Below are 72,089 nucleotides of genomic sequence, written 5' to 3'. Positions count from 1 at the left end.
AAAACTGTGCTAAATAAACCATTTTTTGTCACCTTACATCACAAAAAGTGTAATAGCAAGCGATCAAAAAGTCATATGCACCCCAAAATAGTGCCAATCAAACCGTCATCTCATTCCACAAAAAATGAGACCCTACCTAAGATAATCGCCCAAAAACTGAAAAAATTATGGCTCTCAGAATATGGAGACACTAAAACATGATTTTTTTTTTGTTTCAAAAATTATATTATTGTGTAAAACTTACATAAATAAAAAAAAGTATACATATTAGGTATCTCCGCGTCCGTATCGACCGGCTCTATAAAAATATCACAAGACCTAACCCCTCAGATGAACACCGTAAAAATTTTAAAATAAAAACTGTGCTAAATAAACCATTTTTTGTCACCTTACATCACAAAAAGTATAATAGCAAGCGATCAAAAAGTCACACGCACCCCAAAATAGTGCCAATAAAACCGTCATCTCATCCTGCAAAAATCATACGCTACCCAAGGTAATCGCCAAAAAACTGAAAAAATTATGTCTCTCAGACTATGAAAACACTAAAACATGATTTTTTTTGCTTTAAAAATGAAATCATTGTGTAAAACTTAGGCTCCATTCACACGTCCGCAAAATGGGTCCGCATCCGTTCCGCAATTTTGCGGAACGGGTGCGGACCCATTCATTCTCTATGGGGACGGAATGGATGCGGACAGCACACAGTGTGCTGTCTGCATCCACATTTTCGGAGGGCGGCCCCGATCTTGAGGTCCGCAGCTCCGCAAAAGATAGAACATGTCCTATTCTTGTCCGCAGCTTGCGGACAAGAATAGGCATTTCTATAGCGGTGCCGGGCGGGTGTGTTGTGGATCCGCAATTTGTGGGTCCGCAACACACCACGGACGTGTGAATGGAGCCTTACGGTACATAAATAAAATAAAACGTATACATATTAGGTACTGCCGCATCCGTGACAACCTGGTCTATAAAAATATCACATGATCTAACCTGTCAGATGAATGTTCTAAATAACAAAAAATAAAAACTGTGCCAAAACAGCTATTTCTTGTTATCTTGCCTCACAAAAAGTGTAATATAGAGCAACCAAAAATCATATGTACCCTAAACTAGTACCAACAATACTGCCACCCTATCCCGTAGTTTCTAAAATGGGGCCACTTTTTGGAGTTTCTACTCTAGGGTTGCATCAGGGGGGCTTCAAATGGGACATGGTGTCAAAAAAAACAGTCCAGCCTAACCTGCCTTCCAAAAACCGTATGGCATTCCTTTCCTTCTGCGCCCTGCCGTGTGCCCGTACAGCTGTTTACAACCACATATGGAGTGTTTCTATAAACTACAGAATCAGGGCCATAAATATTGAGTTTGGTTTGGATGTTAACCCTTGCTTTGTAACCAGAAAAAAAAATATTAAAATGGAAAATCTGCCAAAAAAGTGAAATTTTGAAATTGTATCTCTATTTCCATTAATTCTTGTGGAACACCTAAAGGGTTAACGACATTTGTAAAAGCAGTTTTGAATACCTTGAGGGGTGTAGTTTCTTAGATGGTGTCACTTTTATGGGGTTTCTACTCTAGGGGTGCATCAGGGGGGCTTTAAATGGGACATGGTGTAAAAAAAAAACAGTCCAGCAAAACCTGCCTTCCAAAAACCGTATGGCACTCCTTTTCTTCTGCGCCCTGCCGTGTGCCCGTACAGCAGTTTACGACCACATATGGGGTGTTTTTGTAAACTACAGAATCAGGGCCATAAATATTGAGTTTGGTTTGGCTGTTAACCCTTGCTTTGTAACCGGAAAAAAAATATTAAAATGGAAAATCTGCCAAAAAAGTGAAATTTTGAAATTGTATCTCTATATTCCATTAATTATTGTGGAACACCTAAAGGGGTTAACAAAGTTTGTAAAATCAGTTTTGAATACCTTGAGGGGTGTAGTTTATAGAATGGGGTCATTTTTGGGTGGTTTCTATTATGTAAGCGTCGCAAAGTGACTTCAGACCTGAACTGGTCCCTAAAAATTGGGTTTTTGAAAATTTCAGAAAAATTTCAAGATTTGCTTCTAAACTTCTAAGCCTTGTAACATCCCCAAAAAATAAAATATCATTCCCAAAATGATCCAAACATGAAGTAGACATATGGGGAATGTAAAGTAATAACTATTTTTGGAGGTATTACTCTTTATTATAGAAGTAGAGAAATAGAAATTTAGAAATTTGCAATTTTTTTAATTTTTTTGGGTAAATTTGGTATTTTTTTATAAATAAAAATTATTATTTTTTTACTTCATTTTACCAGTGTCATGAAGTACAATATGTGACGAAAAAACAATCTCAGAATGGCCTGGATAAGTCAAAGCGTTTTAAAGTTATCAGCACTTAAAGTGACACTGGTCAGATTTGCAAAAAATGACCTGGTCCTTAAGGTGAAATAGGGCTGAGTCTTTAAGGGGTTAATTGGCCCTTTCATTCGATCCTTCTGCTTTAATAACTTGTCTCACATTTCAGCTCAATCACATTGCAGCCATTGACCTCCCTTGGATGTGGTCTCTCTTTCTCATGCTCCCTCTCCGGCGTGGAACCCTGATTCGCCAATAACCGTGATCAACATGGTAGGCTCAGAAAAGAACATCGAAAGTTGATAGAGAAGATATCCAAATGGATCGTGGACGTCACGGGGACGTGCGATCAGGCAGAAGTTATCGACGTGCGATCAGGCAGAAGCAGGGCCTCACCTGTCTAACATTTCCAAATCCAAAATACCCCAGTGACATTCCTTATAATTTTTTATTAATCATTCCAATAACAGGGCATCTGAAGAGTCCTGTATTGTTATTTATCGTCACTACCTCCCAGAGTCGGGAGTGGGTAATTGCCGCGCGCCCCCTCCTTTCCTTCAATTCTTCAGTTTTAATAGCTTCTCCCACATTTCCGCTCGATCACAATAAAATTTCATCCATTGATCTTCTTTGGATGTGGTCTCTCTTTCTCACGCTCACTCTCCGGCGTGGAACCCTGATTCGCCGGTAACTGTGATCACCATGTTAGGCACAGAAAAGAACATCGAAAGTTGATAGAGCAGATATCCAATTGGATCGTGAACATCACAGGGACGTGCGACATGGAGGAGCAGTATGTGTGCACACGCCTACAAATACTGACTGATGGGTCTGCCCCCTGCAACTTTTGAGTCTTCAAATTGGGCACATGGCCTGAGCTTGCCCTTTACGCCTTGAAGGTGCTGGCCTGGCCTGCAGCCAGTGTATTGTCTGAACGTGTGTTTAGCACGACTGGAGGGGGTTATCACAGGTTATATTTCCCAATGTTTTGGGGTGTACCCTAATTAAAAAAAATATAAATAAATGTAAAACTAAAAAGCAGTGTAGGCTACCTCCTCCACCGCCACCTACACTGCCTCCTCAACATCCTACTCCATATGGACCTTGTCCTCATAGATCAAGATTATAATTTTTTATTTTTACGTATTTGATGTTATTTAAAGTCATGTCCCTATCTACATTTGTTTGCAGAGCACTTGCCATGCTCTTAACCACATTTTGATGCCATTTGCAGCCCTCTAGCCCTTTCCATGACATTTTTAGAGCCATTTTAGTGCTCAAAAGTTCGAGTCCCCATTGACTTCAATGGGGTTCGGGTTCGGGGTCAAGTTCAGGTCCCGAACTTGAACTTTTTTGTGAAGTTCGGCCGAACCCGTCAAACCCGAACATCCAGGTGTCCGCTCAACTCTATTCACTTCATGCAGAAAAATGATTTGCTATCCACCTTTTTCTCACTGGAGGTTTAGCGGACATCCACTTTTCATGCACTGGCTTCCAGGGGAGGCTGTGATAGGCTTGTGTTAAATAATAAATAACAGCCAGTCAGCGCTGGCAGAGGTTCAGGAGGTGGGAGCGAGCAGCAGCCTGAACCAATGATGAGACAGGAGGCGTACCTCAGACTTCCTCCAGACCCCTGTAGGAACTGTAACTAAACTTTAGTCAAGGATTACAAATCTACCCTTATGGAGCTGAGCTAAAAGCAGCCAAGCAACAAGATCTGAGGCAAATGAACATCCCCTACAGTTACTGATTAACACATCCTTTCTGAGGTCACAACTGGAGGGTTGCTTTAAAATGAGTGTGCACATTTGATGGTCTGTGACCAATATTATGATTATTTGTATGTAATATAAGCATGTAAATATGTAAGGACCATGTTCTATCTGAAGTCAATTAAAACGAAAGACTCTACTTTAATCCAGTAGGACACCCTCAAGAGCTTGGTGGGAAGGGAATCTACTAATTTACTAAACTATATTCCACTTATTGCTGTGTTTTGTTAAGTGTTATCATTGATTGTTATTAATGCCTGTGCTGCAAGCCCCTGATCAGCCGGAGAGGAGGATGGGAGTGGTAATGGCTCTGGCTGCAGAAAGTCTATCACAGTGGTTTTCCTCACACCGTAGCTCCCTAGGGCCAGTGCAGTGAAAGGAGGGTGCCACCTTTCTTCCCTCGGGGTACTCCCCGGTGTTAGGGCTTTTGTCTGATGGTAGATTGAGTTGCCCTAGGTGTTAATTTTTGTATGGGTGCAAGGCAGGCTGTGTAGGGGGTGCAATAGCCAACATATGGTGTAGGAGTCAGTAACCAAAACAGATTAGTAACATACATAGTAACATAGTCAAACAGCGCTGAGGAAAAAAAAAACTGTAGTACTGGCTACTTGCCATTTGAGTGTAGTAGTGGCTACTAGCCAGATATCTGCTACAATGGGCCATTGGATGTAAAGTGCAGAGTAGGCGAGCTCTGGTGCTCTGAGGAGCTCAAGTTATTTTTCTCAGGAACTGCGCAACGGAGAAACTTAAATGAGGTATCATTTTACACAGCAGGGTCAACCCCACCAGGTATTATAGGATTGATCTTTAACTGAGGTATCTTTGACCCGGAAAATTATTGTGATAATGCACATTCCATCTCTGCTAAATGAGTAAATTTTTGTCCTTCAAGTGGCATGATAAGCTCTGTTGTAGGCCTCGCCATCAGTAACGCCTAAAGGGTTATTTATGAAACAACTGTTAAAAAAGAGACCCTGCTTTACTGTCAGCTTCGGTCATGGTTGCCTTCTGCTGGACAACAGATACTGTACTTTGTTGTGATCCCATTATCATGTCAGAACCTGGGCTCAACAGAGCATCTTCTGATCCTTCAGGAGGCCAATCGGATGCTGTGAGGTATGTGTTCACAAATATGATCAGTTCATTAATGCATCACATTTAATGTGTACCTTCACTTATGATCTTCTGCCCTATCTAACATCTGGAGAGAGACTACACACTGAGCTTTACAGAGGCCGATCTAATCATACAATGCCGAACGTCTGGATCCTATTCTAATTAATAGGACTCATTCACAACACTCTCTGGGCATCATAAGGTTGCCTTGCAAACTGTACAGACTAGTGTACAGTAGAATATCCTGATGTCCGATCAGACATGACATCGTAAAGGGAATGTGTCACCTGTATATTTTTATGCTAGTTAAAACCAACTAGTGGCACAATTCCTTTTTTTCTAATCTGTTTTTTGTGATTGTATATTATTTTATTCTATTTTATGAACATGACTATGGGGACGACCATCTTGCCTAAGCAGCATTTAGAGATATGCTTTACAGCAGCCACCATGGGACAATAAACCAAAGGGGGCCCTTTATCTTCGGAGAGTTTTCTAGACATGCTAAGTGACCTGGATATGGAACAAATAAAAAACACATCACCAAAAATTCTTTACAAATGTTTAACATAAAAATCTGATCTAAACAACAGGTCATTTTCTGATGATACATTCCCTGAAGGTGCACTTTGAATAGAAGTGAAGGGGGTAGGTTTTTTCTGTTCTTTTCTGTTCTTTTCTTTTTTTTTAAAACAGGCTTGTGGTACCCAATGACAGATTATAATAAGACATTTTGGTCAGCAGGCCCGGGCCAGATTTTTCTGTAGGGCCCATCACTGGAAGGAGAGTGTGATGCTTGTAGATGAAAGGACTTGTGATGACATCATCGCCATGTGACCAGTAACAAATCGATGTTAGTCGTCACATGGCAATTACTTAAACACATGACCTTTTCCTCCAGGACGAGTGTTGCTGCAGGAGATATTTGCTATAGTTTTATGTGGAAATTACATCAAGAAAAGGTGACAGAGGGTGTCATACTATATGCTGCATACTGAAGAGTACTGCATACAGTGGGTTGTTATAGCATATACTACATACTGTGTTATACTGTATACTGCATACTGTGGGGTGCTATATACAGTGAGGTGCTATACTGCACACTGTGGGATACTATATACCAGTGATGGCTAACCTCCTGCACTCCAGTTGTGGTAAAACTGACTCCCAGCATGCTTCATTAGTTTCTATGGAGAACAGTGTGCATTTTGGGAAATGTAGTTTTACGACAGCTGGAGTGCCGAGGTTAGCCATCACAGCTATATACTGTGGAGTGCAGTACTGTATATGCATAATGTGGAGTGTTATACTATATACTGCATACTGTGGGGTACTACACAGGGTGTTATACTGCATACTGTGAGGTCTTGCATACTATGGGGGCTGGGGGTTGTTATAGTTTTATTTAACATTTACCGTAAAAATAAATATGGGGCGGACATGAAAGGGGGGGGGGGCAAATGAAGGGAGGGAGCCCAAGATGGGTAAACAGCCCCGGGCCTATGATACACTTAATCCATCCCTGGTGGAACCTAGCTACTAAGAATGAAGACCCTCTTGACATAGTTTTTAAACTCTTAACAATTTTCAATGATATTCTTGAAAAAAAATAACCGTAGTACTGGCCACTTGCCATTTGAATGTTGTAGTGGCTACTACCCAGATTTCTGCTGCAAATTCTGTGCCTGAGCCAACCAGTATATGGAAGGGAAATGTAGAGGACACTATACCAATTGCTGGCCATTAATTATTCTATATTATTTATGAATATACTAAAAGCATTCTATATTTTATGCTATTACATACTATACTGTAAGTATTTGTATACATAATATACAATTTTTTTTTCCTTTTTGGATTTTTTTTAAATGATTTATGAGAAAATTAGGAAAAATACTTTTCAAAACAGTTTTTATTGAACAGTCAAGCATATGTATAAGTTAACAGAAGTCTAAGCCTTCAACACAATTAAGGATATCATCCTTAATTATCAGCAAATTTAGTTAACACTTAGATCAGAAAATATAGACTCTGACATCAAGGAACATGCAAAATTAACGGCTTACATGGAAAAATAACTAGCAAAGAAGCAAAAATTTGCAGTGCAGGAAGGAAGCCAAGCAGGAGGGCTAAGATAGCTTTAATATGACGATTAAACGATGGCAAAGGTGTGGGGGTATCAGAGGAGTTGTAGGGAGTGAATTAAACAGATGAATTAGGTAGATACCCAGAGAACAAAAACACAGAAATATAGTGGCAATACTGGAGGAGCGGCTCAACCCCTAACACTGTAGCGTGTTTTTCATTGGGGGAGCAGCCCCACCGCATGTGGACCGCAGCAAACGACTATCCCCAGCGAAAAATGCATACGGTGGAGGATGTCGGCGCGGTCCACATGCACCACAAGGACATCCTACACAAAACGGAGCATTGTGCGGATGTAAATACAATCATATAGCAAAAAAATGCACCACACGGATATGCCACTGACTATACTGGCTAGTCATAAATGCAGATATTAAAAGCTGAGACTTTCGCCAATATATTCCTGTCAGGAAAATATTGGAGCCCTTCATGCACCACGTCACGGTCACTCAGCATGGCAAAGGGTCCTACCACTACGCTAACTATGGTGTGAACAGGGTCTGAAGGTGATGTAATCCAGCTCCGTTTTGTGTAGGATGTCCTTGTGGTGCATGTGGACCGCGCCGACATCCTCCACCGTATGCATTTTTTGCTGGGGATAGTCGTTTGCTGCGGTCCACATGCGGTGGGGCTGCTCCCCCAATGAAAAACACGCTACAGTGTTAGGGGTTGAGCAGCTCCTCCAGTATTGCCACTATATTTCTGTGTTTTTGTCTTGTTTTATATGTAGTGTATGTGCCTTTACCTGGCACTCAAACACTCTTTTGCACCTGGTGACCTCCATCACAGGGTCTGATATGGGTGTGGCTTGCAGTCTTGGCTTTGTTCACATTGCACTAGTTGTCCTGCTAGGCGTTTGTGTGGAAGCCTGGCTGTGAGCTGGATTACATCACCTTCAGACCCTGTTCACACCATAGTTAGCGTAGTGGTAGGACCCTTTGCCATGCTGAGTGACCGTGACGTGGTGCATGAAGGGCTCCGATATTTTCCTGACAGGAATATATTGGCGAAAGTCTCAGCTTTTAATATCTGCATTTATGACTAGCCAGTATAGTCAGTGGCATATCCGTGTGGTGCATTTTTTTGCTATATGATTGTATTTACATCCGCACAATGCTCCGTTTTGTGTAGGATGTCCTTGTGGTGCATGTGGACCGCGCCGACATCCTCCACCGTATGCATTTTTTGCTGGGGATAGTCGTTTGCTGCGGTCCACATGCGGTGGGGCTGTTCCCCCAATGAAAAACACGCTACAGTGTTAGGGGTTGAGCAGCTCCTCCAGTATTGCCACTATATTTCTGTGTTTTTGTCTTGTTTTATATGTAGTGTATGTGCCTTTACCTGGCACTCAAACACTCTTTTGCACCTGGTGACCTCCATCACAGGGTCTGATATGGGTGTGGCTTGCAGTCTTGGCTTTGTTCACATTGCACTAGTTGTCCTGCTAGGCGTTTGTGTGGAAGCCTGGCTGTGAGCTGGATTACATCACCTTCAGTTCCAATGGGACAGTACCTTTCTCCGCTAAGAATTGGGTCGTAAAGTTCCATCTGATAACCCGTTCATATGAGTTTTCCTTTATATGGATACAGTAAGGGCTTGTTCACATCACTGTTATGTATTCCGTTATGGCTTTCCATTATACCATGGTTATAACGGAAAATAACAGAATCCATAAGACGGAAATCAAAACGGAAACCTTTAGAGGCATTCCGTTTTGATCCTTTATAATAGAAGTATATGGGCAAGCATAACGGATCCGTCTGGTTTCCGTTATGCTGGACGGAAAACAAAGTTCTGTTGACAGGTGTTAAGGGGGTTTTCAGAGACTTTAATGCTGATGATCTATCCTCTGGATAGATCATCAGTACCGTATTTTTAGCCCTATAAGATGCATTTCCCCCCCCAAAAAAAGTGGGGGGGGGGAATGCCCCTGCGTCTTATGGGGCGAATACTAATGAGTGCTTCCATTATGGAAGCGCTCATTAGTACCGGAGGACCAGGAAGCGGTGAAGGACGCTCTGTGACCTTACGCTGTGCGCGTCAGATCACAGCACAGCCGACGGGGGAGGAGGAAGAAGAGCCCTGTAGAAGAGTAGAGGCGGCGTCCGGTGCAGGAGAGGTAAGTGTTTTTTTTATTTTATAAAACATGAGGCAATGTGGGGCTGCTGAGAGGGGTAATCTGAGGCAATATGGGGCTGCTGGGGGATGATTTGAGGCAATATAGGGCTTCTGGGGGCTGATATGAGGCAATGGGGGCTGCTGGGGGATGATATGAGACTGCTGGGGGCTGATGAGAAGCTTGGGACTCTTATCTGAGGTCTGATTGGAGGTCATTCACATTGGGGTCTCAGGTCTGATTGGGGGTCTGATCTGAGGTCTTGTTGGGGTCTGATTAACATTGGGGGTATGATTGGTGGTTTGACCTGAGGTCTGATTAAAAATATTTTTTTCTTATTGTCCTCCTCTAAAACCTAGGTGCGTCTTATATGCCGAAAAATACGGTTTTATCTGATTGGTGGGGTTCTGACACCCAGGTCCCCGACGATCAGCTGTTTGAGAAGGCACTGGCAGTACTGCTTTGGCCTTCTTGAAGCTTAGCCTCTAGGCCATGTGATCACATGTCACATTCATTGGTCACATGACCTAGGTGCAGCTCATCCCCATTGAAGTAAATGGGGCTGATCTGCGATAGCAAGCACAGCCATTATACAATGTAGGGCGCTGTGCTTGGTGAGCTGAGAGAAGGCCACAGCACTACTGCAAGCACCGGTGCCTTCTCAAGCAGCTGATCGGCGGGGTTCCTGGGTGTCGTACCCCCACCAATCAGATACTGATTAACTATCCGGAAGATAGGTATCAGTATAAAAGTCTCAGAAAATCCCTTTTACATATTAAATAACATTATGCAGTAAACACAATTTGGAAAAACCCTATTCAGGGGTACTGCAATAGTAGTTTTTATTACATGTGACCACCCATAGGTAATAACAAACATAATGTCCATGATCCAATTACCATTTTAAATAATTCATCAAAATGCACACACTGAAGGATATTTGTATGGTTGAGAATATGAGTACCGCAGTGATACTAGATCATAGCGTATGGATGTATATAGACTGTTAACATCCAAAGTAGTTAAAATACTATGTGGGAGTACCTGTTTTTGTTTGTGAATTAACTGAAGAAAATGATTGGTATCTAAGAGAAAGGAGTTTTCTTCATGAGAGGAGTGAGATTTTATCCAGGAAAATGGACAATAGGGCAAGAATGGAGTTGGTCGAGGCCACAATCAGTCTCCCTTGGAGTTTTTGTGGAGACTTATGTATGTTTGGTAAAATGTATAAAAACAGAGATTACCGGGTATGAATTGGAAAGGTAAAAGTATGTTTTATTGTCGATTGTGGTTCTTTCCAGTGTTAAGGGAGTTGGTTGAGGCCACAATCGGTCTCCCTTGAGGTTTTTGCAGAGACTTGTCAAAGGAAACATTACGGTGTCAGGTAGTTGACATAGTATTTCTTCTATGTAGTCTTTACGTTTCATTACTACGATGGCCCTGTCCTTATCGGTGGGTTTGATAACAATATTTTTATTGTTCTTAAGGGATATTAATGCTTTAAATTTAGTGAGGTTCTCTTGTGTTGGAGAATAACAAGGTTGGTATGGGTTGAGTATCTGTTTAACGTCCCGGTCAATCAGATCTATGATTTATATGTAGCGTAGCATGTTCGTGAAGGACTGAAATTGCTGGGGATCCTCAGACCCAGATTAGTAATAGAGACTTCCGGTGATGCAGGGCAAAGCTCAATTTTCGTTTTTTAGTCTCAGGGTTTGGTAGACCCTCATGAGTTCCTGTTGTAATTGAAACGTGTTGCAAGGGGTTGTGGGACAAAATGATAATCTCTTTTGTAGTAGAGTTAATTCAGATTAAGTTAAATTGTGTAGAGATATTGACGTCCAGGTCTGATTCCTTACCTGGCATCTCGTCTGCATCCTAGTGTTGCTGTATTCTCCTCGAGCATCTCGATCTTTGTATCGGTTTTCCCTTGTGAGCTGTCTTTGCTTTTACAGCATTTACACAGCCTTTATATCTCCGGTATTGTATAATAGTGTTTATATAGAACATTTCGCCTAGACCTAAGGTCCCTTTAGATGGGACAATTGAGCAGGTGATTGTCGGGAAGCAAGTGCTCCTTCCCAGCAATCGCCTGCTTGTCAGCAGAGGAGGCTGCTGCATTCACATGCCATCGCTTATCCCCATACAGACTCGTTGTTCGCCAGCAGCAGAGCGTATTTAGACAGCATGATCTGCTGTCGGCAAACAACAGTTTAGGTGCTTGCACAAATGATTCAATTACCTGACGAACGAGTGTTCATCGTGTAATCGGTGTTACTTTTACACCACCAAATAATTGCCAATGAGTATACCTATAAATGGTTAATTGCAATTATCTGGCGGATTCTTGGTCCTTGCAAGTCATTCAGTGAATTACAGGCAGGGCCTTTTCTGCCATGAGGCAAGATAAGAATCTAGCCCCAGGCGGCAGTTTTCACTATTTTTGAGGGGGGCGGCAACACTGCTGGTGGATGTCGCCAGTGATCCCTTTAAGCTGCACCCTCCCCCTCCTGGAGCGTAGAGAGCTGAGTTCCTGTCACTCACCGACCGCTCAGCTCCCTTAGCTTCTTAGGGCAGGCAGCGCACAGAATGGTGAAGCCGGGAGACTTTTCCCTGCTCCACCATTCAGCCTGCAGGCACAGATCGCACTGCCGGCATGTGTGAGAGGAGCCTGCAGCCCGGAAATCTGTATAAGCTCCTCCCACACTGCAGAGTGATCAGTGTCTGCAGGCGAGAGAGGACTGTGAGCTTCAGGAACGGGACAAGGTGAGTAGGCACTGTAATTTTTTGTTGTGTCTTTTTTTTTTAGAGAGGGCATTGCTACTACAAAGGGGGCACAGAGCAGAGGGCATTACTACTACAAAGGGAGCACAGTGGGTATTTCTACCATAAGGGGGCACAGAGGGCATTGCTACTACAAAGGGGGCACAGAGCAGAGGGCATTGCTACTATAAAGGGGGCACAGAGGGCATTGCTACTATAAAGGGAGCATAGAGGAGAGGGCATTACTATTACAAAAGGGGCACAGTGGGCATTACTAACATAAGGGGTCACAGAGGGCATTACTACCATAAAAGGGCACAGAGGACATTGCTACTATAAAGGGGGCACACAGGGCTTTTCTACTATAAAGGGGGCACAGAGGTTATTGCTACTATAAAGGGGGCACAGAGGGCATTACTACTATAAAGGGGCACAGAGGGCATTACTACTATAAAAGGGCACAGAGGACATTGCTACTATAAAGGGGGCACAGAGGGCTTTACTACTATAAAAGAGCACAGAGGGCATTGCTATTATAAAGGGGCACAGAGGGAATTACTACTATAAAGGGGGCACAGAGGGCATTACTACTATAAAAGTTGCAAATAAGACCTCTCAGCTCATGTATGACATTTACAATAATAGTAATTCATGACATTTAGTCATCTGACTATACAACGTCCCTTTACACGTGCTCTAATGTTTAAAACTTAACTTTTATTTTTAAATCATGATTGAAACATCTAAATAAACATAAACTGTGAAACTAGTTAAAAATCTCAGTAGTCAGCAGAGTTAGGCTACTTTCACACTAGTGTTTTTGCTGGATCCGGCAGGGTTCAGCAAAAACGCTTCCATTACTGATAATACAACCATCTGCATCCGTTATGAACGGATCTGGTTGCATTATCTTTAACATAGCCAAGACGGATCCGTCATGAACTCCATTAAAAGTCAATGGGAGACGGATCCGTTTTCGATTGTGTAAGAGAAAACGGATCTGTCCCCATTGACTTGCATTGTGGGTCATGACGGATCCATCTTGCTCCGCATCCCAGGACGGAAAGCAAACCGCAGCATGCTGCTCTCCGGTATGAGAACGTCACAGTGAGGAAGCCGGCATCAGGAGAGCGGCCTTCACTCACTGCGCCTGCGCCGAAGACAGAAGTGAACGGCGCAGGCGCTGGATTTCGTCAATGATGCGGTGCATCGTGCCATCAATCAAGAGGAGCCGGGTGGGCAGAACAGGGGACCTGGGTGGGATAAAGCGTGAGTACACGGAGCCTCTAGGTGCTGATTTTACGCCCACATAGCACCTAGAGGCTCATTAGCATATAATAAAAGTGCTTTTTTTACAAAAACGGCTGCAGGGACTAATGTTAGAAACATACTGCGCATCGCTAATGTCAGTCAGCTACATAACAGTATTTCTGGTGGTAGAAACCCTTTAAGTTAGGTTTTGTCCCCATTGACAATGAATGGGGACAAAACGGAAGCGTTTTTTCCCGGTATTGAGACACTATGATGGATCTCAATACCGGAAAATATTTACAATAGTGTGAAAGTAGCCTTATGCACTACATTCCATTTGATATATAAGGGATAAGCTGAGTCACTGTTTGTATCTTCTACAGCAGAAAAAATTGCTGCACACAGCTAGTTCAATTTGCCATTGATTAGTGAAATTTATTATTCACAATTATTTCATGTTGCATACATGATCCAGTGGATGCCCATATATCTCAGAGTCATATTGCATGAGTACCGTATCATGTATGCAACATGAAATAATTGTGAATAATACATTTCACTAATCAATGGCAAATTGAACTAGCTGTGTGCAGCAATTTTTTCTACTACAGATTACGACTAACAAGTCTTTTGCTAGCACCAGCGACAGCGGTGTGCGGTACTTCATTCTGTGAATACTGTATCTTCTACAGCGACACGCCTCTTAGATAACAAAGTAACCAGCTACATGCACGCTAGAACTGGCTACATATCGTTTCGTGAGTATCCACTAGTATCCTATTGTTTGTTCTTTAGACTGCCTGCGTCTACTACTGCTCTTAAAACACACACACACTGCCGGCAAACCGGAGTCCTCAGGGGATCGGGCAGGTATGTCGGTTGGCGGCGGGAATCGCCATTAATTAGGTTGGTGCATGATGTCAAACGATTATAAGAATCCAATAGTGCAATGTCTCTCTCTTAAAATCAATCAGGAGCAGTGTGAGACTGTCCCCAATTTGCTCACCTTCCTCCCGTGTTCTGCCCACTTACTCGGGTCATAGAAGCATCTCCCCGGCTGCATCGCTCGTCACGGAGGCTCGCGCATGCGCGCCAACTTAGATATTTCTCTCTTTTGACAAGCTGGTATTGCGTATGTATGGGGACTTAGCCTCACACTGCTCACTGTTATCAATTACTCTAGCTATAAAGCCTTATGTTTATTTAGATGTTTTAATCATGATTTAAAAATAAAATTTAAGTTTTAAACATTAGAGCACGTGTAAAGGGACGTTGTATAGTCAGATGACTAAGTGTAATGAATTACTATTATGAAAGCGCACAGAGGGCATTACTACTATAAAGGGGGTACAGAGGGCATTACTACTATAGATGGGGCACAGTGGGCATTGCTACTATGAAGGGGGCACAATAAGCATTATTACTATGAAGAGGGCACAATGGGCATTACTACTGTGAAGGGGGCACAATGGGCATTATTACTGTGAAGGGGCTCAGAGGGCATTACTACTGTGAAGGGGGCACAGTGGTCATTACTACTGTGAAGGAGGCACAATGGGCATTAATTCTGTGAAGGGGGCCCAGATTGCTTTACTAATGTGAAGGGGGCACAAAGAGGGCATAACTACTGTGAGGGGGCATAACTATTATGGGGGCACAGAGTGGGAATTACTACTGTGAAGGGAGCACAACGAGCATTTCTACTGTAAAGGGGCCACAGGGTGCATTACTACTGTGAAGGGGGCACAAAGAGGGTATTACCACTGTGAAAGGGGTACAGATGTGTCTCTCCCTGTGTGTGTGTCTGATCACCATGCCCACAGTGTTCCTATGTCTTGACACACCTGCATCAGAACGTTCTGTGTGGGGCAAGAAGAAGCAAGAGGAGGCAGTGCCACCAGCATGGAGTCCCATGGGAGAGGCACAGGGAGACACACTAAGGATGTAGGTAACACTACTACATGATCTACACTAGTGTTATCTGTGTTTTTACATAGGACTGCAGGTAAGAGTACCACATTATCATCACTAGTGTTATCTGTGGTTTTACATAGGACTGCAGGTAACACAATCACATTATCAGCACTAGTCTTATCTGTGCTGTTACATAGAACTGCAGGTAACATCTACTATAGTATCTGTGTTACCTGTGGTGTTACATAGGACTGCAGGTGATATCAACAACATTAACTGTACTTGTACAGATCTGGCAGGACAGTCTTGGAGTTTGGTGGCTACTGGGCTTTCATATTATTTTTTAATGGGAGGGGGCGCCATTGAAATTTTTGCCTCAGGCAGCAGAAGAGCTAGAATCGGCCCTGCTTACAGGTGATGTCTCCTATGGCTGGAGTCATTCTCTTTCCTTTTTTCTCAGTCCTGCACAGATCACTCTGATGATGTCTTTTAGCCACACCTATTTAGTATTAATGGTTCCTTTTATGCCTCTACTTAGTAATCATTCCCATTTAGGCCCCAGGAGATATGACGCCCCCAGTAGTGTCCTCTTCACATATAATGCTCCTCAGTAGTGGCCTCTTTACATATAATTTCCCCCAGTAGTGCCCTTTTCACAAAGAGTTCCCCCCAGTAGTGCATTCTTTACATAAAGTGCCCCCCAGTTGTGATCTCTTTAAACATAGTGCCCCCCCCAATAGTGGTCTCTTTAACCCCTTAGGGACGCATGACGTACCGGTACGGCATGTTTCCCGAGTCCTTAAGGACCCATGACGTACCGGTACGTCATGGGTTTAAACCGCGATTGCGGCGCGGCGGGGGTTAATCGGGACAGGATGCCCGCTGAAATCATTCAGCGGGCATTCTGTCACAACGCCGGGGGGGGGTCATGTGACCCCCCCGTATCGGCGATCGCCGCAAACCGCAGGTCAATTCAGACCTGCGGTTTGCGGCTTTACCTGCGGTTTGCGGCGGCGATCGGGCGGTGCAATCGGGTCCCTAGCAGCTGTAGGGGGGACCCGATGGCATGGGAGGCAGCGCGATGTCTAAGGAAGGCATCGCGCTGCCTTCCGGTGAAGAGCCTGTGAGATCCAGCCCCCTGGATCTCACAGGCCGGAAGCTGTATGAGTAATACACACTGTATTACTCATACAGCCAATGCATTCCAATACAGAAGTATTGGAATGCATTGTAAAGGAATATACCCCCCAAAGTTCAAGTCCCAAACTGGAACAAAAAATAAAGTGAAAAAAAAAGTTGAAAAAATAAAGTTTTCCCCAAAAATAAATTTAAGTTTCAAGTAAAAATTAACAAAAATGTAATTTTCCCCAAATAAAGTTAAACAAATTGGTAAAAAATAGGGGGGGGAAAGTATACATATTAGGTATCGCCGCGTCTGTATCGACAGGCTCTATAAACATATCACATGACCTAACCCCTCAGATGAACACCGTAAAAAATAAAAACTGTGCTAAATAAACCATTTTTTTGTCACCTTAATCACAAAAAGTACAACAGCAATCGATCAAAAAGGCGTTTGCCACCAAAATAGTACCAATCTAACCGTCACCTCATCCCGCAAAAAATGAGCCCCTACCTGAGACAATTGCCCAAAAAAAAAAAAAAACTATGGCTCAGAATATGGAGACACTAAAACATCATTTTTTTTGTTTGAAAAAAGCTGTTATTGTGTAAAACTTACATAAATAAATAAAAAGTATACATATTTGGTATCGCCGCGTTCGTATAGACCGGCTCTATAAAAATATCACATGACCTAACCTCTCACATGAACACCGTAAAAAATAAAAAATAAAAACTGCTAAATAAACCATTTTTTGTCACCTTACATCATAAAAAGTGTAATAGCAAGCGATCAAAAAGTCACACGCACCCGAAAATAGTGGCAATAAAACAGTCATCTCATCCTGCAAAAATCATACCCTACCCAAGGTAATCGCTCAAAAACTGAAAAAATTATGGCTCTCAGACTATGGAAACACTAAAACATGATTTTCTTTGCTTCAAAAATGAAATCATTGTGTAAAACTTACATAAATAAAAAAAAGTATACATATTAGGTATTGCCGCATCCGTGACAACCTGGTCTATAAAAATATCACATGATCTAACCTGTCAGATGAATGTTGTAAATAACAAAAAATAAAAACGGTGCCAAAACAGCTATTTCTTGTTATCTTGCCTCACAAAAAGTGTAATATAGAGCAACCAAAAATCATATGTACCCTAAACTAGTACCAACAATACTGCCACCCTATCCCGTAGTTTCTAAAATGGGGCCACTTTTTTGGAGTTTCTACTCTAGGGGTGCATCAGGGGGGCTTCAAATGGGACATGGTATAAAAAAAAAACAGTCCAGCAAAATCTGCCTTCCAAAAACCGTATGGCATTCCTTTCCTTCTGCGCCCTGCCGTGTGCCCGTACAGCTGTTTACGACCACATATGGGATGTTTCTGTAAACTACAGAATCAGGGCCATAAATATTGAGTTTGGTTTGGCTGTTAACCCTTGCTTTGTAACTGGAAAAAAATTATTAAAATGGAAAATCTGCCAAAAAAGTGAAATTTTGAAATTGTATCTCTATTTTCCATTAATTCTTGTGGGTTAAAGAGGGGTGTAGTTTATAGAAAGGGGTCATTTTTGGGTGGTTTCTATTATGTAAGCCTCGCAAAGTGACTTCAGACCTGAACTGGTCCCTAAAAATTGGGTTTTTGAAAATTTCAGAAAAATTTCTAAAAAAAGCCATGTAACATCCCCAAAAAATAAAATATCATTCCCAAAATGATCCAAACATGAAGTAGACATATGGGGAATGTAAAGTAATAACTATTTTTGGAGGTATTACTATGTATTATAGAGGTAGAGAAATTGAAACTTGGAAATGTGCAATTTTTTTAATTTTTTTGGTAAATTTGGTATTTTTTTATAAATAAAAAAGATTTTTTTTTTTACTTCATTTTACCAGTGTCATGAAGTACAATATGTGACGAAAAAACAATCTCAGAATGGCCTGGATAAGTCAAAGCGTTTTAAAATTATCAGCACTTAAAGTGACACTGGTCAGATTTGCAAAAAATGGCTAAGTCCTTAAGGTGAAATAGGGTTGAATCCTTAAAGGGCTTTTGTCACCCCACTAAACTCATTTTTTTTTTTTTTGTGTGTACTTATAATCCCTATCCTGCCATATTGCCATACATTATGTTATTAATAATTTTCGTTCAGTAGATTTAGCAAAAAACGTACTTTTATGATATGCTAATTATCTTTCTACCAGAAAGTAGGGCGTCTACTTGCTTGTAGCAGCCGCAGAAAACCGCCCCCTCCTCTTGTTGATTGACAGGGCCAGCCGCGATCTTCTCCTCCGGCCAGCCCTGTCAGCATTTCAAAAATCGCGCGCCTGTGTTGATTCGGCGCAGGCGCTCTGAGATAAGGAGGCTCGCCTCCTCAGCACTCCCTCAATGCGCCTGCGCCGATGACGTCTTCTCTTTCGGTGACGTCATCGGCGCAGGCGCACTGAGGGAGTGCCGAGGAGGCGAGCCTCCTTATCTCAGAGCGCCTGTGCCGAATCAACACAGGCGCGCGATTTTTGAAATGCTCACAGGGCTGGCCGGAGGAGGAGATCGCGGCTGGCCCTGTCAATCAACAAGAGGAGGGGGCGGTTTTCTGCGGCTGCTACCAGCAAGTAGATGCCCTACTTGCTGGTAGAAAGGTAATTAGCATATCATAAAAGTACGTTTTTTGCTAAATCTACTGAACGAAAATTATTAATAACATAATGTATGGCAATATGGCAGGATAGGGATTATAAGTACACAAAAAAAAAAAAAGAGTTTAGTGGGGTGACAGAAGCCCTTTAAGGGGTTAAAATACCTCTCTCCCCAGTAGTGCATCTCCCTGTGCCTGCCCCCGCAATTCAACTCCAGCGCTCCCTGCAGACCAGTACCAGATGAAGTACGGCCCGGTACTGATCCGCGGCCCGGTGGTTGGTCTAGCATGTTTCTCCTCCATTTGTGGTGTCGCAACATAGCCCTCCAAAATTCTCAGGTAAGATCTAAACTACTGATGACTCAAAAGTATACAGAACCACAAGGTACAGCCTGTATAATTCATAGACCGCTAACAAGACTGACTCTTAAGCCTCGTTCACACATCAGTGTTTTGGTCAGTGATTTCCATCAGTGATTGTGAGCCAAAACCAGGATCGGAGCCTCCACAGACATAAGGTATAAGGGAAAGATCTGCTCCTGTTCTGTGTTTAGAGCCGCACCTGGTTTTGGCTCAAAATCACTGATGGAAATCACTGACCGAACACTGACGTGTGAATGAGGCATTACACTGACTATGATGGACTGGGAGGTGACTCCTAGTTACACCACTGGTCTGTACATAATTCACTATTAGGAACCCCTTTTGGTACAATTTTGGCTTTGGTATTCAGAGCAAAGTAGTTCATAAATAAATAGGTTGGAATAGAGGCAAAGTAGCACTTACCTGAGCAGCACAGTACAGAAATAGAAGATAGGAGTAAATTAGATCACCAGGTGATCAACCTCAAGCAAAGGCAACCAGAACACAAGGCAAGCGAACAGTCAGAAATCAATTGTGGTTATGCAACAATACATTTTTTCTACATCATTAAAAAACTTGTGGTGATTCCTTTATCAAGTCATGTCTCAGTCCAGTCTTTTCTGAAAAGGAAATTAGTTTAATTTAAAAAAGACTCCAAGAAGGTTTCATCCTATACCTAGTGCTGTAGAATTCTCTTATGGGTGATTACAGCCCAAACACATACCTGTAGTAGAAAACAGATCACTCATAATATTAAACAGGCCCCGCTAAGGGGTAAGAGAAACCAGACGCCAAACCTCAAAAATCTTAGGACATTCTGTAACTAGTAGATATCAGCCTGAGGCAGTGAGCATTGAGAACAGTCATCTATTCCTGTAGGTGGCAAAGTGGACTTGGTCCATTGTGTAATATACGCTCGATGAGAAATCGTTATTGCCATTGTTTTGTGGATGTCATACACTCATATCATATTGATTGACGTTGCCTCTACAACATCTCACAACAAGAGAGACTGTAATTGTGATGTCAATTTTCCAGGACCTGAAAATGAATTAGTCCACTGAATAGTGGGTTTAATAAATCCAGTGTTATGACCTTAAATGGCCAGACATATTTTTAGCGATTTTGCACATGTGGTGGTTTAACAACCCTAACTTTTTTATTTATTTCATGGGCAACCAAAATCATTTTGCAGTGATTTGTTTATGACACATGCATTTAGACTTGTTATTTTACCTTTTTTTGCAGTATTCGGCTGTGTCACTGTTCTAAGGATGGAGATACAGTTGAATACAAGACGGCACCTGCGGCTGCCGGCCAGGTGCATAAGTACCTGATACTCCTAGCATTAATTAATTAAAGAGTATCAGATGGCTATGTACCCGGCCGATGTCCATGAGGAGGGTTCGGGCAGCCCCCTGGGCATCGGCCTACTGGAAAAGTTCCCTATAGGGTCTATGGGTCTATGTCCAGTCTGCCCCTGCATTTAAGGAGCGCTCATTGAAAATATAATAAGTTGATCGACATTTATTTAGACAGCCTTTACTTGGTCCATCATTATGATCATTTGAACCACATACACTTTACGTTATGTTGGCAGCACATGCCCTATTTACACGGGCACATGCAAAAATTTTAATGCGACCCAATGTCACGGCTGTATGTGAGCAACAATAGTATACACAGTAAAAAGAGCTACTGACCGGACCCAAACTAGGGAGGATAAAGGGTTACCCCTGTCAGACCCTCAAAGCTCTCCCTATTCTGCTAAAGCACATGCCCGGATCCCAATGGCGGAACGAGGCATGCCCACGTGCCTAAGACTGATGACCACTGTAACCCCTACAATAGTGGAAGGGGCACGGCCACCGGTGCCCTACTCAGTATATGGAGGGAACCGTGGCCACCTCAGATCCAGTCAGAAAATAATCAGGTACACAACAATGTCTGTACACTTAGCTGAAGGTGTTGCAGCCTCAGAGAAGACGGATCCAAGGACAGCTGGCAATATCCGGAGTGCTTGCTGCAGCAGAACACAGGTCCAGTGAACTGATAGCTACAAGTGAAGATACTAAAGCAAGAGCTACAACTGAAATGAGAACTATAATCCACGCCCTACAATAGGAGGAGGGGTGATATAAAGAGAGGGAAATCAAACACATGAGGAACAGCTGGGAGGAAGGAAACCAAAAGTAAACAGAGCAGTGAGAACTCCTCCCAGCTCTAGTAGTGACATCATCACAGGGGTGGAGAAACAGAGCTGTGAGAACGTCCCAGATCTCTGGTAGTGACAGTACCCCCCCCCCCCCTCTACGGGTGGACTCCGGACACCCAGGACCCACCTCCTCAGGATGAGCCCTATGAAATGCCCTGATGAGGCGAGTGGCTTTAATGTCCGACACCGGAACCCACATCCTCTCCTCAGGACCATAACCCTTCCAATGAACGAGGTACTGAAGAGAACCGCGGACAATGCGAGAGTCCACAATTCTGGAAACCTCAAACTCCAGATTGCCATCAACCAAAATCGGAGGAGGAGGCAAAGAGGAGGGTACCGTGGGCTGGACATATGGTTTTAAGAGAGATCTGTGAAATACATTATGTATCTTCCAAACCCGTGGAAGATCAAGACGGAAGGCAACAGGATTGATGACTGACAAGATTTTATAAGGCCCAATAAACTTGGGACCCAATTTCCAGGAGGGAACCTTCAGTTTAATATTTCTTGTAGACAACCACACCAGATCACCCACATTCAGGTCCGGACCAGGCACACGTCTCTTATCAGCCACACGCCTATACCTCTCACTCATCTTTTTAAGATTACTCTGAATCTTTTGCCAAATGGTAGACAAAGACGAGGAAAATCTCTCCTCCTCAGGTAAACCAGAAAGAGCCCCTCCCGAGAACGTCCCAAACTGCGGATGGAACCCATATGCACCAAAGAATGGTGACTTATCAGAAGATTCCTGACGACGGTTGTTCAGAGCAAACTCAGCAAGAGGGAGAAATGAACACCAATCCTCCTGGTTCTCTGCCACAAAACAGCGCAAATATGTCTCCAGATTCTGATTGAGGCGCTCAGTCTGACCATTCGACTGCGGGTGAAAAGCAGAAGAGAAGGACAGCCGAACCCCCAGGCGAGAACAGAAAGCCTTCCAGAACCTGGACACAAACTGCGTGCCTCTATCGGAAACAATATCAGAGGGAATGCCGTGCAATTTAACAATATGGTCGACAAAAGCTTGCGCCAACGTTTTAGCATTGGGTAAACCAGGGAAAGGTACGAAATGAGCCATCTTGCTAAAACGGTCCACCACCACCAGGATCACCGACTTCCCCGAGGAACGAGGAAGATCAGTGATAAAGTCCATGGACAGGTGTGTCCAAGGACGGGAAGGTATGGGTAACGGGAGAAGGGAACCTGAAGGCCGTGAACGAGGGACCTTAGCGCGAGCGCACGTCTCACAAGCAGCCACAAAACCCTTAACCGACTTACGAAGAGCCGGCCACCAAAATCTCTGAGCAATGAGATCTACCGTGGCTCTACTCCCGGGGTGACCAGCAAGAACCGTATCATGATGCTCCTTAAAGAGTTTGTGACGTAGCTCAGGAGGCACGAATAACTTCCCAGAAGGACAACGGGCAGGTGCCTCAGTCTGGGCAGCCTGGACCTCGGCCTCCAAATCGGAATATAGAGCAGAAACAACTACCCCCTCCGCCAAAATGGGACCCGGGTCCTCAGAGTTTCCTCCTCCCGGAAAACAGCGAGAGAGAGCATCAGCCTTCACATTTTTATTTTTTTAAATTAGGGTACACCCCAAAACATTGGGAAATGTAACTCTCCAGTCGTGCTAAACACACGTTCAGACAATACACCGGCTGCAGGGCAGGCCAGCACCTCCAAGGTGTAAAGGGCAATCTCAGGCCAGGTGCCCAATTTGGAGACCCAGAAGTTGCAGGGGCTGACCACTGTCAGTTAGATCGTGTAGGCGTGTGCATACTTACTGCCCCACCATGTCGCACGTTCCGTGATGTTCACTGTAACAGATGGACCCTTTTATATTATTTTATGTTCCGCTGTCTGTATACCCCCTTTCCCCTTCCCCACTTTCCTGTTCCATTGTTTCCCAAGATCAGGGCGGTGTCCCAGGGACACTGCCAAACCTGTTTAAACTAGCTGCAGTGTCCCCCCTCAACCTCCCATCAGCCCTTGCTATTGTCTGACCCCACCTTTCCTTGTACCATAGTAATCTATGTATTGTATGCAAATGAGGCTGTTGGGGGTTTGAAACCATGTGTGCTATGCCTAGTAAAGTCAGTTGACTCCCAAACTGTGTGTCGTCCAGTTACTGGGGAAATTGTCTCCTGGATATTGACCTGCTTCTTCAGCTACAAGGGGATTTAAGTGGAGATATTGATGGTATATCTTGAAGCTCCGCAACATTCACGATCCAATTTGATATCTGCTCTATCAACTTTCGATGTTCTTTTATGCGCCTACCATGGTGTTTACGGGTGGCGGGGAATCAGGGTTACAGGCCGGATAGGAAGCGTGAGAAAAAGAGACCAAATGTAAGGGAGATAAACTTATTTTAAAAAATGGGGATCGAGAAGAAATGTGGGAAAACCTATTGAGGCGCAAATGTGGGACTAATTACAGAAGCCCAAATGGGGGCCAAAAGAGTCAAAAGGAATTGTAGGAAAAGCTATTGAGGCGCAAATGTTGTCCAAAAGAGTATAGCGGAAATGTGGGACAAAGTATTGAAGGAGGTGGCGCGCATCAATTAAAGAAGCATTTCAGAAATTGTATTCCCTGTCACCTATGCAGAGCAGGGGTTTATTCACGTCTAAAATTGTATAATGTCAACCCAAGAATGTAACTGTCACGGCTGTATGTGAGCAACAATAGTATACACAGTAAAAAGAGCTACTGACCGGACCCAAACTAGGGAGGATAAAGGGTTACCCCTGTCAGACCCTCAAAGCTCTCCCTATTCTGCTAAAGCACATGCCCGGATCCCAATGGCGGAACGAGGCATGCCCACGTGCCTAAGACTGATGACCACTGTAACCCCTACAATAGTGGAAGGGGCACGGCCACCGGTGCCCTACTCAGTATATGGAGGGAACCGTGGCCACCTCAGATCCAGTCAGAAAATAATCAGGTACACAACAATGTCTGTACACTTAGCTGAAGGTGTTGCAGCCGCAGAGAAGACGGATCCAAGGACAGCTAGCAATATCCGGAGTGCTTGCTGCAGCAGAACACAGGTCCAGTGAACTGATAGCTACAAGTGAAGATACTAAAGCAAGAGCTACAACTGAAATGAGAACTATAATCCACGCCCTACAATAGGAGGAGGGGTGATATAAAGAGAGGGAAATCAAACACATGAGGAACAGCTGGGAGGAAGGAAACCAAAAGTAAACAGAGCAGTGAGAACTCCTCCCAGCTCTAGTAGTGACATCATCACAGGGGTGGAGAAACAGAGCTGTGAGAACGTCCCAGAGCTCTGGTAGTGACACCCAATTGACCATCATGAGATGAAATGTTGCCATGTAGCCCCAGCCTAAAAGATCCAAGTTTGCTCCTTTGTTGGCTGATCGCTGCCCTGTGTAATGAGTAATAATGCTCACTGGCCCATGTTGAAAGGACCCTAAAATGTAAACTATTTCTAATCCAGCCCATTGCAAAAATCAGAACCAAGACTAGACTGTAAGCACCGAGATTTGGAAAGTTGAGCCCAACTAGAAATGTAAGTTAAGTTGTAATTTACACAAACTAAAGCGGTTACTCTGTCAGTGATGGTAAACCTTTTAGAGACCGAGTGCCTAAACTGCACCCAAACCCCACTTATTTATCGCAAAGTGCCAACACAGCAATTTAACCTGAATACCAATATAGTATATCTTCCATGTACTTTATAATTTAGCTATAGTAGCCTGCCTATATTCAAAGTGCTGCCTGTGCTTTTCTTAGTGTTCCCAGTGCTGATGAAGGGCAGGAATCTAAGGCATATTAGTACATCATAGACTTCTTGCTCTAAGTGCCGCCTCTAGCACCCATGCCATAGGTTCACCAACACTGCTCTATGTGTTGACCCATATAAATGTTCTAAAGCAGTGATGTTCAACCTGCGGCTGTCCTGAACCAGCGGGTGTGAACCCACTGTACCACGTGTCCTACCTCCTCTAAGGGCGTTGTCTAAGTGAACACCTGGATCTTCACAGTACCCCTGATGGTGGGGATAGACTTTTCCGAGGGGAAAACCAGGTCGCTACCTCTTGAGGAGGACAGGCGGACCAGGAGGTACCAGAGAAAGGTACCAGAGGTGCGGGACCGAAGCATGAGGCGGAGTCAGAAAGGCAAAAGGTCAGGGTACAGGTCAGGCAATCCGGGTCGGTAACAGGAGAGTCAAGGCAAGAAGTTAAGGATCTAACAGGTAGCAGAGTCCAGGGATACAGATACGAGTCAGGAACACTAGCAGAAACCAGGAACCTTAGCAGGACACAAGGAGCTTGACACTGAGGCATCTGGAAAGGGGGCTGAGCCACTTATATATGCGCAGGAGGGCTAGGATAGGTCAGTGAGGCCACATGATCTAACCCATAAAGTCCAGGAAGTGACGCGCGTTGGCCCTTAAGGAAGTGCTGCAGGAAACAAACAGCAAACATGCTGTGGCCAGGTCTGAGAGCAAACTGTGGAGCGGATCCCAGAACAACAGCACCCACACAGACAGAGCCCAGGAGTTCAGCGGTGAATGGGAAGCACCGGCCGCAGATCACCGCTAAACATGGCACCCGGGACCGTGGCAGTAAGCAAGGGAACAGCGGCGCACAGCAGCTGCTGTTACAGCGGCTCTCCAGCTGTTGTAAAACTACAACTCCCACCATGCCCTGCTGTAGGCAGTCTGGGCATGCTGGGAGTTGTAGTTTTGCAACAGCTGGAGAGCCACAGGTTGGCCATCCCTGTTCTAAAGGCTTTAGACAATTTTTTTTTGTGTCTTCTCAGGATCATATGTATCGTCTGTAATAAGAACAATAGCATAGGAAACCATTCTGTATAGGATGTCAGTGAGCTGCAAAAGATAGATTTTCAAGAGTTCAACTCCTGAATGAATAAGTATATTCTTAGCATAAATTTGGTCTGGGTTTCAGAGTATCCTGTTAAATAAAGCCTGCAGGACTCTCCTGACCCAGCGCATAGACCTGTAACCCATCCTAGGGACTAACCTGAGTTAAGAACCTCTCTTCATTAGCTCCATTGCATCCTCCGGGTACTGCATCTATATGTTCTCCCTGATGGGGGCACTGTCCTTGCTCTGACCTTGCTCTTCTGTAGGTCCCAGTTTTTGCCGTCTGCCTTCCAATTGCAGGTTAGCACAATTGTTTGCTTACATCGGCTTACTTTATATTTGCATTTCCACTTTATTAGAATTAAGTCATGTTAACCTTACTGCCTTGTCCCACTCTCAGTAATTGTGATCGATTACACAGCTCGCTGTTTGCAGAAGAAGTTTCTGAAATCTTTTTCTATAAATGTCCTGAATTTATGTGGCAAGCGTGAAAACAATTCCGGACCTCATTGGTAGTCATAATATGACAAATTGCATCATTATGTCCCACTTATCTCGCTCTTATGACAAACCTTGTGTTGCTATGGTAATTTGGCAGACGCAGTGGGGGACATTTGAAAGTGATGTGTCGAATGGGTGCCTTGAGACCAATGTAAAAATATCATGTTGAAAATGCAAAACGGAGAAATATAAGTTATTTTCTTCAACATGTGGTTGCAGTCGTCCTCCTTTTTGTGAAGTTTTGTGAGTAAATTTACTCTGACATTCACACTTCTCACTGGGATAATAGTATTTAGGACTTAATGGAGTTGTGTCATGTCAGGCATTGACCACACTGTCTTTTTTCCAAAGGCTACATAGTTGGCCATTGACTATAATGGGTTGACCATGTTGCCTCTGGAAAAAGTTGAGTGGAAGTCAGAGAAGATGAAGTGACACCACACTTGCTTCTACTTAAAGGACATTTGTCAGCAGATTTGTACCCATGACACTGACGGACCTGTTACATGTGCACTTGGCGGCAGGAAGACATCTGTGTTGGTTCCATGTTCATTTGTGTCCGCATTGCTGAGAAAAATGATGATTTAATATATGCAAATGAGCCTCTCTATGCAATGGGGGCGTTGCCATTGCAGAGAGAGCTGAGCCCATTGCTTCTAGAGGCTCATTTGCATATATTAAAACATCATTTTTCTCAGCAATGCGGGCACATATGAACACAGTTGCCTTCAGCTGCCAAGAGCACATGTAACAGGTCAGCTAGTTTCATAGGCACAAATTTGACAGCTGCCCTTTAATTCTAGCAATTGCCAAGCAGCACATCTGTTGGACCCCTAATGATGGAACACTGATGTCATATCATGCCATTAGACAATCCCTTTAATGCAATGCCTATATCCATATACCATGCATTGTACAAACAACTAGGATCATGTACCAGATCTATATACTCACCTTTGAACACTGCTGTATTTCCCAGCAAACACAGAATGATTGTGCAGTTAGTGAACAAGCAGGGAATACTGGGAGAGTTTAGCTCTGTAGCCTGCAGAATTTTGCAAGCAGCTTTTGACTGTAGTATAGGCTGAAAGATAGGTCATCCCTAAGGATAGGTCATCCCTGACAATTTCTTTTGATCAGGAAGAATAATCTGGAATATTTGATAAGCCATCAGATGCCTGGTCCTGTTAGTTAAAGGAGTTGTCCCATGAAACATATTCTAAATTTTTCATACCAGCACCTGGACCTGAATACTATTGTAATTGCATGTAATTAAAAATGTAATATAGACATTGAGTTATTCATTGAAATTTATCTCTACAGCGCCACCTGCTGTTTGCTCTTTTTCTAAATTCTGTGTCCAGCTCACTGAGATTCACATACATGCTCAGGTTAATCCTACAACTTCCCCCAGCTGCAACAGAAAGGACACAGCCCTGAGAAAGTGCACGCCCCCTGAGATCACAGCTTGAAATGATGTAGATCTAGCAGAGCAATTGCAGCAATGAATGGGCAGATCTCTGGATACATGTGAGGTACAGGGCTGGTTCTAAGTTTGTTAATATATGATAACTGATTTAATATTTTACATTACTCATAACCCCTTTAAATCTCAAAACTCAACTAGCTGTGATGATACCTTGTCTTGTTCTATCATGTGTGTTGTGGTTTTCCTATGTTGTATTGGAGCTTGAGTTCAAGAAATAGTTATATTAGCCATTGTATCAGATATGGAACTATAATCCTGTCACTGGGTCACAGATTCATCATAGACATGAATGGATCATCATTTCTCCTCACCCTTCTCATGGCTCCTTGTCTGGTTTTATTTTAAATACAGTGCAGTGCCTACCTATGGGAGCAAAAATAACCCAGAACATATATTTTTCCTTTTTCACATAAAATCCATGTTTTTTTTTAACAAGAATATCCTAAGGGACACCTTAAAATGTTACAGCTCTGTGGTGGGGTAGATCTATTTTGTTGTAAATGGAACAAGGTTGACTCACAGGGGTGGTCCAGCTTTTTTTAAGTGATGGCCTATCTTCAGGATAGGCCATCACTAGCTGATCCACACCCCGCCGATCAGCTGTTCTGTCTAGCTCTACCACCAGAACTACACAGCACTGCCAACCTTGTAGTGGACAGTGCTCGCAACTGCATTGCTGCTCCCATTGAATGGGTCATCAATTGAAAAAGGCTTGACAACAGATTTAATCTTCATCCTTTAATGGGATTTTTGCAATCATGTGTAAAGTATTACATTTCCCATTTTGATGCCCTTGTGCAGAAATCTTTGGTCAACAATTCACAACTGTCAGCAATTGGCATAGAGGCTGATGACAGCTCCTACCGTAAGGCTGCGTTCACACGGGCGAGATTTCCGCGCGGGTGCAATGCGGTAGGTGAACGCATTGCACCCGCACTGAATCTGGACCCATTCATTTCAATGGGGCTGTTCAGATGAGCGATGATTTTCACGCATCACTTATGCGTTGCGTGAAAATCGCAGCATGCTCTATATTCTGCGTTTTTCACGCAACGCAGGCCCCATAGAAGTGAATGGGGTTGCGTGAAAATCGCATGCATCCGCAAGCAAGTGCGGATGCGGTGCGATTTTCACGCACGGTTGCTAGGTGACTGTCTATACACTGTATTATTTTCCCTTATAACATGGTTATAAGGGAAAATAATAGCATTCTGATGACAGAATGCATAGTAGGTGATCAGTTGAGGGTTAAAAAAAATAAAAAAATTAACTCACCTTCTCCGTTTGTTCGCGTAGTTCTCCCGGTCTTCAGTTCTTTAAAAAGATGAACTATGGGCTAAAGGACCTTTGGTGACGTCAGATCACATGCTCCAATCACAGGGTCCATCACCACGGTGATGGACCATGTGATTGGAGCATGTGATCTGACGTCATCAAAGGTCCTTTAGCCCATAGTTCATCTTTTTAAAGAACTGAAGACCGGGAGAACTACGCGAACAAACGGAGAAGGTGAGTTAATTTTTTTATTTTTTTTAACCCTCAACTGATCACCTACTATGCATTCTGTCATCAGAATGCTATTATTTTCCCTTATAACCATGTTATAAGGGAAAATAATTACATCTACACAACACCGAACCCAAACCTGAACTTCTGTGAAGAAGTTCGGGTCTGGGTACCACAGTCTGTTTTTTATCACGCGCGTGCAAAACGCATTGCACCCGCGCGATAAAAACTGAACATCGGAACGCAATCGCAGTCAAAACTGACTGCAATTGCATTCCTACTCGCGCGGGTTTGCCGCAACACACCGGGACGCATCCGGAACTAATCCGGACACGCTCGTGTGAACCCAGCCTAAAACCTAAGCTCAAGGATGTGCTTTTCTTAGGCCCCTTTCACACGGGCGTTGCGGATTGGGGCCGGATGCGTTCAGGGTGCGTTCAGTGAAACTCGCACCACTTTGCAAGTAAGTTCAGTCAGTTTTGTCTGCAATTATATTCAGTTGTTCAGTTTTTTCCGCGCGGGTGCAATGCGTTTTGATGCGTTTTTCACGTGCGTGATAAAAAACTGAAGGTTTACAAACAACATCTCTTAGCAACCATCAGTGAAAAACGCATCGCACCCGCACTTGCTTGCGGATGCAATGCGTTTTTCACTGAAGCCCCATTCACTTCAATGGGGCCAGGGCTGCGTGAAAAACGCAAAATATAGAACATGCTGCGTTTTTCACACAACGCAGAACTGATGCGTGAAAAAAAACGCTCATGTACACAGACTCATTGAAATGAATGGATCAGGATTCAGTGCGGGTGCTATGCGTTCACGTCACGCATTGAACCCGCGCGGAATTCTCACCCGTGTGAAAGGGGCCTTAAAGCTGCTGGCCACTTTCTGGCTACTTGTGCCCAATGTGTATGTAAGATGACTAAATGATACCTACTAATATAGCCTCTGTTTATATTCTGTGCTATTTTCTATATTTTATAAACCATGTCCCCTTGTTAGGCAAATCTTTTGTGCTGCCCACACAGAGGTCCTGTCCATCAAACGGCTGCTGATGGGGGGTCCTATGACCAGGCAAATCACCTCCATGTGATGTCTCCTGTGTTGTAGACACACTACACCTGCACTAAATGCATCTGCAAGTGCAGATAACATAGGAGACCTCACATGCAGGTGATTTGCTTGATCACATGACCCTCCATCAGCAGCCATTTTATGGACAAGACCTCTGTGTGGACAGCACAAAAGACTTGGCAAACAAGGGGGCATACCTTATCAAATATAGGAAATGGTGCAGAATTTCCACAAGGGCTATATTAGTAAGTGCCATATAATCATTTAACATACACATTGGTCAACAGCAGCCAGAAAGTAGCCAACCCCTTTAACAATATAGGCTTATTGTCATTCATATTCAGAAATCTATGCAAACTACATGTCATGTCAAGAATAATCTACGTCACAGGAGGTTTAAGTGCATTCTTCTGGAATCTTAAGACTTAGGCCCCTTTCACACGGGCGTTGCGGGAAAATGTGCGGGTGCGTTGCGGGAACACCCGCGATTTTTCCGCGCGAGTGCAAAACATTGTAATGCGTTTTGCACTCGCGTGAGAAAAATCGCGCGTGTTTGGTACCCAAACCCTAACTTCTTCACAGAAGTTCGGGCTTGGGATCAATGTTCTGTAAATAGTATTATTTTCCCTTATAACATGGTTATAAGGGAAAATAATAGCATTCTGAATACAGAAGGCTAAGTAAAACAGGGCTGGAGGGGTTTAAAAAAATAAAAAATCATTTAACTCACCTTAATCCACTTGCTCGCGATGCTCCGGCATCTCCGTCTGACTCTTTTACTGTATAGGACCTGTGGAGAGCATTAACTATAGTTTAAGGACCTGGGATGACGTCACTCCGGTCATCACATGGTACGTCACATGATCTTTTACCATGGTGAATCACCATGGTAAAAGATCATGTGACGTACCATGTGATGACCGGAGTGACGTCATCCCAGGTCCTTAAACTATAGTTAATGCTCTCCACAGGTCCTATACAGTAAAAGAGTCAGACGGAGATGCCGGCTACGCGAGCAAGTGGATAAAGGTGAGTTAAATGACTTTTTATTTTTTTTTAACCCCTCCAGCCCTGTTTTACTAAGCATTCTGTATTCAGAATGCTATTATTTTCCCTTATAACCATGTTATAAGGGAAAATAATAAGGTTCGGGTCTCCATCCCGATCGTCTCCTAGCAACCGTGCGTGAAAATCGCACCGCATCCGCACTTGCTTGCGGATGCTTGCGATTTTCACGCAACCCCATTCATTTCTATGGGGCCTGCGTTACGTGAAAAACGCACAAAGAGGAGCATGCTGCGATTTTCACGCAACGCAAAAGTGATGCGTGAAAATCACCGCTCGTGTGCACAGCCCCATAGAAATGATTGGGTCAGTATTCAGTGCGGGTGCAATGCGTTCACCTCCCGCATCGCATCCGCGCGGAATACTCGCTCGTGTGAAAGGGGCCTAAGGCTGGGTTCACACGAGCGTGTCCGGATTAGGTCCGGATGCGTCCCGGTGTGTTGCGGCAAAACCGCGCGAGTAGGAATGCAATTGCAGTCAGTTTTGACTGCAATTGCGTTCCGATGTTCAGTTTTTATCGCGCGGGTGCAATGTGTTCTGCACGCGCGTGATAAAAAACCGACACTGGTACCCAGACCCGAACTTCTTCACAGAAGTTCAGGTTTGGGTTAGTTGTAGTGTAGATTGTATTATTTTCCCTTATAACATGGTTATAAGGGAAAATAATAGCATTCTGAATACAGAATGCATAGTACAATAGGGCTGTAGGGGTTTAAAAAAATAGGCTACTTTCACACCTGCGTTAGGGTGCGGATCCGTCTGGTATCTGCACAGACGGATCCGCACCTATAATGCAAACGCTTGTATCCGTTCAGAACGGATCCGTTTGCATTACCATGAACAAAAAAAAATTTGTTCATGATAATGCAAACGGATCCGTTTTGACTTACACTGAAAGTCAATGGGAGACGGATCCGTTTTCAATTGCACCATATTGTGTCAGTGAAAACGGATCCGTCCCCATTGACTTACATTGTATAGATCCGTTTGGCTCAGTTTCACTGACACAATTGCACCATATTGTGTCAGTGAAAACGGATCCGTCCCCATTGACTTACATTGTACGGATCCGTTTGGCTCAGTTTCATCAGACGGACACCAAAACGCTGCAAGCAGCGTTTTGGTGTCCGCCTCCAGATCGGAATGGAGGCTGAACGGAGGCAAACTGATGCTTTCTGAACGGATCCTTATCCATTCAGAATGCATTGGGGCTAAACTGATCCGTTTTGGGCCGCTTGTGAGAGCCCTAAAAACGGATCTCACAAGCGGACCCAGAAACGCCAGTGTGAAAGTAGCCTAACAGTTTCACAGGCTGCAAAGGTAGTGAAGAGGCCAAGTTCTTTCTCTGGAGCAATCTTCCTTAGGCCTATTGCACACGACCGTATGGCTTTTTCAGTGTTTTGCGGTCCGTTTTTCACGGATGCGTTGTTCAGTTTTTTGTTTCCGTTGTGTTTCCGTTTCTGTTCCGTTTTTCCGTATGGCATATACAGTATACAGTAATTACATAGATAAAATTGGGCTGGGCATAACATTTTCAATAGATGGTTCAGCAAAAAATGGAACGGAAACGGAAGACATACGGATGCATTTCCGTATGTGTTCCGTTTTTTTTGCGGACCCATTGACTTGAATGGAGCTACGGAACGTGATTTGCGGGCAATAATAGGACATGTTCTATCTTTAAACGGAATAGAAAAACGGAAATACGGAAACGGAATCCATACGGAGTATATTCCGTTTTTTTTGCGGAACCATTGAAATGAATGGTTCCGTATACGGAACGCAAAAAACGGCCAGTAAACGGGGGGGGGGGGGAAAACGGTCATGTGCAGGAGGCCTTACACTGCACTTCTCTCTCTAGCTTTATGTACCGCGGTGATGTACCATGTGATTGGAGCATGTGATCTGACGTCACCAAAGGTCCTTTAGCCCATAGTTCATCTTTTTAAAGAACTGAGGACCAGGAGAACTACGCGAACAAGAGGAGAAGGTGAGTTAATTTTTTTTATTTTTTAACCCTCAATTGATCACCTACTATGCATTCTGTATTCGGAATGCTATTATTTTCCCTTATAACCATGTTATAAGGGAAAATAATACAGTGTATAGACTGTCACCTAGCAACCGTGCGTGAAAATCGCACCGCATCCGCACTTGCTTGCGGATGCATGCGATTTTCACGCAACCCCATTCACTTCTATGGGGCCTGCGTTGCGTGAAAAACGCAGAATATAGAGCATGCTGCGATTTTCACGCAACGCATAAGTGATGCGTGAAAATCATCGCTCATCTGAACAGCCCCATTGAAATGAATGGGTCCAGATTCAGTGCGGGTGCAATGCGTTCACCTACCGCATTGCACCCGCGCGGAAATCTCGCCCGTGTGAACGCAGCCTAATACTGCTGCCGATTACCCAATGAACGAGCAAACGATTGTTTGATCGTTCATCGGGTAATTCTGATTTTTAAGCATGCTTAAAAATTAGAGCTTGCGGGCGGCAGATCGTGCTGTCTAATTGCGATCTGCAGTATGGGAATAAGCGATGGCATGCAGAGGAGATCACTGCATGTAATAGCAGCAGTCTCCCCCGCTAGCTAGCAAGTGATTGCCGGGAGAGAACGCTTCCCTCTCGACAATCACTTGCTGATCTGCCTGTGTAATACAGGCTTTATTCAAAAAAGATTGCCTCTCTTTTTCATAGGCTGTGTCTGGTATTGCAGCTAATCTCCGGCCACTTGAATGAATGAATCAATCAATCAATACCAGACAGCTAAAAAGCAGGCTTTTAAATTTTGTAAACCAATTATATGGCCTTGGTAAGAATACTGAATATTGGAACACTTGTTTACTACTTTATTATTATCAGCTGAAGCTGGAAATGCTACAATTATTACTTAGCTCTGTGTCTCTTGGTCATGCCACCAAAACAGCTTTATATCTGTGAGTACAAAATATTATGTTATTATGTAGATGTAAAGATAACTAGCACATGACCCATCTGTAGTGTGAGCGTTAGATAATAAACTTTATCTCATGATTACAAAGCCTTTGTTTTCACCTCCCTTGAGACGATATTAGAAGAAACAAGGACTGTCCTAATATGTTTTCTTTGCAGATAACATGTATGAATTCATCAAATTACTGATTATTGGTTGGACTGTTAGTAACAACACACTAGTACTGCTTTTGTAACCACCCCTCTGCCCTGGGCACTTCTGCAGTGTCCCGCTGCTACGGCAGTGTGGATTTTCTGTGCATTTCTTATATGTGTGCTGCTAAAAGGTCAAAAATGTGATTTATTGTATATTGATGCATATATTCTGTATGTAACTTGCTCTAAGAGTTAATAGGTCTTAGCAACCAATTGCTAGGTGGGGCTGTTTACTCCCTCCCCATAGGGAGCGGTTAGATCAGAAGCATTCAATGTGGATGTCTATACAGTGAACTGTGCTGAGGCAGCAGAATACAACAAAGAAGAAAGCTTAAGTGGAGAAAAACATTGAAAAGCATTCAGTGTTGAGAGGAGGTGAGTGTAGAATATCTGTGGAGATAAACTGCTTAAAAGAGACGCTTATAGACTACATAGCAGACATTGTCCAGAAGATGAAAGGCTTCTAGCCTAGACAGTCCTTATATGCCCACCACGCTACATCCCTCAGAGGAAACCTGTAGTAACATTAAAGGGGTTATCTGAAGTCTAAATGATCCCTAGATAGCTGCTAGTAAAGCTAGTCACTATCACAGCCTGCTATTGGCTGCACCCCTTATCGCCGGATGTGACAGGGAGATGCAGGGATCTGGAGCAATGTGGGTGCTGGGCAGCGGGTAGGTATAATGTATACGAGGGGCCTGGGCAATGGGGGGGGATCTTTTAGACTTCGGATAACCCCTTTAACTGTGGGTATAGCAACCTGCGAAAAAGGTGCAGAACTTGAGAAGTGAGTTCTGCAGTGAGTTTCTGCATGCTTATGCTTTAGTCAACTAGAGAAGTGCAGTGTAAGGAAAATTGCTTTATAGAGACATCTTGGCCTATTAACTGTTACTGTAGCTGTGTAACCTGTGAGAACTGGTGGAAATTGCACTTATAAGAAATGCCAGTCCCTGCGTACTGAGGACTGTGACTAATGTACCTGAACTTTGATTCAGAAAATAATCATTCTGCTGTTAACTTGGTCTCATTATTTCCTGCACTGCTACACTGCACCAACATCCTTTGCTGCCAAGGGGACCCTGCCTTGCACCTTACAGCAACTTTCAACACCAAGGGCACCCCAACCAACACCAGGCAGGAGAACCCCAGAATCAGGGAGTGCCCTGAAGGGAAGAAAGGTGTGCCATTTCCTTCACTGCACAGCCCAGGGAGCATCTGAACTGTGAGTACTAATACTCCCATTTGCCAAACCACCCCTGCAATCTGCTGAACTTCCCCCTCTGCTTGCTTGATTGTCTAGCTCTGTCAATCAAGGGGAAGAGGGGTGTTAAAAAAGCAGTGCTCCGAGGGCTCCGTCTGGCCCCTTGATGCTCAAACAGCTCATTTGCATATTTCTTAAAATGCAGATGTTTTGGCAACAGATCTACCTACAGACATACTGTAACAAATATATAATTTTAATCAGCATGCCTGGTTTAATAGGGTTGATCATGCTGACAGCTTGGTAAGTACAGTATGTCATTGTATGCAATAGAATTAGAATTTTTACTTCACTTGAATTTCAGGGCCCAAACAATGAAGAACATCCCCAGACCATTATTTCTGTCCAACTAAATTGTGCAAGATGCATTCATGCTCACCGCATTTTCCTGGCATTCATCAGCCTGCCAGATGGAGAATAATCATATAAGAAAATGAGCCTTCACAACTAGAGGGTTAAATGTTAGTGTACTTTATACCAGTTCAGCCAACAGTTCCCAGATTTGCGTTTGGAACTTGCTGGAGAAGACAGACAATATTTACTAAGCATTATGGGTTTTCGTGGTCCCATTCTATGAGCTTGTGTTGCCTGTTGATTAACAAATGATTTATTTTTGCTCCTAGTAATGTCTTCTCCAAAATAACAGCAGTTATAGCTGACTGGTACACCCCTAGCAGGGTATAATCCCTCTGCAGGCTCCATCTCTAATTGTCAGTTTTCCCTAAGATAGTGGGTGGGGAGCTAGAAATGCATTGCAAAGACATGGATGTGGGAGGTTTAGCAGTCCCTACTGCTACTTACGTTCATAGCTTCAGCATATGAGTACTGGAGACCAGGGGAAGACTGGGAACTTAAAGTGGCCCTTGAAAAAAAAAAGTGGCCCTATGTCATAGACGAATACAGATGGACAGAAGGCGGGCAACACGAGTAGGCAAGGACAACAGAAGTAGGTGGGGGCCAGCAGTACCTTAGTGCAGCACAAAATACCGAAAATGATATGGTTGGATTCAGGAGGACACCTGTGGATGCCAGCCAGGGGCATAAGTGCCTGATGCTGAGAGCATCAGATTGTTATGTACCCAGCTGGTGGCCGTGAGGAGGGCGTAGACGGCCCCCAGGGGATTTGCCCACCAGGAAATTTTTCTATAGAGTCTATGGCCAGTCCACCCTTGCTGGAGACCTAAAAACTAAGGGTACTTTCACACTAGCGTTTTTCTTTTCCGGCGCTGAGTTCCGTCCTAGGGGCTCAAATCCGGAAAAGAACTGATCAGTTTTATCCTAATGCATTCTGAATGAAGAGTAATCCGTTCAGGATGCATCAGGATGCATCAGGATGTCTTCAGTTCAGTCTTTTTGACTGATCAGGCTTTTCAGAAAACCGAAGCATGTTGTATTTTTACCTGCGGCCAAAAATCCGGAACACTTTGACTGAACGCCGGATCTGGCATTTTTCCCATTGATTTGCATTAATGCCGGATCCGGCGCCGTGTGTTCCGTCAAACCAGATCCGGCTTTTGCATGTTAAACCCGAAAAATGTGCAAAAAAAGTGAAAGTCCAAAAAAGGCGGATCCGTTTTTTCCAATGCATTTTTTCATTGTGATCAGAATCCTGATCAGGATTCAAATGTAATCCGTTTTCACACGTTTTTCCGGATCCGGCGGGCAGTTCCGGCGACGGAATTGCCTGCCGGATTCAAACAACGCTAGTATGAAAGTACTCTAACTCAAGCCCAAACTTCCAAATCCTTAAACAATAGCTTTTCAATTAAAAACACATGCTAAAAGTCTTCCCACCTTCCACGTACTCCACATATTGTGCAGGGCATAGAGGCTGTACCCATTATAACTCTTTACAGCATATTTCCCGCTTATGGGATATATTTAAACTAGAGGATTTTGAATCGACTTCTATAGGCAGCTTGCAACCTGATCTCATCTCTTAAAACAGATCTTAGTAAATATTTGCAGTATATGATCAGTGCTGGAGGCAGAGGGGAGGAGAAGAAGTTGCTTAAAAATAGAGAAAGCCATTTTTCTCTAATAAGATATATTACAAAGTTTCTTAGGTTCAATTGTACTATTGATTTAAAATGGTTTTCCTCTGGTTAAGTCATCAGCATCTGGGTGATGAGGGTCAGACTCCTGGGACCTATACCAATCAGCCATTTGAGAAGGTACCGCCACTTGCAGTAGCGTTGTGGCCTTCTCTCTGCTTACAAAGCACAGCACCTTTTGTTTGATAGCGGCTGTGCTTTGTATCGCAGCTCAGCCTCAATCACTTCAATGGGGCTGAGCTGCACCTAGGCCATGTGACCGATGAATGCGATGGAACATGGCCTAGGTTAAGCTGCGAGAAGGCCTTCTCAAAAAGCTGATAGGTGGGGGACCCAGCTGTCTGACCCTCGCCGATCAGATACTGATAACCTATGTGGAGGATATGTCATCATTAAAATAAAAATAAAATAAAAAACGTAAACAAAGTTTGTTGAACTAGTAGTGCCTATTTAACGATCCTATGGTTGTTTTACTTAGGCCCATGATCAATATACATGTTTTAGGCTACTTTCACACTTGCGTTGTTAATTATGGTATTGAGATCCGGCAGAATTAAACAGATCCATTTTGATTTTGCACATCAGGATGGATCCGTTCCGTTGGGATGCGGTAGTGTGAAATAAAAACCAAACAAAATGGATCCGTCACTGAAAACAATCTTAGTCAATGGTGACTGATCCGTTTTTTTTTTTTGTTTTGTTTTTATGATCGGACACAAAACTGCAGCTTGCAGTGGTTTTGTGTCCAGTCACAAAACGGAATGCTGTTGGAACAAAAGACATCCTTATGCATCATGAACAGATCTCTTTCCATTCAGAATGCATGATGATTAAACGGAAACATTTTTTTCCAGTATTTAGATCCTCTGCCAGATCTCAATACCGGAAAACAACAAAGCAAGTGTGAAAGTAGCCTTAAGCAGAAGTCTAATGATCATGGCTCATTCAGGAGAATCTGATAAATCACATACATTTTTAAGTACAGGAAAAGTCTCCTAAAAGAATTACATAATGCACTAAAATATAGATACAGCAAGTGGAAGCATAAAAAATAATTTCAAGCTAAAAACATGAGTTGTTTTACACCATTGTCATCTGTATGTGGTCCATTATATGGCTTTTAAAAACAGTGAAACATCCTTTTTTTCAAGGCGTTGTCTTTGACTACCGACACCCCAGCAAAAAGCCATTTTATAAATGGACAGCGCTAGCTTGAGTACGAGCCATTGCTTTTTAGCAGCTATCTGCTGTGGCTCATAAAAAGGGCTACCACCCTCTATGACATCCATATGTCCTAATAGGGCATATGGGCAGTGGTCATCTTTATGAGTCAATCCATTTAAAGAGACACAAGTGGGTACTATTACAGACTGCGGAACATTACAATCTCTGTATGTACCGATATTTGGTGGGGAAATAAGACAGCTACACCCTGGTTGTTGTAAAATTCACTTAGTTTTACTCAATTTGGGCAACACTCTCTGCAAGGCATTGTATAGAGGTAGATGACTAGTGCAGGGCTAAATATTGTCTATGCAGTGCTGTGTAATGTCCACAACACATGTTCAAATTCCTAAAAATAGTTCAGGTGTAAAGAAAAGAAAAGTATTGAGAAGAGCCAAGACAACATGTAAAAATGACAGAGGTTGATGATTGAAGGGAATCTGTCACAAGTTCTATGGCGTCTTAACTAAGGTCAACATAACGTAAAATAGGTACAGATCCCCTTAGAAAAATACTGAACGAGTCCCCTTATTCATGAGCTCATGGCTCTCCCCGCCCCCTGCTGCCGATTCATATGGAAAAAACTGTCAATCAGAGGCAGTTGGGTGGTGAGAGAGGTGAGCACATGAATATGGGGACTCATTGGTAGGCACTGGAGCTGTTAGAACTTAGCAGCATAAAACTGGTGACAAATTCCCTTTAACCCCTTCTACCCCGGGCCAGTTTTTGCCCTTCTGCACAGGTAATTTTTTTGCAAATCTGACGTGTCACTTTATGTGGTAAAAACTTTGGAACACTTTTACTTATACAAGCCATTCTGAGATTATTTTGTGACACATTGTACTTCATGATAGTCATAAATTTGAGTCAATACATTTTACCTTTATTTATGAAAAAATCCCAAATTTACCAAAGATTTTGAAAAATTCACAATTTTCAAAATTTACATTTCTCTGCTTATAAAACAGAAAGTGATACCTCATAAAATATTTATTACTTAACATTCCCCATGTCTACTTTATGTTGGCATCATTTTGTAAATGTAATTTTATTTTTTTAGGACGTTAGAAGGCTTAGAAGTTTAGAAAAAAATCTTTAAATTTTTAAGGAAATTTCCAAAATCCACTTTTTAAGGACCATTTCAGGTCTGAATTCACTTTGTGGGGCTTACATTGTAGAAAGCCCCCATAAATGACCCCATTGTAGAAACTACACCCCTCAAGTTACTCAAAACAGATTTTACAAACGTTGTTAACCCTTTAGGTGTTCCACAAGAATTAAAGGAAAATGGAGATTAAATTTCAAAATTTCACTTTTTTAGAAGATTTTCCATTTTAATCCATTTTTTCTTTAACACATCAAGGGTTACCAGCCATTTTGGAAAGTAGGGGATAATGGCTTTTTTTGACAGTTTTTTTTATAGAACGGGGTGGATCATGTGATATATTTATAGAGCCAGTCTGTAACGGTCGCGTACACACACACACAGGGGGGAGGGAAGTGACCACTGCGCTCCACCCTTACCCCTGGCCCTGCCTACTTGCCTCGCGAGTCCTAATGACAGGGGACAACTGGACGGCAATCCCTAACTTGGAATAAGTGCAGGGAAGACAGACAGACAAACAACAGGACGTGAACGGACCGAGTCAATACCAGGAAAGCTACAAAGTACAAATGGAGCAAGCAGAGAATAGTCAGGAGAAGCCGGGGTCATAAATACCAGGAGAGTCGTGAAGTACCAAAGGAGTCAGCAGAGGATCGTCAGGAGGAGGCCGGGGTCAAATACCAGGAGAGCAGCAAAGTACACAAGGAGCAGGCAGAGGATAGTCAGGAATTCAGCAGGAGGTAAGTACGCCAGGAAAGACCAAATCACAGGTGGAACCTAAATTAACAGGCCAGCAGGCTGCCTGTATTTATAGTGGGGAGTGAGGGTCATGTGATGTGGCCAGCGTCACATGATCGACAGACCAACCAGTCGAGCACCGAGTGATCAGCTTGGCGCTCAAGGCAGACTAGGAGCCGGGAGCCACCCAGCTAGTAAAGCCGCCCTGGGAATGAGGTCAAAAACAGATCCTCATTCCCAAAGCTAAGCAACAGTTCTGCGGGCAATGGGGGACCGAGTGCACCTTCGGAACCCCGTTACACAGTCATTACGGACGCAGCGATACCTAATATGTGTGTTTTTCCTTTTTTTCTATTTTTTATTATTAAATCTGGGGAAAGGTTTTTTTCTTTTTACTTGAAACTTTATTTTTGTTATTAAAAACATATTTTTTTTTACTTTTCTTTTTACACTTTATTTCTGTCCCACTCTGGGACTTCAACTTTTGGGGGTCTGATCCCCTCTGCAATGCTTTACAATACATCTGTATTGTAATGCATTGCCTGTTAGTGTATGACACTGAGTAGTACACTAACAGGCTGCCTAGGAGACCCAGCCTGAGGCTGGATCTCCTGGGCACCATAAGGCAGGTCCCGATGCCGTGCAAGGCATTGGGCAGCCTCTGCACGGCATCAGGCTGCCTTGTCACGCATCGGGTCCCCGCCAAAGCAGCGTGGGGACTCGAAGCGCTCCTTCACCTGCCGCAAACCACTACTATGTCGTGGTCAGCGCTGACCGTGGCATAGAAGGGGTTAATCAGCCGTCATCGCTGTAAACAGCGATACCGGCGGATACAGGAGGGGGCCGGCTACCAGGGACTGCCGGACCCCTGCAGTGATCTATTACGTCAAAATGCGGGAAGTCACTGACTTCCATGACGTAATTGTATGTCACATGTCGAGAAGGGGTTAAGGCCTCAAGAACACAACTGTATTTGGAATCCACATCTAATCCTCAATTTTTGCAGTTCAGTTGCTTTTCCTATTCATTTCAACGGGCTTCACAATAAATGTGGATAGCACACGGATGTCATCCATGTGGTGTCTGTGTCGGTGTGTCCGATCCACAAGTTATACAACTGGCCTATTCTTGGCAGCAAACTGCAGTTCGTGGTCTCAGTCGATGGATCGGAAGAAGCCATCCGTGTGCCATCTGCATTTTGCAGATACATTGCCTGGAAACTCTGAGCCCTGTGCAAACTCTGTAAACTGTGCAGACTGGCCCTGGAAGAGCCACAGAGAGTTGTCTGCTAGGCCTTGCTCTTGCCAAATACCTCACAATGCCCTGCATTGAAGCAGACAGAATAATTACACTTGTCCAGCAGCGCCCGGAGATGTGAGACACCAGGTGCGACTTCTACCACAACTGTGTACGCAAGGATAGGTAGTGGGAGGAGGGCGCTCGGGAGCTCCTGTCAACTGAATGAGAGACTGTAAACCAGGTGCAGCGTGAAAAACTGAGTAAGTGCCTAAAGTGGCATATATGTACGTGAACCCACTATTGTACCCTAAAGTGTATAAACACCTTTTTGCACCCTACGGTATGCTAAGTTCATATTGCATAATGATTGCAAACTGCATATTTTACTGTAAAGTACCTTTAACTCCTTACTGCATCCTGAAGAATGCCAAGTCCCTATTGCTAACTGCATATTGTATCCTAAAGTACTTTTAATCCATTACTGCTTCCTAAAGTATGTTAAGACACCTATTGCACGATAATGATTGCAAACTGCATATACCGGTAGTACCCTAAAGTACTTTTAACACCCTATTTTAACCCAAATTAGGTGAAAACACTTTGACTTGATTGTAAATAGTCATTATTTGTATTTTCTGGTGTCAATTAAACTAAAAAAGACACAATGGAAATCTTCAAAAGGTCAATTCAGCCGAGGGTTGAACCAGAAATCTAGAGACATGCCCACAAAAAAGTGTGACTACTTACGTAACCAACAACTACAGTTTCTTAGACCCTTATGGATCTGCTACCATAAGTACCTAATTTTTTATTTTTTTTCAAACAAAAAAGAGGTGTGGATTTTAATATATTGGTGGAAAGGTAAACTACAAGTACCTTGTATGTCCATAGCATTAAATTCAACCTTTAATTTTTATGCGCTCACTGTGAAACCAAAAAGATCAGTCAAATTGGTTGTCTTTGGACCAATTTTGATATCTTAACCAATGACACACATAACTACGCTCCGTCCTGGAGACAAGGGTTGTGTCAGCCACATCTGTATGAAGTGCAGCTCCAGTATACCAAACTGACCGCATCACAGTGTAAAAATACCACGCACTATGATGCACTTAGGCAGTTCAATTTTATTAGAAAGTAAATTCCAGATTCAATCCACAAGATAATAGGTAACAGAAGTAGTGTGAATAGATTCTGACATTTTGGTCCTTTCATGGACCTTTGTCACAGAGTCACAGGGAAAGATGTGGAGTCCCCATGGAACATCTGAGAGTGCTGCAGGGAGATGGTGTATATAGGCCCGAAACATCATGTGATTTGGACAGAGTCTGTTCCGCTCTGCGCCTCAATTACCAGGACACAGAGTGCAACCCAACGTTGCTTCATATCATAGTGATATGAAACAGTAATTTCCGATCCGATTGTGGCTCTATTGTATTGGCTTCACATAGATGATGTCTGCAGAGTAAAAGCGAAGCACAATCAGATAGGACCTGCTTCTAATCAGAGAAGGTCTGTGGGAATACACACAAGGATGTAAAGCAGACCCACTACCAGAGGATTGGCTGGAGAAGTATTAGAAAGCACAGAGCACTATCTCCCTCAGTATTGATGATGATCAGATTGTGCACATATGTAAATTTGAAAGAACTACAGAAAGTGCATGAAAGAGTGAATCTCGGCAACAAGTTTTATTTGATGAGAAAACTTTACCAGTCTTAATTAAGCAAGGGCCAGAACATGCAGGACTACATAAGAAATACCTTAGAAATTGTATAGCGACTGCTAAGTATTGGAGAAGAAATAAAAGATTTTAATGTTGCCGCACTGTTACTCAGTGGTCTTCCAGAAAGTAATCACACATTTGTAATAGTAGATACACGTCCAGATAATGAGCTCACTCTAGAGTATGTCAAAGGAAAGCTTGCAGATGAGCTCAGGAGAAAATCAGAAAATGTAAATAACAGTCAGAGAGCAAAATGTGCATTAAAGGGTTTCTGTCACCCCACTAAACTTTTATTTTTTTTGCTTACTTATAATCCCCACACTGCGATTTATGCCTACATAATCAAATTAATCATTTTGGTCCTGTAGATTTTGTTTAAAACATGCTTTTAAAATATGCAAATTACCTTGCTACCAGCAAGTAGGGCGGCTACTTGCTGGTAGCAGCCGCATCCTCCGATCCTAAAGACGCCCCCTCCGCATTGTGATTGACAGGGCCAGGGAACGGAATCGTTCTCTGCTGGCCCTGCCTGTTAGCAGTCAAAATCTGGCGCCAGAGCCGTACCTGTCTTCAATCGGCGCAGGCGCACTGAGAGGCGGCCGCTCCATCCTCAATGCGCCTGCACCGATGACGTCACATCTACACCCGGCGCAGGCGCATTGAGGATGGAGCGGCCGCCTCTCAGTGCGCCAGCGCCAATTGAAGACAGATACGGCCGCGGCGCAGGCGCCAGATTTTGAATGCTAACAGGCAGGGCCAGCAGAGAACGATTCCGTTCCCTGGCCCTGTCAATCACAATGCGGAGGGGGCGTCTTTAGGATCGGAGGATGCGGCTGCTACCAGCAAGTAGCCGCCCTACTTGCTGGTAGCAAGGTAATTTTGCATATTTTAAAAGCATGTTTTAAACAAAATCTACAGGACCAAAATGATTAATTTGATTATGTAGGCATAAATCGCAGTGTGGGGATTATAAGTAAGCAAAAAAAAAAAAAAAGTTTAGTGGGGTGACAGAAGCCCTTTAAAGGGAACCTGTCACCTGGATTTTGTGTATAGAGCTGAGGACATGGGCTGCTAGATCGCCACTAGCACATCCACAATATCCAGTCCCCATAGCTCTCTGTGCTTTTATTGTGTCAAAAAACGATTTTATAGATATGTAAATTAACCCGAGATGAGTCCTGTCTCCTTCATGCTTGAGAGATGAGTCCAGCGTTCTCTGACTCTCGGAGTGCAGCCACACCCACTGTGAAGGAGCCCAGCACCACCCCGCACCCTCCGAATCTCCCCCTTGCTCCCCGACGTCACAAAGCTAAAGCGCCGTAATCTCGCGATGCGCAAGCTAGCGCATGCGCAGTTCGTTCCCTGAGACTGATGCCAGCACAGGGAAGGAACACTATGCCGACACTGCGCATCGCGAGATTACAGCACTCTAGCTTTGTGACGTCGGGGAGCAAGGAGGAGATTCGGAGGATGCGGGGTGGTGCTAGGCTTCTTCACAGTGGGCGTGGCTGGGCTCCGGAAATGTTAGTAGCCTCATTTACATAAAAAGCACAGAGAGCTATGGGGATGTGCTAGTGGCGATCTAGGAGCCCATGTCCTCAGCTCAATACCTAAAATCCAGATGACAGGTTCCCTTTAAAGACACAGGATCTAGTCACAAGCAAAACTCATTTAAAGGAGAAAACTGGTGTGCAAGAAAACAGGTCATCTGAAAGCTGACTACAGAGTCTGGAACGCTAGAATGAATCCACTAAAAAGGGAAGGTGATCACCAAAGAGTTAAAAGTGCTGTCAGTGAAGAAAGTAACACTCCAAGTACTGAAGCTGCATTTATTATTAATTCAATTACATCAAAACATGCATGGTGTAAGCGAGAAAGTGATCCTAGCTAATGGTCAGAAGGCGTAGGAGATGGCTACATTAATTATCAGGTCTCCCAACACAAAGCAGAAGTATTCCAGTAAAGGATGTGCTGTATTTCCCTAGTCTTGAAAGCAATTTGTTGTCTGTGAAGAAACTCACGGGACAGGGCAATGAAGTCACATTTAAGAATGACCCCTGCTTCATCTCAAAACAAGGGTACACACTTGCAGAAGGAAAAAATTACAGATGAATTATATCACCTAAAATGCATAGAAAGTGTGTGTACTGCCAAATAAGAACAGCACAAGGATTGTGTTCACGTATGGCACTAACATCTTGAACCTAGCGACCCAGAAGCAATAAGAAAGCTAGTTCGATACCAGATTGCTGAAGGTGTTAATATAGACCAATGCAATCAGATGAAGAAATGTACAAGCTGCCTTAAAGGGAAAATGTCCAGAAAAACATTTCCTAAATATAGTGCCACAAGATCAGTGCAGCCACTTTACTTAATACAATGTTTGTGGTCCAATGCATATATAGTTGTTTATTTGCTTCACAGCAAAAATGAAGTTCCTGAGAAACTTAAAGAATCTCTCTCTGAAGTAAGTAGCACGTTTGGGAAAAAGCCAAAGATTCTACATGCAGACAATGGAACTGAATACCCAAGTGAGAAGACAGAAACCAATTTAAAGAGAAATGGAATCTTATTCCAGACTACTGTACCATACAATCCCAAACAAAACGGTGTTTCAGAAAGAATCAAACTCTCTGTGAAAGCAGATGTAGTATGTGCTGTTTGACGCAGATGTACCAACAACATGTTGAGCTGAAGCAATCATGACAGCTTACTATATTCAAAATAGACTACCAAGTAAAGCTACTGAGAAAATGCCATATGAAAAATGCAACAACAAGAAACCCAAACTACACCACATAATAATATTTGGAAGTAAGACATTTGTATGTTAGAAAAGTCACAGAAAATAATGCACTAACACAATAGATACAAACATTATAAACCCTCATTCTGATAAGATAAAACCTGAGACTCTCAGCCAATATATTTTGATCAAAACACATCTGTGCCCGCCTACCAGCGCCAAGGTGGTCTCAGTCAGACAGGACCTATTCTAAACCCATCTATGCCGTTGGTCATCTACATTCAGGAGAGCAGACCCTGCAGATATAGTGTGCTGCTCCTAGTTACCACTGTAGGTATCAAGCAACCAATGAGAGGAGGAGGAGCACGCATAGCTGTATGTACCACATAATCAAGGTCGCCTGTTGGATAGGCGGGGCAAAAGTACACAAAAATGCTGCTCACCAGATAAAATAGAAGCACATTCACACGTGAAGGTGCCACTCCTTCAAGAGTATACTACAAACTAGTCAAAAATTACAGAAACAGATACAAACATCCTGTACAATATGATAAATGAATATGTGTACAGTATGTGCATGGTCCTGCCTGACTGAGACCACCTTGGCGCTGGTAGGCGCACACAGATGTCTTTTGATCAAAATATATTGGCTGAGAGTCTCAGATTTTATCATATCAGACTGAAGGCTTAGTCCATATACAGTTGCAAGAAAAAGTAAGTGAACCCTTTGGAATTATATGGATTTCTGCACAAATTGGTCATAAAATGTGATCTGATCTTCATCTAAGTCACAACTATAGACAATCACAGCCTGTTTAAACTAATAACTGTCACTACCAGAGCTTTGAGACGTTCTCACAGCTCTGTTTCTCCACCCCTGTGATGATGTCACTACCAGAGCTTGGAGGAGTTCTCACTGCTCTGTTTCTCCGCCCCTGGGATGAGGTCATTACTTTCTGTTTCCTTCCTTCCAGCTGTTCCTCCTATGTTTGATTTCTCTACCTTTAAATCACCCCTCCTCCTTTTGTAGAGTGTGGATTATATTTCTCATTTGAGTTGTAGCTCTTGCTTGAGTATCTTCACTTGTATGCTATCTTTTCACTGGACCTTTGTTCTGCTGCAGCAAGTACTCCGGATATTGCCACCTGTCTTTGGATCCGTCTTCTCTGCTGCCGCAGCACCTTCAGCTAAGTGTGCAGACATTGTAGTGTATCTGTTTGTTTTCTGACCGGATCCGAGGCGACCACGGTTCCCTCCATATACTGAGCAGGGCACCGGTGGCCGTGCCCCTTCCACTATTGTAGGGGTTACAGTGGTCATCAGTCTTAGGTACACGGGCATGCCTCGGCCACCATTAGGATCCGGGTATGTGCTTAGCAGCATAGGGAAAGCTTTGAGGGTCTGACAGGGGTCACCCTTTATCCTCCCTAGTTTGGGTCCGGTCAGTGGCTCTATTTTCTGTGTATGCTCTAGTTGCTCACTTACAGCCGTGACAATAACACACAAAGAATTAAATGTTACCATGTTGTTACGGATGGTGTAGCAGGAAACAATAAGTAACAAATAAAGATCCGACTGACTTGATCCCAAACTAAGGAACAAAAGGGTGAGACCTATTAATGCCCTAGAGCTCTCCCTCACTGCTCAGCCCATGCAAAGATCTCAATGATAGAAAGTTGCATGTCCACATACCTTAGACTGAGTGACACCTGCAAACCCTATAATAGTGAGGGGACACGACCACCGGCTCCCTGCACTCAATACAGAGGGAGTCAGGGTCACCTAGAATCAAGCCAACAGGAAAACACATACACAGAAATAGACTTATCTTGAGGAACCAGCAGTAGCAACTTCAAGCAGTGAAATCCAATCCAGGAAGTAGTATAAACCGCAAAGTGAAGCAGTATGGGAGGAGATATATAGGGAGGCAATCACTGCTAATAGATGACAGCTGGGAGAGGGAGGAGAGATGTCAAAGCGAAAGCAAAACAAAAGAACATCATGCAGGAGGTACTGAAGAACGTCTATCAGAACTTCTCAGAGATCTGGCAGTGACACATGTTTTTATTGAACACACCATGTAAACATTCACACTGCAGGTGGAAAAAGTATGTGAACCCTTGGATTTAATAACTGGTTGAACCTCCTTTGGCAGCAATAACTTCAACCAAACGTTTCCTGTAGTTGCAGATCAGACGTGCACAACAGTCAGGAGTAATTCTTGACCATTCCTCTTTACAGAACTGTTTCAGTTCAGCAATATTCTTGGGATGTCTGGTGTGAATATCTTTCTTGAGGTCATGCCACAGCATCTCAATCGGGTTGAGGTCAGGACTCTGACTGGGCCACTCCAGAAGGCGTATTTTCATCTGTTTAGGCCATTCTGTTGTTGATTTACTTCTATGCTTTGGGTCGTTGTCCTGTTGCAACACCCATCTTCTGTTGAGCTTCAGCTGGTGGACAGATGGCCTTAAGTTCTCCTGCAAAATGTCTTGATAAACTTGGGAATTCATTTTTCCTTTGATAGTAATCCGTCCAGGCCCTGACGCAGCAAAGCAGCCCCAAACCATGATGCCCCCACCACCATACTTCACAGTTGGGATGAGGTTTTGATGTTGGTGTGCTGTGCCTCTTTTTCTCCACACATAGTGTTGTGTGTTTCTTCCAAACAACTCAACTTTGATTTCACCTGTCCACAGATATTTTGCCAGTACTGCTGTGGAACATCCAGGTGCTCCTGTGCAAACTGTAAACGTGCAGCAATGTTTTTTTTGGACAGCAGTGGCTTCCTCTGTGGTATCCTCCCATGAAATCCATTTTTGTTTAGTGTTTTACGTATCGTAGATTCGCTAACAGGGATGTTAGCATATGCCAGAGACTTTTGTAAGTCTTTAGCTGACACTCTAGGATTCTTCTTCACCTCAATGAGCAGTCTGCGCTGTGCTCTTGCAGTCATCTTTACAGGATGGCCACTTCTAGGGAGAGTAGCAGCAGTGCTGAACTTTCTCCATTTATAGACAATTTGTCTTACCGTGGACTGATGAACAGCAAGGCTTTTGGAGATACTTTTATAACCCTTTCCAGCTTTATGCAAGTCAACAATTCTTAATCGTAGGTCTCCTGAGAGCTCTTTTGTGCGAGGCATCATTCACATCAGGCAATGGTTCTTGTGAAAAGTAAACCCAGAACTGGTGTGTGTTTTTTAAGGGGCAGGGCAGCTGTAACTAACACCTCCAATCTCATTTCATTGATTGGACTCCAGTTGGCTGACACCTCACTCCATTTAGCTCTTGGAGATGTCATTAGTCTAGGGGTTCACATACTTTTTCCACCTGCACTGTGAATGTTTACATGGTGTGTTCAATAAACACATGGTAACATTTAATTCTTTGTGCGTTATTAGTTGAAGCAGACTGTGATTGTCTATTGTTGTGACTTAGATGAAGATCAGATCACATTTTATGATCAATTTGTGCAGAAATCCATATCATTCCAAAGGGTTCACATACTTTTTCTTGCAACTGTATAATGTTTGCATCTATTGTTTTAGTGCATTCTTTAATGTGATTTTTCTTTTATAAATGTAGCCATGCACATCCACATATTTATTTATCATATCGTGCAGGATGTTTTTTTTATCTGTTTCTGTGATTTTTGACTCATTTGTATATGTTCCCAAAGAAAAACATACCAAATGAGAATCCCATGCCAAGGATGGTATTCTGGTAGGCTACAGTGAATCTCAAATGGGTTACAGAATCCTTCATCCAGAGAACAAAAAGATAACAATAAGTAGAGATGTGGTGATTGATGAGAGTCATGTGTCATTCATGTTTCATGAAGTCACACCAATAGTTGAGCCTAAATAAGAACAACTTCAGTCACAATCCAAAAGCAGGCAGAAGGAACAAACAGAAATCTGGTTAGAGTTTTCAAGTGAAGAAACAACAGAAGTACCAGATCAAGTACCAGGTCAACCTCAAGTAAGAAGATCAACTACTGTGGATCAAACAAAGGCATCTCCACTCAACGGTTATTTTACATGCTCAAGACACTTCTGGAGTCAGAGCCACAGTCATGGGAAGAGATTACCTACACATAAAAGACATAAATGGAGAGTTACAAACAAGCAGTGTGGGCAGTATTGTATGTAGTAAACACAACTCACCCAGATATCACAGCAACAGTTAGAACTCTCTGCAGACACAGGTCAAAGAGACTGGAATGCTGTTAAGAGAGTTCTTAGATATCTGAAAGCAATGCTACAAGTTTGAAAAACTGAAGTCCGCTATGGGACTAACAGGATAAGCAGTTGTTGAGTGGCGGTGTTGGAATAATGTTTATTATTCTGCGTATTGCAACAACTACATTATGTGATTGCCTGTTTCCAGACACAGTGTTATGTTGTTAATAAATTACTGCAAAAAAAAAAAAAGGCAGGAAGAGGCAGAGACTTGCTGCATATGTCCAGAGAGCGAGAGCTGAGAGAGAAGAAAGCCAGAAGCAGATGTGCTGAGATCCTGATCTTACTAAGTTATATGAAGTTATATTCATACAGTTATATTCATACAATTTTGACTTAAAGTTCCTTTTATTCAACCAGCAAGTAATTTTTTTACGGGAAATTACATAGGTGACTCCTAAAAGATAATAATACGATGTACAAGAGGAATTATTGTGGGGAAAAAACCATTTCTCAGCTTCTATTTACATTTGAGCAAAAAATACAAGATGTTCCGCACTGTGGAAAATCTCAGAGGACGTGGTCGGAAGCCAAAAGTGAAACCTGTGCTGGCCAGGAGGATAGTTAGAGAGGTAAAAAAGAATCCAAGGATCACCACCAAGGCCATCCTGGTGAATCTGGGCTCTGCTGGTGGCAATTTCTCAAGGCAGACAATCCAACGGACACTGCACACTGCTGGGTTCCACGGATGCAGACCAGGCACACAAAAGCTTGCTTGGCCTTTGCAAAAGCTCATCTGGACAAAGAAGAAGACTTCTGGTCTTCTGTGTTATGGTCAGATGAAACAAAAATTGAATTGTTTAGTCACAATGATGTTTCCTTCATTTGGCGTAAAAAGGAGAAGCCTTCAACCCAAAGAACACCATCCCCACTGTCAAACACGGTGGTGGGAACCTAATGCTTTGGGGGGGTTTTTCAGCCAATGGACCAGGGAACCTAATCACAGTAAACGGCACCATGAAAAAAGAGCAATACATGAGGATTCTCAACGACAACATCAGGCAGTCTGCAGAGAAACTTGGCCTTGGGCACCACTGGACATTTCAGCATGACAATGACCCAAAACACACAGCAAAGTGGTGAAGAAATGGTTAGCAGACAACAACATTAACGTTTTGGAGTGGCCCAGCCAGAGTCCAGACTTGAATCCAATTGAGAATCTGTGGAGGGAGCTAAAAATCAGGGTGATGGCAAGAAGACCCTCCAACCTGAAAGATTTGGAGCTCATTGCTAAAGATGAATGGGCAAAAATACCTGTGGAGACATGCAAAAAGCTGGTCTGCAATTATAGGAAGCGTTTGATTGCTGTAATAGCCAATAAAGGTGTTTCTTTTGATTATTGAGAAGGGTATGAATAATTTTAGACTGGACACTTTTTGCTCAAAAGTAAATAAAAGCTGAGAAATGTTTTTTTCCCACAATAATGCCTCTTGTACATCGTCTTATTATCTTTTGGGAGACACCTATGTCATTTCCCGTCAAAAAAATTACTTGCTGGTTGGATAATAGTCAAAATTTGCCAGGGGTATGAATAATTATGGGCAGCACTGTATGTTGTGCTTTTATTTCTAAAACCCTGTTGTTCCTTGTGCTACGCCTGATGGAGACCTGATTAACGTGCGGCCAACAACAGCACTGTATCAGACATCACTCTGATGCAGTTAATTTTGGTCAGGACAGCGGCGCAGAGTACGTGAGATGTGGTCGACACATGGCTGTGTCTTCCAGACCAAGGGTAGTTATGAGAATCAACTGGTGGCGTTTTGATCATTGAGACCCCTTCTGAACATACAACTAGGTTTTTAAGGACAAATGTCCCTGCGGTATAGCATTTTAATCCTTAGTGACCACTGATATGCCAATTGCGGGTCAATAAAAGAAGTACACTAGGCATACTTCTTTTATTCCCCAGTGCAGCCGTTCTTGCATTGCATCCAGGCTCCTGCCCCATTGGCCTTGATCAGCAGAAGCACAAAGTAATGGCTTGCAGTCTGTACATACTCAGTAAGGTTCTCAGTGCTCCAAGCTACCACCAATGTTTATACTTAACAAATTCTGACTCTTTTATTACTTTACAGCACTGTTGACAATCTGGAGGAGAATGTTGGAGAGGAGGAGTCAAAAGAGGAGACACTAATAGATGTGCCAAATGAGTCTCCAGCTGCCTGCACCACCACAACACAGCCTGCAACTCCAGAAGATCAGCCAGCAGAAACCAGACTGGATGCACAGATGGCAGAACCCTGACCAGAGACAACCCACCTTCACCTGGAACAGCAAAGAAGGAGGGGGACCTTCAGCCTGTTTCAGGTTCAGATAGGCCACGATTGATGCTTGTGTGCTCAATAATGATGAGCGGCAGGTCCCATACTCGAATTCGCGATATTTCGCGAATATGTTGTAGAATATTCGTCACATATTCGCGAATATTCGTATTCGAGATTATTTCGAAATTACAAAAAATCTGCAATGTAAAAATCGCGTAATGTGAAGTGGGTCAAAAACTAATATATAACACTATAGAATATAGTGCTATATATTCGTTTTTTAGAATATTTGTCATGTTTTTCCATCTGAAGTGAACAGTCATTGTCCCACAAGCAATTTAAGCAGGGAGGAATCATGACTTCAGATGGAAAGAAAATGACGAATATTCTAAAAAACTAATATATAGCACTATTTAGAATATAGTGCTATATATTCGTTTTTAGAATATTCGTCATTTTTTCAATCTGAAAACATGATTCCTCCCTGCTTCTTGCTTGTGGGCCAATTAGTCATTGGCCCACAAGCAACTTAATCAGGAGGGAATCATGACTTAAGAAGGAAAAAAAATACGAATATTCTAAAAAACTAATATATAGCACTATATTGAATATAGTGCTATATATTTGTTTTTTTAGAATATTCATTATTTTCTAACATCTAAAAACATAATTCCTCCATGCTTAGGTTGCTTGTGGGCCAATGACTCATTGGCCCACAAGCAAGAAGCAGGGATGAATCATGTTTTCAGATGTTAGAAAATGACGAATATTCGATATAGCGAATATATAGCACTATATTCGAAATATTCGCGAATTCAATGCGATATTCAAGATAAATATTTGTAATTCGAATATTCGCGCTCAACACTAGTGCTCAAGTATCTAAACCGAAACTGTGCTAAGAGGCATGAAGAAATGTTATGTAGTCTCAGCCCCTACCTTACCTGTCTGCCACCAGAGCGGCACATGAGGTGCATTGACCTCATATTGAGCATATCAGACATACACTCACCTAAAGAATTATTAGGAACACCTGTTCTATTTCTCATTAATGCAATTATCTAGTCAACCAATCACATGGCAGTTGCTTCAATGCATTTAGGGGTGTGGGCCTGGTCAAGACAATCTCCTAAACGCCAAACTGAATGTCAGAATGGGAAAGAAAGGGGATTTAAGCAATTTTGAGCGTGGCATGGTTGTTGGTGCCAGACGGGCTGGTCTGAGTATTTCCCAATCTGCTCAGTTACTGGGATTTTCACGCACAACCATTTCTAGGGTTTACAAGGAATGGTGTGAAAAGGGAAAAACATCCAGTATGCGGCAGTCCTGTGGGCGAAAATGCCTTGATGCTAGAGGTCAGAGGAGAATGGGCCGACTGATTCAAGCTGATAGAAGAGCAACGTTGACTGAAATAACCACTCGTTACAACCAAGGTATGCAGCAAAGCATTTGTGAAGCCACAACACGCACAACCTTGAGGCGGATGGGCTACAACAAAAGAAGACCCCACCGGGTACCACTCATCTCCACTACAAATAGGAAAAAGAGGCTACAATTTGCACAAGCTCACCAAAATTGGACTGTTGAAGACTGGAAAAATGTTGCCTGGTCTGATGAGTCTCGATATCTGTTGAGACATTCAAATGGTAGAGTCCGAATTTGCCGTAAACAGAATGAGAACATGTATCCATCATGCCTTGTTACCACTGTGCAGGCTGGTGGTGGTGTAATGGTGTGGGGGATGTTCTCTGGGCACACTTTAGGCCCGTTAGTGCCAATTGGGCATCGTTTAAATGCCACGGGCTACCTGAGCATTGTTTCTGACCATGTCCATCCCTTCATGACCACCATGTACCCATCCTCTGATGGCTACTTCCAGCAGGATAATGCACCATGTCACAAAGCTCGAATCCTTTCAAATTGGTTTCTTGAACATGACAATGAGTTCACTGTACTAAAATGGCCCCCACAGTCACCAGATCTCAACCCAATAGAGCATCTTTGGGATGTGGTGGAACGGGAGCTTCATGCCCTGGATGTGCATCCCTCAAATCTCCATCAACTGCAAGATGCTATCCTATCAATATGGGCCAACATTTCTAAAGAATGCTATCAGCACCTTGTTGAATCAATGCCACGTAGAATTAAGGCAGTTCTGAAGGCAAAAGGGGGTCCAACACAGTATTAGTATGGTGTTCCTAATAATTCTTTAGGTGAGTGTATATGCAAGACCACAAGAGCCAATGGAGGTTATCCATAAGTATAGCAATGAAAATTGGACACACTTTGTCCTCCACCTGCTAGCCATGCCACATGTGGCCTAATTTGTAAAACACCTGCAAGCCACACCTGGCCATGTCACCAAGGGTATATAAGAGCTTCTCCCACTTTATTCCCACGACAGGGAAATATATTTCCAAAAGGGCCTCCGACCCTGGACAGTTCCAGATTTCAGAGGCTATGGCTCCCTTCACACATTCTTCAGGTCCATTTACACATGAACTTTTTGAACCTTAACTTTTTTTTGTGTTGGTAGATGTTTTATTATTTCAGCTATTACAGGGATTGTACAGAGTCAGGATATTAATGACCTGTACTCAGGATAGTTCATCAATATCACATTTGAGGGGGACTAACTTCCAGAACCCCCGGGGTTCTGCTGTTTGAAGTTTTAGCTTTCCTTTCAGATTTCAAGGGTGTTGGCCTTTCTCTTGCAGCAGTGGCACAGTGTAATTACAACTGCTCATGCAATTTACTGAAATGGGAAGAACAGTTACCCTGTACCACTGCTACAAGCAAGTGAACAATGCCCTTGTAATTTGATAGTCAAAGTAACACATGCACAATTGTCATTAACACTTCAAACAGCTGATCCCTGGGAGATGCCGAATACCTATCCTGTGGATAGGCCATCAATATTTTCTCACAATACAAACCCTTTTCATTACTTCTGTTATTGTTACCTTTCAATTGTGCAGGAGCATAGAAATAAAAGGTAGGAATTTATCATAGACAAGTGGTTTACATTGGAATGGGAAAAATGATAAATACCCCCAAAAGTGCTTGATTAAAAAGAAAAATGAAAAAACACTTTACCAAGTCCTTTTTTGTGGGTTTTTAATCATATTACCACTTTTCAAATTTAAGTGAGAATTCAAAATTGTTCATCACCCAAAGAAATTATGCGATTTTTCGAAACTGTTGTAAATGAAAAATGGCTTTGTTGCCCAAAGCAACCAATCATCCTGGTCTTTTAAAGGGATTCTGTCACCTCGTTTTAGCTTATAGAGATGCGGACATGCACGGCTAGATCGCCGCTAGCATGTCCGCAATATACCTGTCCCATGTGTTTAAAAAATTCTTTTATAGATATGTAAATGACCCTGGTAAATGACCCTTCTTAGAGCCCAGCCACGCCCCCCTGTGAAGGAGCCCAGCACCGCCTGCGTCCTCCAAATCTCCTCCTTGCTCACAGTTAGATCGATGTAATCTTGCGATGCGCGAGCTCGCACATGCGCACAGTTACTTTCCTGAGGCTGATACCAGCACAGGTAAGGAACACTATACCGGCACTGCGCATGCGCGAGCCGGTATAGTAAATAAAAGCACACAGCTCTATAGGACAGGTATATTGTGGACATGCTAGCGGCGATCTAGCCGTGCATGTCTACATCTCTATAAGCTAAAACGAGGTGACAGAATCCCTTTAATTTACAAAAAGGGCACTAAAAAGCAAAGGTAAATTTGGATTGGTAAGTATGTGCAACTAAGGCTACTTTCACACTAGCGTTATTCTTTTCCGGTATTGAAATCCGGTAAAGGGTCTCAATACCGGAAAAAAACGCATCCGTTTTGTCCTAATGCATTCTGAATGGAAAGCAATCCATTCAGTATGCATCAGGATGTCTTCTGTTCTTTCCTTTGTACGGTATTTAAAATTGTATAAAAATGTATAAATGCCGGATCCGGTACCAAATGTTCCAGAAATTGGCGCGTCGTCGGATCCGGTTTTCCGGTCTGTGCTGGGATATAGGAGGAGCTGGTTTCACAGCTTCCTGTTTGCTCCTTATTGCGCCAGCCTGCAAGGGAGTATGCAGCACGCCATTGTAGATGAGTATCATTTTTTCTTATGCAATAGTACCTAGGGACTGCAGGTAGTATAAGTACATAGGGGATGCTAGGAGTTGCAGTTCTAGGTACTACTACTCCTATGTATTATTGCATAGGGACTGCCGGTAGTATAAGTACATATGGGATGCTAGAAGTAGTAGTACCTAGGTACGAGAATATAACTACCCTCCTGTCAGCCTGCCCGCCCGCCAGCCAGCTTTCCTGCCTGCCAGCCCTGAAAGTTTCCATAAATGGAAAGTAAATAACAATACAAGCTATATAATTTGGTTGGCCTTGTTTGGGACCCTAAACTGGCCATACCACCGTTAAATGTTCAAATGCTTTCCTTTGTTCTGTGGTCATTCTCACAGGGCAAAGGACATTTTTGGGAAATCCAGTGATGGAACGGGCTTTCCATGGAGAATGATAGGCGTATGCTTTTGGCTAGCATTGCTCACAGTGAAGTCGACATCTGTAATGGTCAAGATAAGGGTAAAGCCTGACCATAGGAGCCGGTTAAGTCACAGTGAACAATACTAATGCAGAGCCTCCAAAGCCCTTGGCCTGCGCAATCAAGAGCTGCGCTAGGTAGAGTACAGGATCAAATACAGAAAATTTTCGTACCATGGGATAGTGAAATATGTCTGGGTTCAGCTTTGAACCTGGAAAAGCTATGTTAAAAAAAGTATACAAAAATAACAGTTACTAGTAAAATATAAAAATTTCTAAAAATTTATAATTACCTTATGGGAAGCATTAACTGTTCTGCAGGTGAAATACTTTGACAGAAAATAGTGTCCTGTCTTTCGATGCTATGAGAGACCCTTTGTAGCAGATCGTCAAAACTGGAGACGCTCATCCGTAGGTAGTTAAGAAACTTGTCAGGATAATTCTGCAGTTCGGGGAAAAGAACTTCAAATGCACCCCTTCTCATTCGGGCAGAAGTGATCGGATGAATCCAATAGCGACGGCGCCGTCTGGCTCGAAGACGTCTCCTCTAGCGGGAAACAAGGATTAGAGCCTGAAATCCAAACTGTGGTCCGGCATCATGTTTGCTATCTTCTAAGGCAGCATCTGAGGGGAATGTGACCTTTGGTCATCTTTTATAGCCACTGTACAATTTGTATCTGAAATTGGTTCTTTTGATCTTTGAAAAATTTAAATACCGGATCTGTTATTCCGTTTGAAACCGGATGATAACAGATAAAATGGATCCGGTATTTCACCAGATTTGTCAAACGGATCTTGTAAAAAAAGATATCCGTTTGCATACGGTTTGCCGGATCCGGCAGACAATTCCGGCAACGGAACTGCCTGCCGGATTCTAACAACGCTTGTGTGAAAGTAGCCTAAGCCAGTTTTTATTTAGACAAGTTAAAAACATAAAAAAATAAAGAGTGGAATTTTATTGAAAGCAATGATTTGGAAAGGTTCATTGTAATGAAGTATTTGAAGGTTTGTTTTTTTTACATCAAATTCTAGTTTATGTGGTTACTGCAAAGGCAAAAAAACATATGTAGCATATAATCAATTCTAAATTTCAGATTGAAAATGTAATTTGGTCAGTAGAATACCCTAGCTCGCAAGCCCACATCAAGGGCCCCCATTCTCTTGCGAGTCCCTACACTAACAACAGGGAAACTAACTAGGACACCAGGTAAACTAAAGTGTTCAGAGTCCAGATTAAATCAGTGACTGTCACGAATTGCATCCATTTGCCACAGAACTGTTCCCTCCGGGCTTATTAAGTAGTCCGCATAAAGTTCTCGAACAGTCTGTCCTGACGTCCATACAGGGTGGGTCTGGTCCAAACCGACAGTTGATGAGGTCAGATATTGGCCCAGGTCAGCATCCAAGGATGCCTTCTGAATCCCAGTGAAGTTGTATAGGAGTACACAGGCTTGAATCACCATGGTGGCATTGTCCGGATCTATCTGTAGAGTTGACATGAACACCCTCCACTTGGTGGAAAGAATCTGAAAGCACACTCCAAATACCGATAGGCTCTAGGCAAATGGTAGTTGAAGATACACCTCCTGTCTTTCAAGTCTGCTCTTGGGAAGGGCCGCATTACGTGGGGTGACAGCGCAAACCCTTTGTCAGCCATGATGACAAATAGAGCCAGTGGACCTGCAGATCAGGCAGTCTTCTGGGCTCTGGAAAGGTGAGCTAGTTGGCCGGAAGCTGCTCACCCATTCTGAAAGCACAGAAGATGAGGGCATGAGATGTGCTTTCATATGCCCCGATATCCACAATTATAAACTGGTAGTTACTGTCAGCCAATCCTAGAAGCCCTCAACAATACAGAGCCCAGAGGCGGATCGACTATAAACCCTACAGCCAAGCCCTTTTGATGGACGCAGGCCAGGTACATAATGATCTGATGCTCAACGGCCGGCAGGTGTACTACTGAACTCAACTGTATTAATGTCCTCATGGTGGTGATACAGTTGAATACTGTGGTGAGGGCAGCACTGTGGTATTCGGTTCTGCTGGGATAGTATTCTTCGCAGCACTACAGTATTGCAGGCCCCGCCTACTTTGGTTGTCTCCGCCTACTTGTTTTGGCCCGTGTTCTGTTAGTTTGAACCCACCTACAACATGCGGCCACTTTTAGCTTTTTTCAAGGGCCACTCTAAGTTCCCAATCTGCCCCTGATGGAGCCAGTCTTCTCCCTTGGGCTGTGGCATCACTATGTCTCAGAGTTGCTGCCAGATGACTTCACAAGTGTGACAGACAATCTGAGAAATCGTAAATATCCCCAGTAGGAACTCAAAATGCAGTAAAGCAAATGAGTTGCCTGTCACCAGAAATCTGTAAATTAATAGAGAAAAGGACTTGAGACACACATCAAACAAGGAAGAAAGGGTGCAAATAAGATAGGTGGGCAACAAAGGATGAAAGGGTTACATTATGGGTTCTTACCTCAATTTGACAATAAGCCTTTCCTCTGGAGAAACTGAAGGTAAGGCCAGCACACAGGGTCACCAGCAAGAGGTCAAAAGCGGTCATCGACATATGACAGATGGTACAAAGGTGGCCTTTCCTGGACCACTGGGAGACAATGGGGTAAACCCAGTGACTCCTCCCTAGCCAGTTCATATTAGACTGCTGTCCGTAGCTCCAAGAAAGAAGCCAGTATGGGGGGACTTCATCAGCAGAGTTTTTTGACATGTTTACCCGGAAGAAATAACCAGAAACCAATGCCAACCAAGGAGAACACTCTAACATAACTTTTTACGCTGTGAAAGCAGTAGAAAATGGCACTGCAGTGATCACATGACCTTCCTGGTGGTAGGTGTTTTCAGGGTGTTGAGGCTAAAATAGTGACAATTTTGTCTTTCTATTTTTTTTTACAACTCGAAAAAAAACCTGATGACAATAATAATCGTGTTTATGTGTAAAGAGAAATTAAGGAAAATGGAGCAAGACACGAAAATAATGTCAGCAATGAACGGTGAAACTTATCTGAAATGAAGTTTTTGTAGAATAGAATTGACAGGATTATACTACATTTAGCAGCTGGACAGAACCAATGTGACACCATCAGCCATGGATGAACATCCTGAGATGTCAACTCTATTGCCAGGAGCAGTCAATGGATCAGCACTGCTTGGTGACCTCTTCTTCACCGTTAATTCAAAAACATAAATAAGACACATTATATAAACGATGTGATATGTGATAGATTGATATGTTTGCATGTATTGTAGCAGTGCAGCTACCTAGAAGCAGGTTTTGTTAAAAAGTCTGTATTTTGATGTTTAAATAAGTGGTTTTTTCTCTTTATGTGGAAGAACCTTGAAAAGGGCCGGGTTCCCGGAGTGTTAAAAAGAAAGAAAAGGTCCCACTCCATTCTTCAGGATTATCCAGGGTTTGGCCTTTCTTGTTAGGTGCCAGCTGAGAAGCCTTCCTAAAGGGGTTGTCTAGCTTTGGAACCTTTTTCAGTGTTGGCTGCAGAGTGTTGGAAAAATTATAATCGCTTGCTCCGGGCTCCCTTCAGGAGTCTTCTGGTCCCTGTCCTGTAAACTTCTGGAACAATGGGTGACTTGTGCCACTGCAGCCAATGATTATTTTCAATGCTGATGTGTCCCCAAGAGGCACATCACTACTGAGGACAATCATTGGCTGTAGCAGTGCACAGGAGAGAAATCTATAGTATATTGCAGTATGAGCAAAGAGGATGAACAAATCTCATGCACACTCTGAGGAAATTGACCTGCAGCGTGGATTTTAAATCTGCAGAATGTCAATTTATATAGCATAATTTCAACATGGATTTTACCCTTTGTTCCCACGTGGATGTATTCTAAAGCAGTGGTCCCCAATCTTTTTCGTACTAGGGAGCGGTTTGATACAAGATATTTTTTCTGAGGAGCGGTGGGGGTGGGGGAGGAGGTGTTTGGTGTGGAGGTTATTTATGTACATAATAAAACACAATAAAGTTCATATTACAGAATACGGTACATGGCCAACATGGTCAATAATAACACTTTATAAAGGCCAAGTAATACCTCTACACCATGACCCAGTCATTAATATTGCCATTTAAGCCCCCACTCTGTGATTTACAAGTGATGTCTCCTCTGGCTGGATTCATTCTCTTTCCTTTTTCTCAGTCCTGCACAGATCACCATGATGATGTCTCCTGACCACAACTTCCTTCTGTATAATTGAACACACCTATTCTTAGTATTAATGTATAAGTAGGTGGGAGGCACTCTATATCTGGCAACAGATGGACAGCGCTGGGTGGGATTGGATTAAGAACAATTTAATCAAATTTAAATTGTTCTCAATCCAATCCCACCCAGCGCTGTCCATGTGTTGCCAGATATAGAGTGACCCCCACCTACTTATACATTTATCCTAAACCCTTTCTACAGCATTGGGGGTGCTGAGGGGTGTGCACCTGTTCATCCGGACAATTTGGTGAGCCACTAGCACTACTATTACTTTCCTCCTTATTTAGTATTAATGCCTCCTTTTATGCCCCTACTTGGTAATCATCCCCATTTAGGTCCAAGTAGATATAATGCCGTCCAGTAGTGTCCTTTGTACATATAACATCCCCCCTGTACTGCCCTCTTTACATACAATGTCACCCAGTAGTTGCCTCTTTTAATATAGTGCCACCCAGTAGTTGCCTCTTTACATATAATGCCTCCCAGTAGTGGTCTTTTTTTTAATAAAGCCCCCCCCCCTTCCTTCCTGGAGTGCCTCTTAAGATATAGTGCCCCGAGTAGTGTCCCTAAACCAAATAAAAAAATATAGAAAAAAACAAAATACTCAGCTCACTCCTGCTGTCTGTCCACATAATTTTTTCTCCTTGCTGCTACTTCCTCCACGACTACAAGCATTACAGGCGCTCTGCTCCGTATCTCTGGTGGCGTCATGATGTTGTCACGCAGCCTGTGATGTTAGCACTGTATGTTAGCACTACCTCATAGGCCTCAGGCCTAGCAGCCTTGAGCCTATGAGGCTAAACAGCAGGGCACAGGAACCAATAGTTCCCCTCCCTGCGGACCAGTACCAGCTGGCCCATGGCTGTCCTAAAGTATAAAATATGATACTTTGTAATACAGGGAGTGCAGAATTATTAGGCAAGTTGTATTTTTGAGGATTAATTTTATTATTAAACAACAACCATGTTCTCAATGAACCCAAAAAACTCATTAATATCAAAGCTGAATATTTTTGGAAGTAGTTTTTAGTTTGTTTTTAGTTTTAGCTATTTTAGGGGGATATCTGTGTGTGCAGGTGACTATTACTGTGCATAATTATTAGGCAACTTAGGGCTCTTTCACACTTGCGTTATTGTCTTCCGGCATAGAGTTCCGTCGTCGGGGCTCTATGCCGGAAGAATCCTGATCAGGATTATCCTAATGCATTCTGAATGGAGAGAAATCCGTTCAGGATGCATCAGGATGTCTTCAGTTCCGGTACGGAACGTTTGTTGGCCGGAGAAAATACCGCAGCATGCTGCGCTTTTTGCTCCGGCCAAAAATCCGGAACACTTGCCGCAAGGCCGGATCCGGAATTAATGCCCATTGGAAAGCATTGATCCGGATCCGGCCTTAAGCTAAACGTCGTTTCGGCGCATTGCCGGAGCCGACATTTAGCTTTTTCTGAATGGTTACCATGGCTGCCGGGACGCTAAAGTCCTGGCAGCCATGGTAAGTGTAGTGGGGAGCGGGGGACCAGTGTACTTACCGTCCGTGCGGCTCCCCGGGCGCTCCAGAGTGACGTCAGGGCGCCCCAAGCGCATGGATCACGTGATCGCATGGATCACGTCATCCATGCGCATGGGGCGCTCTGACGTCATTCTGGAGCGCCCGGGGAGCCGCACGGACTGTAAGTATACCGCTCCCCCGCTCCCCGCTCCTACTATGGCAACCAGGACTTTAATAGCTGTCCTGGGTGCCATAGTAACACTGAAAGCATTTGGAAGACGGCTCCGTCTTCAAATGCTTTCAGTACACTTGCGTTTTTCCGGATCCGGCAGGCACCTCCGGCAACGGAAGTGCATGCCGGATCCCAACAACGCAAGTGTGAAAGAGGCCTTAACAAAAAACAAATATATACCCATTTCACTTATTTATTTTTACCAGTGAAACCAATATAACATCTCAACATTCACAAATATACATTTCTGACATTCAAAAACAAAACAAAAACAAATCAGTGACCAATATAGCCACCTTTCTTTGCAAGGACACTCAAAAGCCTGCCATCCATGGATTCTGTCAGTGTTTTGATCTGTTCACCATCAACATTGCGTGCAGCAGCAACCACAGCCTCCCAGACACTGTTCAGAGAGGTGTACTGTTTTCCCTCCTTGTAAATCTCACATTTGATGATGGACCACAGGTTCTCAATGGGGTTCAGATCAGGTGAACAAGGAGGCCATGTCATTAGATTTTCTTCTTTTATACCCTTTCTTGCCAGCCACGCTGTGGAGTACTTGGACGCGTGTGATGGAGCATTGTCCTGCATGAAAATCATGTTTTTCTTGAAGGATGCAGACTTCTTCCTGTACCACTGCTTGAAGAAGGTGTCTTCCAGAAACTGGCAGTAGGACTGGGAGTTGAGCTTGACTCCATCCTCAACCCGAAAAGGCCCCACAAGCTCATCTTTGATGATACCAGCCCAAACCAGTACTCCACCTCCACCTTGCTGGCGTCTGAGTCGGACTGGAGCTCTCTGCCCTTTACCAATCCAGCCACGGGCCCATCCATCTGGCCCATCAAGACTCACTCTCATTTCATCAGTCCATAAAACCTTGAGATATTTCTTGGCCCAGTCTTGACGTTTCAGCTTGTGTGTCTTGTTCAGTGGTGGTCGTCTTTCAGCCTTTCTTACCTTGGCCATGTCTCTGAGTATTGCACACCTTGTGCTTTTGGGCACTCCAGTGATGTTGCAGCTCTGAAATATGGCCAAACTGGTGGCAAGTGGCATCTTGGCAGCTGCACGCTTGACTTTTCTCAGTTCATGGGCAGTTATTTTGCGCCTTGGTTTTTCCACACGCTTGACTATTTTGAATGAAACGCTTGATTGTTCGATGATCACGCTTCAGAAGCTTTGCAATTTTAAGAGTGCTGCATCCCTCTGCAAGATATCTCACTATTTTTGACTTTTCTGAGCCTGTCAAGTCCTTCTTTTGACCCATTTTGCCAAAGGAAAGGAAGTTGCCTAATAATTATGCACACCTAATATAGGGTGTTGATGTCATTAGACCACACCCCTTCTCATTACAGAGATGCACATCACCTAATATGCTTAATTGGTAGTAGGCTTTCGAGCCTATACAGCTTGGAGTAAGACAACATGCATAAAGAGGATGATGTGGTCAAAATACTCATTTGCCTAATAATTCTGCACGCAGTGTATATCTTATTACAGAAAAAATAATCTTCAATTATAACCTTCTCCTCTCCTCTCTCTGTCCATTGCACTGATCACTCCTTCTCAACTCACTGCTAAAATTTGTCAGTGAATATAGGTTAGCAGCCCAATGAGACATATGGTTACAGCTACTGCCCACAGAAGTCTATGGAGAGAAGAGGAGGAGAAAGTAGCTAGAGAGAGACAGAGAGTCAAACAGAAAAGCTGCTGCTAGTTCTAGTGAGTTTGAAGAAGTAGGAATCCGAAGTGCCATATTCAGAGAAAAAAGTGAAAAAAAGGAAACAAAGGGCACTGACAGTGTAGTAGCTGATACAAAATGGAATAAGGTAAGCAAGTAGGTGTATGCTCAACTCATAGGGTTGGAGATAGCCACAACTCTATATAGCACCTGGTGGTCTGGTAAACTAAGAGATAGGGTAATATAGAGCACCATCCAACAATGCCCATATGTGCATGCTGGACATTAGGCCTTTCATCCTGATAGCTAGGGAAGCTATGATGTACAGTTAGTGGCTGGATGACCTAGGATTTTCTTATTTCGTGAATTTAAATATCTGTATGACCAGCAAATAAAGCTGGTTGAGGCCAGATTAAATAAGCAACCTCTGTGTTGGATTAAACCTTCTGGTGCCATGAGCCGATATTCTTCACCATATGTAAAGACGTTCACTCTAAGGGTCCATTCACACATCCGCAAGTGTTTTGCGGATCCGCCAAACACGGACACCAGCCATGTGTGTTCCGCATTTTGCCCTGTGATAGAAATGCCTATTCTTTTTTTTTTTTGGCGGGCCATGGAATGGAACTACGGATGCGGACAGCACACGGTGTGCTGTCTGCATTTTTTGCGGCCCCATTGAAATTAATGGCTCCGCACCTGTTCCGCTAAATTGCGAACAGATGCAGACCCTTTCATACGGATGTGTGGATTGACCCTAATGCTGAGGATTCTCATTTAAGCTATCCTTAACCAGCTTTACTTGCATCTTACTACAGGTATAGCAATTCACATTTACAGTACAAAGAAATCCAGTTTGACAGCTGGCTTAAGCCCACGGTGTAAATATGCTGTACCATTAAGAACTTAGATGGCCCACTTTAAAAACATTGTACCAAAGCAGCGGCAACCAAAATTTTACTTTTCAGCTTGAGTACAGCCACCTGCAATTTAACCTGCCACCTAAACACAGATTTATTCACGCGGAGCAGGGCTGAATATACCTACAGGCACAATAAGTGCTCTGCTAAATTGTACATTTACATATATAGACATAGTATCATCATAAGTAAATTATGTGCATTTATTTGTTAACCGGGCCTTAGGGTCCATTCACACGTCCGGACACCGGCAATGTGCATTCCGCAATTTGCGGACCGCACATTGCCGGCACTATAATAGAAAATGCCTAATCTTGTCCGCAATTGCGGACAAGAATAGGACATGTTCTTTTTTTTTGCGGAAACGGAAGCACGGATCTGCAAATGCGGATGCGGACAGCACATTCCGGCCTCATTGAAAATGAATGGGTCTGCACCCGTTCCTCAAAATTGCGGAATGGATGCGGACCCATTTTGCAGACCTTCACACATCCGCAAATGGGTCCACATCCGTTCCGCAATTTTGCGGAACGGGTGCGGACCCATTCATTTTCTATGGGGACGGAATGGATGCGGACAGCACACAGTGTGCTGTCAGCATCCGCATTTGCGGAGCGCGGCCCCGATCTTCAGGTCCGCAGCTCCGCAAAAGATAGAACATGTCCTATTCTTGTCCGCAGCTTGCGGACAAGAATAGGCATTTCTATAGGGGTGCCGGGCGGGTGTGTTGCGGATACGCAATTTGCGGGTCCGCAACACACCACGGACGTGTGAATGGAGCCTAAGATCTAAAAGATGGAGATATTTTAAAATCATAAACGATTCATTAAGGAGTGACTATTTTATGGGTGAACTCAAAAGCCCCAGGCACCTTTTACCTATAGATTCCTGGGTACTGACTCACTAAAGTTGCAGCGGGAAAAAGATCAATCCCTTTCTTTTCTACTTTCAGCCGTCACCTTGATGATTGGACAAGAGAGTTATCAGGCAATGTGTCTGCAATTCCCCTTATTCCTAGGCTCTTGTCTCAGTATAACAAATGAGCAAACAACATAAGACTAAAACTTTTGATAATAGATACAGTATATGGCTATATTGCAAAGACTGGTCATAAGTGAAGCTTCACTCTTGATTCTTGAGTATTGTACATGCCTCTTGATTTCAGGGCTTAATTCTATAATTCTTCTGCTGAGGATCCCAGAACCTTACAAGGAACGGCCTGACTTGAACCCTCTTCCCAAGTCATGCAGATGTTATGTTTACTTTGTGACTCAGCACATAAATTCCCAAACTTCTTTAGTCCAGCTACAATCTCAGCTTTGGTTTACTGTTGATAGAAGCTCCCTGGAGTTTAGCACAAACTATTCTACACATGGGAATTTTGCAATATACTTATTTTACAACAAATATATTTCTCTGCCTGCTGAACATTGTGGCTACTCCTGTGGGAGTTTTTAAGATAGTCCTCTGGTATTCACCCTCACTGCAGGAGCCACCAAATCGGTACCCCTAGAAGTAGTCTCCATTCAGGAGCTGCTAATCCAGGAGGGTCAAGAGACACCAGTGCATGGCACCAAGGGGACAGGCAACAGCATGGTCGGTGGACAAGCCTAGGTCAGAACAGCCAGAGCATGTGCAGTATGAATGTCAGGCAATAGGTAAAGGCAGTTGGCACAGGGTCAATATAGAAATTAGGCAGGGGTCAGGACAGGCAGCATAGGGTTAATCCAGTAAGCAAACAGAGGTCAGAACAATACAATAGTACATATTCACAGGACTAGACAAGTTACAAATCTAAAGCTCACACACCTTCCCATATGGGAAGGCACCCAATATAACTCAGAGAATGCTACCATTTGATGGGCACCTCAATAAAGAAGATCATACGCCACCAAAACCAATTCATCTTTATTATAAACACCAAACAATAAATAGTTAAAATCTCTATAATAAATAACAGACTGACGTGATTCCATGTAGGACTGGCTCTGACCCAGGGGCGTAGCTAAAAGCTCATGGGCCCTGGTGCAAGAGTTCAGCTTGGGCCCCCCTTCCCTCAGTGCTTGTTGACAAGGGGCAGGGGAGCACATAGCCTTCGTACTGCCTGAGGCAAACGTTGAAAGGGCACCCCCTCATGCCAAATTCTGACCTAACGCCTTCCCTCCAACCAGAGGTGTAAATTGACTAGCATGCACTTTCTATAATGCCAGTGTCTTATGTGGCACAAGGGTCTTTGGGCCCCCTCAGGCTCCTGGGCCCGGTAGCAACTGCTACCTCTGCACTCCCTATAGCTATGCCCCTGCTCCGACAGTCATCCTCTTATTAAAAGTAAAGTGCAAGTGGACAATGCATATATTTAGAAGCAGTAACACACATGAAAAAGTAACAAAGAAAGCCAGAAATAATAATGCACAAGTCACGTTGTTAATTGCACACAAAGTCAATCAATATACATACCAAGAAGAGGACACCAGCATTCTGACGTGTGTTTCACAGTTGCTTTTATCAAGGGCAGGGGCGTAACTACCATAGTGGCAGACTATGCAACTGCTATGGGGCTCAGGGCAAGAGGGGGCCCAGTGTTAGTTAGGATCATCCCCTCTTCTACTGGGGTGAAAACTTGGCCAGGACTCCACCCTCTAAAGGATCAACTTTTAGAAAATGAGGCAGTGGAAGAAATTGTCCAAGGGTCATTGAAAGGGGTTTAGGCGGAAACCCTTCTGTTTTACATGGGGCCCCCCACGGCTGGTTTGATCCTTGCTATGGGGCCCTGATCAAGGGGTATGGCTTCATCTTAGACCCTGCACCCTTAAATACCCAAGTCAACCAATAGGGTCTCAAAATCGTATTACAGTCCCCATGTTCATTATCAAGTGATATATTACATAATGATCCAATATGTCACTAGGGATTACCTCATTTAATGTTAGATATGATGAAATCAATGCTCCTCACCGCATTTGTCCAGAGTTAATCACGTAACCCCCCCCCCCCCCTTCCCCAGGGATGGTGCCATAGTTTACTGTCAGCTAACCACCTGAACTCCTCTGTCTAGACTTAGATTAACTTTAGACTGTTCTAACTCCTCCTTCCCATGGGGAGAGGAAACATTCCCATCTAGTGGTGGATATAGATACGGCTTATTAAATCCTTGTTCAGCAAAAGTACATGAAATGCATATGTTACATGAAAGCATAGCTTTACACCCCTTTTGGAATGTACCAGTTCCATATTAGTGGGACACTGCATGTGCACACCTTTAGGTAGCAAGCCACAGGCAGGGACATCCTGTAGCAGCAGACAACATAAAGCAGTGGGAGGGATGAGTACTCCAGCATCCATACCAGCTGGGAATGGGAAGGTGCCAGCAGGCATGGACTGCTGGCATCACAATTTCCAAACTTAGGGATCTTTTTACATGGGCAGATACAGTATTCTTCCATTAAAAAGTTCAATAACAGCATGTGGATCGGTGCTCATTACTTGCATTTACTGTTAGCACAAGGGTGAACTATCAGTAATATAGTTCATTCGGCCCCTTGCAGTTTTCATTTGTCGGCAGCACACGAAGTTTACATGGGGCATTGTGCTGCCAATACAGTGACCCACTGGATCATTGTTAAAGGGTTATTTCTTAGTTTCGCCACTTTGAAATGTTTACTGTGATTCTGTGAACTATGTTCTATGTATCCCAAAATGCTATGTATAAGTATACATAGTTTAACTGGTCGTTCTAAGTGCAGTTGCCGGGAGATAGGCTGGCCCTGCCTACCTGGTTAGAGAGTCTGCTAGTGAGCTAGAAAAGACGCTTGTTAAGGTGTGTACTGCAGCTAAGTATGCGTACAGAGAATTATTCACCAGGAAAACACCATTCTTGAGAGTAGAAATCAGCCACAAAAAAAAAACAACTGTAGTAAAAATTATCCTCTGAGTAGGAATCATTGAATTAGTGCATATAGATGGTGGAGGACCATAAAGACTGTGTTTGGACTGAGTCAGTAAAGGTAATACACACTTATGGCTTTGGACTAATTGCTTCTGGCACCTACTACACTTCAGAGACAGATTGGCCATCCAATCTAAAAACCGCTCCCCCAGACTGGGTATTGTAGAAAGTTTACTGAGTTTGTACACCTGTGGTCATTTAGAAAGATTGCTAGCCTCCATATAGGGCGAGACTCAGGGAGGCCCATCATTACAGCCACCTTCCAATATACAGCCTTTGGGAAAAGCCTGCTATCTGAGATACCTCAGAACTGTACACTGAACTCATGAGGATGTGGAGTAATTTAAAAACACAAAAATATTATCGATGAATTGCAACCACATGTTAATGTGGCCTACATCTATCGACAAGCTATCTTTAAATATGCACTTGTTCTCCCACCAGCCCAGGAACAAATTTGCATACGATGGGGCACAGGAACTCCCTATCGCAGTGCCCCTGAGCTGGTGGTAGAATCTATTGTTGAAAAGAAAATAGATTTTTGTAAGTGAGAACTCTAGTAGTTGGAGAACGAAGAGGCTATGCTTTTGGTATTGTCACCCACGTGTAGATGTAAGAGTCAGCCTTATATTCACCAAATTACATTGCACTGGCATTTCTGGTGATTATGCTGCATACAGGCTGTGATATCCTCCTCCAGCCACAAGAGGCTGCTGTGTCTTGGAAAATGGGAAAGGACAAGCTGAAGGAGGACAATAAAGTTTTCTCCAGGGCTGTGCTGGAGGTTGCCACTTCCTGCAGGAGAGGAAGAGAGTCTGCCTGCTCGGAGATATAACAGAAAGAGACTATAAGAAGCGATTTCTTTCTGACAGCTGTGGAGCAGAATATAGAGACCTCAAAGTGAGTTCCAGAGGAGTGAGATCGTGCCATTCAGAGACCAGTGACAAGCCGGATTCCTCCTGCCAGAGCTGAACTAGGTGAATACCTGCATCTGCTGTAATCCAACCAGAGAGAAAG

The sequence above is a fragment of the Bufo bufo genome, chromosome 6 (assembly GCF_905171765.1).
Source record: "Bufo bufo chromosome 6, aBufBuf1.1, whole genome shotgun sequence".
In the NCBI taxonomy this organism is placed as follows: Eukaryota; Metazoa; Chordata; class Amphibia; order Anura; family Bufonidae; genus Bufo; species Bufo bufo.
Note: the sequence above shows the minus strand (reverse complement) of the source record.